Here is a 71905-nt window from a genome sequence, read left to right on the forward strand (position 1 = left end):
AGTGAATGAGTGATACAGCTATGCTTCTGCAGGGTGTAGTTGAGCTCCTGTTACAATAAACCAAGCTGTATGGCCATTGGTCATGTCTGAAGACAAGGGATGCCCCTACATTTGGCATCACAAACAGGATTCAGAGATAGATCAGTGGCTGATCACTGCTGTTTACCATGGACCATTGTAAGTTCAATGAACCGTTTAGATGTAGTCAGGAGCTGGTGGTGGGGATTTTGGAATCCCTGGGGTAAGTGTCCTTTTGGATAAAAGGACACGGGAGAATCAGGGCCCATTCCAGGTATGAGGGTCCACCCCAATGAGATTTTAGGGGACCCACAGGGATGGGGGATGGCTGAGTAGCCTACCCTCTTTGGTAAATGGTTAGCAGAACGCGGTCCATGTCCATGGGGACAGGACAACTTCAAAAAGGCAACAGACATGGGAGGAGCCTTGGGACTGGCCTGTGGTTTGGTGCTGGGTGGATACGGTCCTGAGATCAAACACACCCTCCTTTAAGAAAGAAGGGGGTGGAAGTTCAGGCATTGGTTAAGAAAATAAAGGTCCTCTGGGAGGTGGCCCGAGAGGCAGTAGTGTGGGTGAAAGATTCTCTTCTTCTCCTCCTTCTTCTCAGTCCACTGTTTTCTACCCTCCCCACTTGACCCTTGTTTTCTGACATTTAACGAAGGGTGCTTTGGATACTTCTGTAAAATATTTTGGATCACTTGATGATTACTTGTTCTGTTCATTTCCTCTGGGGCACTGGCCACTGTCAGAAGACAGGATAGTGGGCTAGATGGACCTTTGGTGGGACTCGGTATGGCCATTCTTACTTAAGTTCTTATGTAGAACAGTCTCTAACCTAGTAGCTTTGTCCACCTTCTGAAATATAAAAATGTCTCCAACATATTCCAAGAAACTTGTTGGATGATCTGGGCCCTGCTATGTTATTTTCCCAACAGATGTCGCAGTAGATGAAGTTCCCCCTAACTATGAGGTCTGTGCTTTGGATGATTTTGTTAGTTGTTTAAAAAAATCTTCATCCACCTCTTCTTCCTGGTTAGGTGGTCTGCAGTAGACCCCTACCATGACATCAACCTTGATTTTACACCTTTTTATCTTATCTTTATCTTTTACACCTCTTATCTTACCCGGAGACTTTCAGCAAGTCTGCCTCCTATCTCCATCTCAACCTCAGTCCAAGTATGTACATTTTCTTTACTATATAAGGCAACACCTCCTCCCTATTTTCCCTGCCTGTCCTTCCTGAGCAAGCTGTACCCTGTGATACCAATATTCCAGTCATGTGTATTATCCCACCAAGTCTCTCTGATGCCAACTCTCTCAGTGGTTCTCAAACTTTTGTACTGGTATCCCATTTCACTTAGCAATTCTCCCCCTAATTCTGTCTTGCCTCTCCCTTATCCCTTTTATAACAGCCCATGGTCCCCACAGATTCTGACCCTTCTGCCAGTTTGCCATTTTTTTGACTTACCACCTCTGCTGGGGAGGGATGGGAGCAGACTGCAGCCCCCTCGGTTTGTATGGTGCTGTCAAGCCTGATTCCCCACTCTGGCACTTCAAGTGCAGAAGGTGGAGGCCCGCAAGGACTCTAAAAATTAGTACTTGCCACTCCAGGCTTGTATTACACTGTCAAGGTTACAGCTTTTCTCAGACCTTGGATTGGTAGCTGCTGCACCACCCAAGTGCAGAGCCCTTTTTGAAAGCCCAGGAAGGGGCACTTGGGAATTCCTTCCTTCCTTCCTCAAGCCCTTTCATGACCCCTCCAGGGAAGAGCTGAGAAAGGAAAAGAAAAAAGAAAATTGCTGTTGCCACCAGCTAACTAACAAGCATGTGAACAGCCCTCTTAAGACACAGAAATCCAATCATGTTCTTAAAAAGGTAATTTTTTATTTAAAAAAAGAAGAAAGAAAATACATCTGGAAACTCAGGTTGTTGCTAGATTTTAAAAGAGTAACTTCAGGAATTAAGCACCAAGAATAGCTTTCTCGGGGTCCAGCTTAAAGGTTACCAAGCAAAACAAAAGCACCTAGGTTTAGCACAGAGGAATCCACAAGCCATAAAGAAATAAAAAGAGATAAACCTAATTGCATCTTCCTAGACATTTCCTGATCTACTTACATATCTGGGGTTTTAAATGAGTATTTTCTAGGTATGAGACTGATAATTTTTCATACCTGGCCTCAAGCCTCTTACAGTGTAGCTGCTGCCTGTTTCTCTCTCGCCGAGAGAACAACAATAATCAGACAAAGTGAGGGGGAGGATTCACAATTTTAAAAAAAGTTCTGGCCTTCCCATTGGCTCTTTTGGCCAGGTGCCCACTCACTTCCTCTTACCTGTGCATAGCACTGAGACTTTTTAACCCTTTACAGGCAAGGCAATCAGGGTACAGCTGCTAAGGAGGATTCTGTAGCTAACTGAATGGTTGGGTGATCATAAAAGGGAGCCACCCTCCCCCCGTCATTTATCACAGGTGCTAACCTGTGTGGAGCCAGGTGTGTGCTCCCCTACCTACCATCACTGCCGGGGAGAAAGAGCAAGCCCTTTCCTGAGCAACTATGGGGCTCTTAGGGGACAATAGTGCAGGCCCACCCCCACTGCAACCTAGATAGCTGGGAGGCGCCAAGTGCTCAGCTGGGACACATAGACCTGCTGGAACGTGCACCCCTCATCCTTCCCCCCACCAACCTCAGCCACCCATCCGAGAGATCTGATTGGGAGCCTCTTCCAGCCCAGCCCCACTCCGGGCATGACTGTAATGCAGTGGGCCCTCTGTCCTGGGAGAGTGGGGAGCCCTGTGCACCCCTGCTTCCATTGGAGGAGTTACCTGGATGAGTGTCTGCCTGCTCAAGCTGCCACATGGGTTCACTCTTTCCAGTGCTGCATGTCTATTGTCTGGCTGCCTGCCTCTGTAAGCCCAGCTGGCTCTTGGTTGGCAGATCAGATCAGGTGGGAGGTATCAAACAGTGCCCCCTTTAGGACGTCACCCTGGGTCTTCACCTGGACTGTCCATGACACACATTGCGTATGACCCCCAGTCTCACTGTGATCTCTTAGGACTGCACTGGGCAGCACAGCATGGGGAGGAGGTGGCCAGCCCTCTGTGAAGGAAGAAGTGGTTTGGGACTATTTAGAAAAACTGGATGTGCACAAGTCCATGGGGCCGGATGCGCTGCATCCGAGAGTGCTAAAGGAATTGGCGGATGTGATTGCAGAGCCATTAGCCATTATCTTTGAAAACTCATGGCGATCGGGGGAAGTCCCGGAAGACTGGAAAAAGGCTAATGTAGTGCCCATCTTTAAAAAAGGGAAGAAGGAGGATCCGGGGAACTACAGGCAGGTCAGCCTCACCTCAGTCCCCGGAAAAATCATGGAGCATGTCCTCAAGGAATCAATTCTGAAGCACTTAGAGGAGAGGAAAGTGATCAGGAACAGTCAGCATGGATTCACCAAGGGAAAGTCATGCCTGACTAATCTAATTGCCTTCTATGCCGAGATAACTGGTTCTGTGGATGAAGGGAAAGCAGTGGATGTGTTATGCCTCGACTTTAGCAAAGCTTTTGACACAGTCTCCCACAGTATTCTTGTCAGCAAGTTAAAGAAGTATGGGCTGGATGGATGCACTAGAAGGTGGGTAGAAAGTTGGCTAGATTGTCGGGCTCAATGGGTAGTGATCAATGGCTTCATGTCTAGTTGGCAGCTGATATCTAGAGGAGTGCCCCAAGGGTCGGTCCTGGGGCCGGTTTTGTTCAATATCTTCATTAATGATCTGGAGGATGGCGTGGATTGCACCCTCAGCAAGTTTGCGGATGACACTAAACTGGGAGGAGTGGTAGATATGCTGGAAGGTAGGGATAGGATACAGAGGAACCTAGACAAATTGGAGGATTGGGCCAAAAGAAATCTGATGAGGTTCAACAAGGACAAGTGCAGAGTCCTGCACTTAGGACGGAAGAATCCAATGAACCGCTACACACTAGGGACCAAATGGCTCGGCAGCAGTTCTGCAGAGAAGGACCTAGGGGTTACAGTGGACGAGAAGCTGGATATGAATCAACAGTGTGCCCTTGTTGCCAAGAAGGCCAATGGCATTTTGGGATGTAGAAGTAGGGGCATAGCCAGCAGATCGAGGGACGTGATCATTCCCCTCTATTCAACATTGGTGAGGCCTCATCTGGAGTACTGTGTCCAGTTTTGGGCCCCACACTACAAGAAGGAAGTGGAGAAATTGGAGAGAGTCCAGCAAAGGGCAACAAAAATGATTAGGGGTCTGGAACACATGACTTATGAGGAGAGGCTGAGGGAACTGGTATTGTTTAGTCTACGGAAGAGAAGAATGAGGGGGGAAATGATAGCTGCTTTTAGCTACCTGAAAGGTGGATCCAAAGAGGATGGATCTAGACTATTCTCAGTGGTAGAAGAGGACAGGACAAGGAGTAATGGTCTCAAGTTGCAGTGGGTGAAGTTTAGGTTGGATATTAAGAAAAACTTTTTCACTAGGAGGGTGGTGAAATACTGGAATGTGTTACCTAGGGAGGTGGTGGAATCGCCTTCCTTAGAAGTTTTTAAGGTCAGGCTTGACAAAGCCCTGGCTGGGGTGATTTAGTTGGGGATTAGTCCTGCTTTGAGCAGGGGGTTGGACTAGATGACCTCCAGAGGTCCCTTCCAACTCTGTTATTCTATGATTCTATGAGGGGCTAGGGGGCCCACACTCTGGGGAACTCTCTCTGCACCAGCACTTCCCTGACCTGCTGATCACTTCATGACATTCATGTATTAAACAGCAATGGTAAGAAAAATAAGGAACAAATGGAAAATGTTCAGGGAAACAAGGAACCCACTCTATGGGCAAGGGAAATTCCAAAACCACACATCTCTGGGATGCAAGAAAAGTTCATAGTCTGTTCCTCACACATCCCAGGCCTCCCTCCCAGCCCTGGATGCGCTGTGCTGATACCATGGGTAAAACACTTGCTCTGTGGGTGGCCACAGGCCCTAAAGGTCTAGGTGGCAGGCACCTTCCCCACAGCATCACCCTCCCCCTGCATCGGGTTCACAGCCCCCTCTCTGAGTCCAGCCTTCAAAGCACTCCTGTCTAGCAACCTCTCCCTGTGCTGGGCCCTCTGCCCATGGCCCCACCTTGCTTCCCCCACCCACTCATCACCCTCGGCTGCTGTGTTACCTGTGCCAGGGCCGACACCCACTGTCCTGACTCTGGCCCCGCAGCTGCGTGCTGTAGCTCAGCCCTGATTCCCCACAGGAGTAGCTGCTCTGTGCTGCCCCAGCTCCTGCCTCTGGTCTGCTTCAGCCCCCCACCTCTGCCTCAGTGCTCCTCTGCTGCCTCTGGCATATCTCTGGGCTTGTGGTTGCCAGATTTCTACTGCATTAATGGCCCAAGCTCACTTAAAAACTAACCCTAAAGAAGCCCAATCTATTTATTGAAACAAAGGGGTGGGTTTTTATATTAATACAGTGGTCTATACATCAAGTAGCAAATTAATTTTTTCTTAGATAGATAGTAGAGATCTGATTTTCAAAAAACAAAACAAACAAACAAACAAACCTAGAAGCCCCAGCAGGAGTTCACTCACATTAGCAACAAAGTGAGATGAAAATCAAATTAACATTCAAAACCCTAGTACTGGTACTTGTCTCCCAACTGAGGGTGGGCAGATGTTTGAAACCAAAAATGGTGAATGACAGTGTTAAAAATAACGGAGATGTAGCTCAAAATGTATATAGTGCAAAAACAACAATAGCAGTACGAGATTATTTATTTCTAATGCATTGAATCATGGTCGCCAATGTCCATATTTTGAGTTGAATTAGTTTGTTTCTGTTAGCCTCTAAAAGGCAACATTTCATCTCTGCCATCTTCATCAGAAGTAGAATATTTCTGCTGCTGGTTATACATCAGTAGTGACACGTGCAATCATTTCTTTCATTGATGTAAACTCTTCACAACAGATTTTGTATCATTGCATCTACGCCCTGACATAAAGAATGTTTTTTAAAGTTCCTTTTGCATCTTGTTGTGAACTTTTGTTTTTATCCAGTTCATCTGAGAAAACAGTCTTTCTGCTTCCCCACTGCTAAAAGGTCGTGACAACAAAGAAAGAGAAAACATGCCAAGTTCCCTAAAGTCTTTCTCCTCAGTGGCATCTGTGTGTTCGAGATCTTCAACCCCAAACTGCTAAACTTGGTTGTCCTGTTTCACAAACTCCAACATGAAATCTCAACACCTATTTTTGGTGTCTTTGACCACAGAAATGGCCAGTGTGTATTATAAAAATTCCATCTGAAAAGCAACTCCAAAATCATCTGTGCAAGACGCTACGTTTTGATTTAGTTGGGTATGATTTGGGAATGGTTTAATTGGTCTTGGTCTTGCTTTGAGCAGAGGGTTGCAGTAGATGGCCTTCTAAAGTCTCTTCCAACCCTAATCTTCTATGATTCTAAGTTATTTGTCTCAAAGGCGATATCACAGTTTAACACAGAAGTCCCGTTCTGAAAAACACAGTTTCAAAACTCTCAACAACAAACTCCAGTAGAATGTTCTCAATTCCTGCAGCAGATTCTTGTATTAGCACTTTCCAAATGAAACATTTGGTTTATCATCCAGGCTTCCTAAAAGATTGGATATAGAAAAATCAGGTACATTTTGTGCACGTATGATAAAGAAGTTCAGCCTTGTAGTTTCTTTTTTTGACTTTGGCTTCTGTTTGCCAAAACTGATCCAGAACCCTGTTCACACAGGGACTAACGGAAAGCCACCTTGTGTGAGAAAGTTTCAGTATCTTTTAGTGGTCTGGAAGTCAGGGAAAGGCTGCTTTGCAACCAGGGACCGCTAACAGGGAGTTTCGAGAGGGAGTTCTCCAGGGGAAGGAGGTGCAAATATGGGACCTTTGGGGTAAGTGGCTGTCTGTAATGTGTGTTTGTGTTTGGGGGTTACTTGCTGTGTGCTGAGCTTCTGTTTGTTTGTTTGAAGGACCGTGTTCTGTGGCTGGCAGTTGGAAGCTGTGAGCTTCTAAACAAGGTTTGAAATCTAGAAATCTCTGTTCATTGTCTGAGCCTTAGTCAGGGGGTGGGACTATCAAGAAGGCCAGGGTTTAATAAAGTAGTGAGCAAGTGACCAGGGAGCTTTGCGACCAGGGACCCCTAACAGGGAGTTTTGAGAGGGAGTTTGGAAGGGGAGTGGAAAGGAGGCGAGGTACACTTGCCATTTTTTAACACTTCTTGATTTAAACAAAAATCCTGTCATTAACCTAGGTAGCAGTAGGAGAAAATGCAGGCAGAAGACAGCAGCAGAGTGGGGGTTATCCTGTTTATTGCGCTCAGTGTAGCATGTATGATTACCTGCACTGTGGGCGGGTGGCATATCTGTGCATTTGGTGCAAGGAGCTCCTGGCCCTCAGAGACCGCATATGGTCTTTGGAGGCCAGGGTGGAGGAACTGGAGGAGCTAAGGGAGGCCGAGAGGTATGCTGATGAGGCTTTCCGGGACACTGTAGCTTTGTCCCACGTCTGGTCAGACAGCCCCTGCACTGTTAAGGAGGATGAAAGGCCCGGAGAAGGAGAACAGTCAACGAGAACAGAGGGAAATCTTCCCATAGTTGGGACCCTCCTTCCAGATGATGTTGGGGTATCCTCTCACATTGAGGTTACCTCTCCAGCAGAGGGAACTCCAGTCGTTAGGAAAAGGCAGGTGTTAATAATGGGAGATTCAATCTTTAGAAACATAGATAGCTGGTTTCAGAGCAGCAGCTGTGTTAGTCTGTATCCGCAAAAAGAAAAGGAGTACTTGTGGCACCTTAGAGACTAACAAATTTAGGTGGGCCATTTCCAGCAATTGACAAAAATGTCTGAGAAACAGTTTGCAAATTAATTCCAATTCAGCAGTCTCTCGTTGGAGTCTGTTTTTGAAGTTTTTTTGTTGAAGAATTGCAACTTTTAGGTCTGTAATTGAGTGACCAAAGAGATTGAAGTGTTCTCCAACTGGTTTTTGAATGTTATAATTCTTGACATCTGATTTGTGTCCATTGATTCTTTTACGTAGAGACTGTCCAGTTTGACCAATGTACATGGCAGAGGGGCATTGCTGGCACATGATGGCATATATCACACCGGTAGATGTGCAGGTGAACGAGCCTCTGATAGTGTGGCTGATGTGATTGTGATGGTGTCCCCTGAATAGATATGTGGACACAGTTGGCAACGGGCTTTGTTGCAAGACTCCAACCAGAGACTGCTGAATTGGAATTAATTTCCAAACTGGATACAATTAACTTAGGCTTGAATTGAGACTGGGAGTGGATGGGTCATTTCACAAAGTAAAACTATTTCCCCATGTTTATCCCCCCCCCACCCGCCACTGTTCCTCAGACGGTCTTATCAACTGCTGGAAATGGCCCATCTTGATTAACACTACAAAAGTTTTTTTTTTCTCTCCTGCTGGCAATAGCTCACCTTAAGTGATCACTCTTGTTACAGTGTGTATGGTAACACCCATTGTTTCATGTTCTCTGTGTATATAAATTTACCCACTGTATTTTCCACTGAATGCATCCAATGAAGTGAGCTATAGCTCACGAAAGCTTATGCTCAAATAAATTTGTTAGTCTCTTAGATAGCTGGGTTTGTGATGACTGGGAGAACCATATGGTGACTTGCCTGCCTGGTGCGAAGGTTGCGGATCTCTCGAGGCATCTAGATAGACTTATGTATAGTGCTTGGGAGGAGCCGGTGGTCATGGTACATGTAGGTACCAATGAAGTAGGGAAGTGTAGGATGGAGGGGGATAAAGTATGGGCCAGATCAGACAAGAAACATTCACATAAAGAATCTGACACATCAGAAAAGGACAGACAAATAAGCAGTGACAAGTTTTTAAAGTGCTTGTACACAAATGCCAGAAGTCTAAATAATAAGATGGATGAATTAGAGTACCTCGTGTTAAAGGAGAATATTGATATAATAGGCATCACAGAAACCTGGTGGAGTGAGGACAATCAATGGGACACAATCATTCCGGGGTACAAAATATATTGGAAGGACAGAACAGGTCATGCCGGGGGCGGGGTGTGCGGGGAAGGGGAGAAGGAGTGGCACTATATGTGAAAGAAAATGTAGAATCAAATTAAATAAAAATCTTTAATGAATCCACATGTTCCATAGAATCTCTATGGATAGTAATTCCAGGCTCTAATAATAGATCCCTGTGATGAAGTGGGACTGTTCTTAATGTTTCCTCTGAATAGTGTGGGGGTGCCTCAGTTTCCCCTATGCAGTTCTTAAGTATCTAGGGGGTGGGATAAGGGTGTATGATCATTGCAGATCCATAGAGGGCAAGTGTGTGCAGAGGTCTGGACACAGAGAATGGCCGACACCCTGTTTCCTGGCAACTGATGGCCTGGGCCCTTCCCCCCTGCAAGGTGAGAGCTAAAGGGTTGGAGAACAAAGGAATCAGGTGACCTCCTGGCCCGGGAAAGGAAAAAAGCCCAGGGGAGGAGGGGTTGGAGGGAGTTTCAGTTTGGGGCTGGCTGGGACATGGAGTGAAGTGCAGACCTGGTTGTTTGACTCACTGCCCCCCAAAATGGACCCAGCCGAGGGGTCCCGTTCTCTGCACCTGCAAGCTCTGTTTTAGACCATGTTCCTGTCATCTAATAAACCTCTGTTTTACTGTCTGGCCGAGAGTCACGTCTGACTGCGAAGTTGGGGTGCAGGACCCTCTGGCTTCCCCAGGAGCCCGCCTGGGTGGACTCGCTGTGGGAAGTGTACGGAGGGGCAGAGGATGCTGAATGCTCCGAGGTCAGATCCAGGAAGGTGGAAGCTGGGTGAGCTGTGTGTCCTGCAGACAGGCTGCTCCCAGAAAGGCGAGTTCCCCAGAGTCCTGACTGGCTTCGTAGGGAGCATTTCCACAGCATCGCCCAGGGACTCCGTGACAATCCCTAGTGTTATATTCTTATCGACCACCTGACCAGGACAGTGATAGTGACAATGAACTGCTAAAGGTGACTAGAGAGGCTATCAAAATAAAAAACTCTACAATAGTGGGGGATTTCAGTTATCCCCATATTGACTGGGAACATGTCACCTAAGGAAGAAATGTAAAGCCAAAATGTCTCGATACTTTAAATGACTGCTTCTTGGAGCTGCTGGTACAGGAACCCACAAGGGGAGAAGCAACTCTCGATCAAGTCCTGAGTGGAGCACAGGATCTGGTCCAAGAGGTAACTGTAGCAGGACCGTTTGGAAAGAATGACCATAATATAATAACTTTTATGATTCCCGTGGTGGGAAGAACACCTCAACAGCCCAACAATGTGGCATTTAAGTTCAGAAAGGGGAACTGCAAAAATAAGGAGATTAGTTAAACAGAAATTAAAAGGTACAGTGACTAGAGTAAAATCCCTGCAAGCTGCATGGACACTTTTCAAAGACACCATAAGAGAGGCTCAACTTAAATGTATATCCCAAATTAAAAAAACACCATAAAAGAACTAAAAAAGAGCCACCGTAAAGAAGCAGTGAGAGATAAAAAGGCATCTTTTAAAAAGTGGAAGTCAAATCCTAGTGAGGTAAATAGAAAGGAGAATAAACACTGCCAAATTAAATGTAAAAATGTAATAAGAAAAGCGAAAATGGAGTTTGAAGAACAGCTAGCCCAAAACTCAAAAGGTAATAACAAAATGTTTTTTAAGTACATCAGAAGCAGGAAGCTTGCTAAACAACCAGTGGGATCCCCTGGACAATCAAGATACAAAAGGAGCACTTAAAGACAATAAAGTCTTCATGGAGAAATTAAATGAATTCTTTGCTTCAGTCTTCACGGCTGAGGGTGTTAGGGAGATTCTCAAACCTGAGCCGTCTTTCGTAGCTGACAAATCTGAGGAATTGTCACATATTGAAGTGACACTAGAAGAGGTTTTGGAATTAATTGAGAAACTTAACACTAACAAGTCACCGGGACCAGATGGCATTCACCCAAGAGTTCCGAAAGAACTCCAATATGAAATTGTGGAACTATTAACTATGGTTTGTAACCTGTCCTTTAAATCAGCTACTGTACCCAGTGACTGGAAGATAGGTAATATAACGCCAATATTTAAGAAGGGCTCTAGAGGTGATCCTGGCAATTACAGACCGGTAAGTCTAATGTCAGCACCGGGCAAATTAGTTGAAACAATAGTAAAGAATAAAATTGTCAGACACATAGATGAACATAAATTGTTGGGCAAAAGTCAGCATGGTTTCTGTAAAGGGAAATCACATCTTACTAATCTATTAGAGTTCTGTGAAGGGGTCAACAAACATGCGGACAAGGGGGATCCAGTGAACATAGTGTACTTAGATTTCCATAAAGCCTTTGTCAAGGTCACTCACCAAAGGCTCTTAGATAAATTAAGTTGTCATGGGATAAGAGAGAAGATCCTTTCACGGATTGAGAACTGGTTAAAAGACAGGGAACAAAGGGTAGGAATAAATGATAAATTTTCAGAATGGAGAGGGGTAACCAGTGGTGTTCCCCAAGGGTCAGTCCTGGGACCAATCCTATTCAAATTATTCATAAATGATCTGGAGAAAGGGGTAAACAGTGAGGTGGCAAAGTTTGCAGATGATGCTAAACTGCTCAAGACAGTTAAGACCAAAGCAGACTGTGAAGAACTTCAGAAAGATCTCACAAAACTAAGTGATTGGGCAACAAAATGGCAAATGAAATTCAATGTGCACAAATGTAAAGTAATGCACATTGGAAAAAATAACCCCAACTATACATACAATATGATGGGGGCTAATTTATTTACAACTAATCAGGAGAAAGATCTTGGAGTCATCACGAATAGTTCTCTGAAGACGTGCACGCAGTGTGTACCAGCAGTCAAAAAAGCAAATTGGATGTTAGGAATTATTAAAAAAGGGATAGCGAATAAGACAGAGAATATCTTATTGCCCTTATATAAATCCATGGTATGCCCACATCTTGAATACTGCATACAGATGTGGTCCCCTCATCTCAAAAAAGTTATACTGGCATTAGAAAAGGTTCAGAGAAGGGCAACTAAAATGATTAGGTGTTTGGAAGGGGTCCCATATGAGGAGAAATTAAAGAGGCTAGGACTTTTCAGCTTGGAAAAGAGGAGACTAAGGGGGATATGATAGAGGTCTATAAAATCATGAATTGTGTGGAGAAAGTGAATAAGGAAAATGTATTTACTTGTTCCCATAATATAAGAACTAGGGGCCACTAAATTAAATTAATGGGCAGCAGGTTTAAAACAAATAAAAGGAAGTTCTTCTTCACTCAGCGCACAATCAACCTGTGGAACTCGTTGCCTGAGGAGGTTGTGAAGACTAGGACTATAACAGTGTTTAAAAGAGAACTGGATACATTCAGTTAACTCTATTAATGGCTATTATACAGGATAGGTAAGGAATGGTGTCCCTAGCCTCTGTTTGTCAGAGTGTGGAGATGGATGGCAGGAGAGAGATCACTTGATCATTACCTGTTAGGTTTACTCCCTCTGGGGCACCGGGCATTGGTCACTGTCGGTAAATAGGATACTGGGCTGGATGGACCTTTGGTCAGACCCAAGAGTAGCAGGGTGTGTAGGGTGGGGGCTGATGGGTGAAGCTGAAAGAGATCAGGTGATGGTCAGAGAGTGGGAACTCAGCAATGGCCAAAACACTGCTTGGTCATGGAGTTATAAGACCTTAGGTATGAGGAAGTTCTCAGACTGTGAACTCCCACAATGTTGAGCTCAGCCAACGTGGAATCAGATTATCCTTGACTGATGAGGAGATATCCTTCCTCCTCTTGTCATGCAGGTTTAAAGTCAGTGGTACCCAGTGATCACTTTCTGCAGGTGTATTTGCCCACTCTGTCATGAAGCTCCTTGCTTTTGACTCCGTAAATGTTAGGGTTGAGCATGGGAGGGACAATGAAATACAGGTTGGCCAGGATGATGTGAATGTGGGGAGCAATGCCCTGACCAAACTGCTGTGTCAGAGTGGAGAAGAGGGAGGGAGTATAAGACAACAGCATGACACAGATGTGAGCTGTGCAGGTGTTGAGGGCTTTCTGGTGGGCTTTCTTGGAAGAGATTCTGGGGATGGCCCTGATGATCAGACAATAGGATAAGGCAATGAGTGTCAGGTCTAACCAGATAACTACAAGTGCTATCACCAAGCCGTACAATCTGTTGACTGTGATGTCCCCACACGACATCTTTGCCACAGTCATGTGTGTGCAGTTCGTGTGGGGGAAAATGTGGTTGGCGTAGTCTGTCAGCCGCCTCAAGAATAGGGGCTCAGGCAGAACGAAGAGTACAGCTCTTGTCAAACCCACAAGCTCTAGCTTAGCTATTTGTGCATTGGTGAGGATGGTGGTGTATCTCAGAAGATCACATATGGCAATCTAGCGATCAAAGGCCATTGTCACCAGAATGGCTGAGTGCATAACAGAAATCGCGTGAAGGAAGAACATCTGGGTGAGACAGCCATCCATAGTAATTCCTTTCAAACTGAACCAAAATATAAGCAGTTTAGGCACTACATGCCAATGTCTGTGAGCGCCAGCATGCAGAGAAGAAGGAACATTGGCTTGTACAGGGTCTGCTCTTTGCCTACAACAAATAGAACCATGAAATTTCCCAACAGGGTGATAATGTAGAAAGTAAAGAAAGGGATTGGCATCCAGGCGTTAGCAGCTTCCAGTCCAGGGATGCCTGTGAGAATGAATATTGAAGAGTCAGAAGGGGTGAGGTTGAAAGCTGCCATGAGGTGGTTGATACATTGATTGGGCTCATAAAAGGTCAAGGTGCCTGTGAAGGGAGAAAAGCAGAATAAGGGGGGTTACATGCTTTATAACAAATACTACATTAAATATTTTATAGTTATTAACAATCTAAACAGGGGGTGATCAGTGCGTTGCCAACAGTTGCAGATGGAACCAGAATATTTAGATCATAGTCAAGTCCAGAGAAGGACTCAGATGGCACTAAACAAGCCAAGTCAATGGGTAATATGATGGCAGATGAACTTCGATGTTAATAACTGCGATGTATATTCCCATTGGAAGGAAAAGTTTGAATGCCTCAATTTCCTAACAAAGTTCTACTTTAACTGCATGAGCTCAGGTCAGAGAACTGGGGGTCATGGTGTAGAGCTCTGTGAAATCCTACTTACACTGCAAACCCAGAGAGAAATTGAGAAAAACTTTGGGATCCAGGAAGAGTTGGATGGGGAATCCTACAGAAAATATAGTGCCATGAGAACAGTTAGTGTTTCACCCTCCTCTGGCAAGGGAGGGCCAGCACGAGTCTGCAGCGCGCCCCTCAGGCAGGGGAGCGCCGGCTGGAGTCTGCAGCGCCCCTCAGGCAGGGGAGGGCCTGCACGAGTCTGGAGCGCCCCACTGGCAGGGGAGGGCCGGCACGAGTCTGCAGCGCCCCTCAGGCAGGGGAGGGCCTGCACGAGTCTGCAGCGCCCCTCGGGCAGGGGAGGGCCGGCACGAGTCTGTAGCGCCCCTCAGGCAGGGGAGGGCCGGCACGAGTCTGCAGCGCCCCTCGGACAGGGGAGCGCCGGCCGGAGTCTGCAGCGCCCCTCAGGCAGGGGAGGGCCGGCCGGAGTCTGCAGCGCCCCTCGGGCAGGGGAGGGCCGGCACGAGTCTGCAGCACCCCTCGGGCAGGGGAGGGCCGGCCGAAGTCTGCAGCGCTCCTCGGGCAGGGGAGGGCCAGCACGAGTCTGCAGCCCCCCTCGGGCAGGGGAGGGCCGGTACGAGTCAGTAGCGCCCCTCGGGCAGGGGAGCGCCGGCACGAGTCTGCAGCGCCCCTCGGGCAGGGGAGGGCCGGCCGGAGTCTGCAGCGCCCCTCGGGCAGGGGAGGGCCGGCACGAGTCTGCAGCGCCCCTCGGGCAGGGGAGCGCCGGCACGATTCTGCAGCGCCCCTCGGGCAGGGGAGGGCCGGCACGAGTCTGCAGCGCCCCTCAGGCAGGGGAGGGCCGGCACGAGTCTGCAGCGCCCCTCGGGCAGGGCAGGGCCGGCACGAGTCTGCAGCGCCCCTCGGGTAGGGGAGCGCCGGCCGGAGTCTGTAGCGCCCCTCGGGTAGGGGAGGGCCGGCTGGAGTCTGCAGCGCCCCTCGGGCAGGGGAGGGCCGGCACGAGTCTGCAGCGCCCCTCGGGTAGGGGAGGGCCGGCACGAGTCTGCAGCGCCCCGCGGGCAGGGGAGCGCCGGCACGATTCTGCAGCGCCCCTCGGGCAGGGGAGGGACGGCACGAATCAGGAGCGCTCCTCTGGCAGGGGAGGGCCGGCTGGAGTCTGCAGCGCCCCTCGGGCAGGGGAGGGCCGGCACGAGTCTGCAGCGCCCCTCGGGCAGGGGAGGGCCGGCTGGAGTCTGCAGCGCCCCTCGGGGAGGGGAGGGCCGGCATGAGTCTGCAGCGCCCCTCGGGCAGGGGAGCGCCGGCACGAGTCTGCAGCGCCCCTCGGGCAGGGGAGCGCCGGCACGAGTCTGCAGCGCCCCTCGGGCAGGGGAGCGCCGGCACGATTCTGCAGCGCCCCTCGGGCAGGGGAGGGCCGGCTGGAGTCTGCAGCGCCCCTCGGGCAGGGGAGGGCCGGCACGCGTCTGTAGCGCCCCTCGGGCAGGGGAGGGCCGGCACGAGTCTGCAGCGCCCCTCGGGCAGGGGAGGGCCGGCTGGAGTCTGCAGCGCCCCTCGGGCAGGGGAGGGCCGGCACGTGTCTGCAGCGCCCCTCGGGCAGGGGAGCGCCGGCACGGGTTGGTAGCGCACAGTTCTGCTACCCAAGGCGGGCTGGCCGAGGGAGGGGAACGCAGGCCCACCCGACTCCACCTCGTTCCAGCCCAGGTCCCGGTCAGTGGCGGGAGGCGAAGTTCCCGCCGCTCGGTCAGCGGGGGGCCATCCGCACCCGCTGACCAAACACACCCACCCCACACTGCCGTTCTGCCCCTGGGCTACTTCCTACCCGGTCTCTCCAGCGGGTCTCTCCGGTCCCTCCAGCTTTCCGGGTATTCCCCTGCTGGCAGCTCCAGCTCCCCCTCTGTGTCGGGCTCACGCCGGCCTGGGCTGCAGCCGGGCCCCTCTAGGTCATCGGGTACTCAGCGTCTGGCAGTCCTAGTCGCCACGGGCCTTCCTCCCGTCAGGTTCCTCCTGGCCCAGGGCCTCCCCTGGGTCGGCAGCAGGATCGCGAGGGAGCAGCCGGCAGCCTGTGTCTGTCTCCCTCCCTGGTGCCCTCCTCACTGGGCAAAGGGACCCGCCCTTTGTACTTCCTGTCCCACCGCTCCCCTTCCGGGGACTGGCGTGAGCTTGGTCTGGCACCGCCCACTCAGGCTGAAAGGGTGGCTGTTTACCCTCTGGTTCGGAGGGAAGCCACCCTGGCTCCCTACATAGCCCAATCTATTTACTGAAACAAAGGGTGTTTTATTAACAAATTTTTTTTTTACTAGCACATCAAGTAACAAAGATAAGCTTTTGTTAGATACCTAATATGGATGTGATTAAAAAAAAAAAAAGCTACAAGTCCCAACAGGAGTTCATCCACATTAAAACCAAAGCGAGAGGAAAATCAAATTCACATTCAAAACCCCCATATTGGTACTTGTATCCCGACTGAGGGTTGGCGGATGTTTCAAACACAAAATGGGAAATGTTAAAAACAGCCCCAAAGTAGCCCAAATAGTGCAAAAACAAAAATGATATTATGGCATTTATTTCTAATGCATTCAATCATAGTAGTCAATGTCCATATTTTGAGTTGAATTAGTTTGTTACTGGTAGTCGCTAAAAGGCAACATTTCATCCTTGCTGTCTTCGTCAGAAGTAAAATGCTTTGTCATACATCAGCAATGACAGTGCAATCATTCCTTTCATTGGTGTAAACTGTTCATAAGAGATTTTGTATTGTTGCATATACGCCCTTGTCATAAATATAAAGGGAAGGGCAAACCCCTTTAAAATCCCTCCTGGCCAGAGGAAAAATCCTCTCACCTGTAAAGGGTTAAGAAGCTAAAGGTAACCTTGCTGGCACCTGACCAAAATGACCAATGAGGAGACAAGATACTTTCAAAAGCTGGGAGGAGGGAGAAAAACAAAGGGTCTGTGTCTGTCTGTGTGATGCTTTTGCCGGGGACAGAACAGGAATGGAATCTTAGAATTTAGGAAATAATCTAGCTAGGTATGTGTTAGATTATGATTTCTTTAAATGGCTGAGAAAATAGCTGTGCTGAATAGAATGACTATTCCTGTCTGTGTGTCTTTTTTGTAACTTAAGGTTTTACCTAGAGGGATTCTCTATGTTTTGAATCTAATTACCCTGTAAGGTATCTGCCATCCTGATTTTACAGAGGTGATTCCTTTCTTTTTACTTCTATTAAAAGTCTTCTTGTAAGAAAACTGAATGCTTTTTCATTGTTCTCAGATCCAAGGGTTTGGGTCTGTGGTCACCTATGCAAATTGGTAAGGATTTTTACCAAACCTTCCCCAGGAAGTGGGGTGCAAGGGTTGGGAGGATTTTGGGGGCAAAGACGTGTCCAAACTACGTTTTTTCAGGAACCCAGATAAAGTTTGGTGGTGGCAGTGGAAGTCCAGGGTCAAAGGGTAAAATAGTTTGTACCTTGGGGAAGTTTTAACCTAAGCTGGTAAAAGTTAGCTTAGGAGGTTTTCATGCAGGTCCCCAGATCTGTACCCGAGAGTTCAGAGTGGGGAAGGAACCTTGACAGCCCTCATATGGGGAACGTTTTCTAAAAGTTCCTCTTGCATCTTGTTGTGCCATTTGTTTTCTTAGAGGAACTTGATAAAAACGAATCTTTCAGCGGCAGCATTGCTGAAAGGTAGCCACAGCAGTGGAAATGCAAATGAGTCCAGTTCACTAAAGCCTTTGTCCTCAGCGGCATCCATCTGTTGGAGAACTTCAACCCAAAACTGCTCAACTTGATAGTCCTGAGTATGAGGCCAGTGCACCTCCATTGGCAAAGCTCTCCACTGCTGATCGAACTGTCCAAGGTCTCCAGAAAACAATGACAAAAGTGAGATCTCAGCCAAGCTAGGCTGTGAAGGACTGAGCGCCGTAGAAGGACGTAGTACTGCAAGCGATTCAATCAACTGGACATTTGGTTGCAATCTCTATTTCACCTGTTTCATAAGTCCAACATGAAATCTCGACACTTCCTTTTGACATCTTCAACAATGAGAATGGTTAATGTGTGTTTTGAAGGTTCCAGATGAAAAGTGACTCCAAAATGAAGTGTGCAAAGCGGTACGTTATTTGACTGAAAGGTCATGTCATAGTTAAACACAGCAGTCCTGTTCTCAAAAACACAAAGTTTCATAACTCTCACCAACAAGCTCGAGTAGAAAGTCCTCCAATCCTGCAGCAGCTTTCCTCTATTAGCCTTTTCAACTGAGACTTTTTGTTTATCCTCCAGGCCTCCTGAAGGATTGGAAGTAGAAAAATCAGGTATATTTTGTTCATCGGATGACTGCATATATGTGAAAGAAGTTCAGCATTGTAGCTGCTTTCTTTGTCTTTGGCGATCAGAAAACATAGATTTCGTTTAGCCGAACTGATCCAGAACCTATTCACACAGAGGCTAATGGAAAGCCACCTGGCATCAGAAAGCTGCAGTATCTTCTGGTGGTCTGGAAGTCATGGAAAAGCCAAATGACAGGGTGTGTGGGGGTGTGCTCAAAGAGATCAGGGGATGGTCAGAGAGAGCGAACTCAGCCATGGAGAGAGCAGTGCTTGGTCTGAAAGTGGTAAGACATTAGGTGTGAGAAAGTACTCAGACTATAAACTTCAAAAGTGCTGAGCTCAGACAAACTGAGACAGAGCACACTTGATGACTGTAGAGATATCCTTTCCCCCTTTTGTCACACATGTTTAAAGTCAGTGGCCCCAGGAAATCATATTCTGCATATGTATTTGCCCACTTTGTCACGAAGCTCTTTTGTTTTGACTCCATAAACAATAGGGTTGAGCATGGGGGGGATGAGGAAATAGAGGTTGGCCAAGATGATGTGCATGTTGGAAGCGATGCCCTGACCGAATTGGTGCGTCAGGTTAGAGAAGAGGCAGGAAGTATAAGACGTCAGTATCACACAGATGTGGGCTGTGCAGGTGTTGAGAGCTTTCTGATGGGCTTTCTTGGAGGAGATTCTGAGAACAGCCCTGATGACCAAACTGTAGGACAGGGCAATGAGCATCAGGTCTAACACGATGACTACAAACGTTATCACCAAACCGTACGTCCTGTTGACTGTGATGTCTCCACATGATATCTTCGCCACTGCTAAATGCTCGCAGTACGTGTGCGGGATAATGCGGCTGGCACAGAATGGCAGCCTGCTCAGGAGCAGGGGCAGGGGCAGAATGAAGAGAACAGCTCTTATCAAACCCACAAGCCCTAGCTTAGCTACTCGTGCGTTGGTGAGGATGGTGGTGTATCTCAGAGGGTTACAGATGGCAACATAGCGATCGAAGGCCATTATCACAAGGACAGCTGACTTCATAACAGAAACTGCATAAAGGAAGAACATCTGGGTGAGGCAGCCACCCACAGTAATGCCTTTCAAATTGAACAAAAATATACACAGTGCCTTCGGCATAACAGAGGTAGACATGCTGATGTCTGTGAGCGCCAACATGCAGAGCAACAGGTACATAGGCTTGTGCAGGGTCTGCTCTTTGCCTACAACAAACAGAACTGTGACATTTCCCAACAGGCTGATAATGTAGAACATACAGAAAGAGATAGAAATCCAGATGTGGGCAGCTTCCAAGCCAGGGATTCCCGTTAGGATGAATATTGAAGGGTCAGACAGGGTGAGGTTGAAAGCTGCCATGAGGTAGTTGATACGTTGATCAGACTCAGAAATGCTCAGGGTGCCTCTGAATGGAAAGAAGCACAGTAAGGGGGGTTACACACTTTATAACAAATAGTACGGTAAATAAATTATAGTTATTAACAATCTAGAAAGGGGGATGAGCAGTGAGGTGGCAAAATTTACAGATGGCACCAGATTATTAAGGTCAGAACCAAGTCCAGAGAAGTCCTCACAGGTCAGTAAGCAAGCCAAGCTTCGTCTGAGAGGTAAGTTTCAGGTGTTAACTGACAAGTGTAAGGAGAGAGACATGTCAGCAACTCAGCTGCTAACACTTCTCATGACTAAATATTGATGAAGTTTGCAGATGACACAAAAGTTGGGGGATGGTTAATAATGAAGAGGACAGGTCACCAAACTGAATTAGTTGGTCAACTTTGTTGAAGCAACCAAAATGTGTTCTAATATAGCTATGTAGAGATCTACATCTAGGAAGAAGGAATGCAGGCAATGCTTACACGATGGGGGACTTTCATGGGAAGCGGCATGAGTGAACAAAATTTTTGAGGGGGGGTGAAGGGATAACTAGCTAAACCTGAGTTCCCAGTGTGACCCAGTGTGCCCAAAAGAGGCAATGTGATTCTTGGATCATAACAAGGGGGATCTCAAGGAGACTTAGAGAAGTTATTTTACCTCTGTCACTGGCATTGGTGCGACTCGTGCTGGAATCCTGTGTCCAGTTCTTGTGTCCATGATTAAAATGTTGATACACTGAAGAGGGTTCAGAGAAGAGTCACAAGTATAATTAAAAGATTAGAAAACCTGCCCTACTCAAAGAGTTCAATCTATTTACTTTAACAAACATGGTTAAGGGGTGAGTTCAAAACCATCTGTAAGTACCTACACAGGGAACCAGTGTTTAATAATAGGCTTTTCAGACTAGCATACAGAGGTGTAACATGATCCCATGGCTGGAATTTGAAGTTAAAGAAATTCTGACTGGAAATAAAGTGAACATTTGTTAACCGGTGAGATTAATTAGCCATTACAACAATTTACCAAGGGTCATGGCGGATCCTCCGTCACTGAGAATTTTTAAATCAAGGTAGTAAGTTTCTCTAAAAGATCTGCTGTAGGAATAGTTTGGGGGAAATTCTCAGGCCTGTGTTATACAGACCAGATGATCACAGTGGTCTCTTCTGGCTTTGGAATCGACAGGCACGTCCCCAGGAGTCAGCTGGAGGCATTTTGCCTGCAACCTCCTGCCTGAAGCTACTGGAGGCATATTTTCCGTTCATGACTGTGGGGAATTTAGCCCTATGGGGAGAAATTCTCCTGTGACTGCCGTGCCTTGGACATGTTACACGAGGTGTGTATGTTACGAGGCTGAGGAATCCCGTGAGGCTCTGCATGGACGAACGTTTCAGATGAGAACAATAACGACTTGACTCCATAAAAAATTGTACAACCCTCGCCATGAATGGCTAGCAGAGCTGGCTGACAAATGGTCCCAGAGCATCCAGGGTTTAACGGCTGTGTCCCAGTGGGCCACTGTTTCAGGCAGATACCAGTGGCTCCTGCAAATGGCAGCTGCATTTCTCTCGGCACTCACATGTCCCAGAGCTGCCCGCTCTCATTATGTGCGTACTTCTCAGCTTGCGAGTTGTTCCTGTTTAGCAGTTCCCAAAGCTGCACGGGGTGTCTCTGGGTGCGTGAAGAGCAGCCGCACAGGTGTCTTGGCATTTGCCACTGGTGTGGGAGATTTTTCACCGGCGAGACACCGTCACTGATCTCCCCCAGCCAAGGGAGCAGGTGTGATGGGAGGCACCTCACCCCCTGCAGAGGAAGAATTTTGGGGAGCGTAGGGCGGCTCGGAGGTGGTGAGAGCCAGGGATGACTGGGGAGCATGGAGAAGACACTGGCAACCAGGGTGCTGTTGGAATGGGGGCAGCCTGGGATGGGGAAGGAGAGAACTGACAGGGGCTCAGAGTATAATGGGAGATTGAACCATCTGAGCAGGAAAGATCAATGGTTCTTTCCACTGACGAAATGGCAAAAATCACAAAGAAAATTTGACTTTCAGCAGCTCTGTCCACCTGTCCCTTTACACCCCGCTCCCTGCCCCCACAACCACCAGTGCTGCCTGCCTGTCCATGTATGTCCCCCAACTTAGAAACTCCAGCCCTGACACACAATTATACCCCTCATTCACGACCTAAACCAGGTGCCAGACCCACAGCAACAGACACAGAACTATCTCCTCAGACTAGGTTAAACTCAGTGTCTGCCTGCACTGGGGAAAAGGGGGAGATCAGCCTCTCCGGGTTGAAGGGAACCCCAGAAGTTGCTCGGCCTGTGCAGGGAAGGAGAGAGGGACAGACCCGTTGGGAGGGAGAGAGGACGTGGGGACTAAAAGGAGCCAGCGTGAGTAACTCTGCCTCAAAACGACACAAAGCTTTAACATATTGCAGCCCGCTAGAAACTGAGACGCTCCTTCCTGAGGCTGCTCTTCCATGTTGGCAATTGCTGACGTTACCACAAGGCCGTCGTGGGGTTGCTCATAGGAGGAGAGATGATCCGGATGGGGGAAGGTGTCAGGGACCATCTGCTACAGTATGGTTCACGTTACGTTACAGTCCGAGACACCCTCTGCCCCAGGAGGCCTCATTCCTGCCTAATGCACAGACCAAAGAAGCGTATGTTCATTCCCTATTTCACCCGGTTTCAGGACTCCACACCACTGTGATCTGCTCGTCCCCTCTTCCCCTCACACTCACAGACACTGCATTCCTGGACCTCCCTGTGAGATTTCCAACACCGCCTGGTTTCCTCTAAGCCAGAAACAGGGTTTTATTTTTACTGCCTTTTGGTGCTTCTCATCCTCTCCAGAAGCAGAGCCGTAGGAGCTCAGAGAGAGCAGACCCCCCTCTCCCCTGCAAAACGCTTGTTATGCCAATTGTTCTGAACTTCTAAGCCTGTGAATTTGAGATTTCAGCAACGGTCCTGACAGTTCTTCTTTGGTCCAAATGAGATCACCATCCTTAGAGGCCACAGGACGACCCCAGTTGAAGTCACTGGACTCTCATGACAGGTGTAAATCAGGCCATTCATTTACGTCCCTGCTTGTGGATTTAGGGTGAACTCCTGGCCCTGTTGGGAGTTTTGCCATTGAACTCAATGGGACCAGATTCACCCTTCGTGTTTAACTTTTGACTTCCCTCTGCAAAAGTCACAGCTTTACATCCAGTTACAGAGAGCGATATTCTCTTAGGGTGCTGAAAGAGTCTAAAGGAAACCCCCAGTTTACGTGTCATCTGGAGAGCGGGCATGAAGGACAGGGATTTCAAAGCACAGGGGATGTGATTTTGCTCTCAGGGAGGCCAGTTTTCATCTGGAGTCACCCACTGAAGGCAGAATGTGAGAGCAGAATCTGGCCTCTGTGCGACCCATCCTTGTTGTGAACCCTCTGGTAAGAGAGTTACCTTCTGCAGAGAATTTGCCTGCACTTCTAAACAGGGCAGTGAAGTTGCTGAATTGGAAAATGTGAGCTAACCAGAGGAAAAAACCACACTGCCCCCAAAGAGGAAGCTACTAAGACAGCTAGAAGGACACAGTAAGAGACAAGGAACAGATCTGAAAAACAAATATTTGTCTAAACGGTTTCCAATACATTGGTAGTTCCAATTTCACCCAGGTAAATCCCTTGGTGTTTCTGACAATACTAAACAGTTCAAGTCACTGTGCGGGTGAATTCCTGCCCTGGAACCCTTCCTGAGCCCTCAGCATGAACTTTATCATAGAAACAGGCAACTCACCGAAATCCCACTCAGCGCAGACAGGAAATCTCCTTATGGAGACAGGAAGGCAGAGCCCTGAGAATCAGTGTATGAATCTCAGACATCTGACACTCGCCGTACTGGACAGCGACCTTTATGATTCCCCTGAATAGTCTCTGTAGACTCTCAGGTTGGCCAGGGCTCCAAGACAATTCCCTCAGCTCTGTGAGCAGCTGGAAGAGCAGAAAATAGATCCTGGAGAAATACAGCCTGAGACTGTCCCCCGAGAGCAAAGAAAGGATTCGCTGATAACAGGGGTTCAGATTGTCAGGGCAAACTGAGCCTTGCAGACTCTTCCGCCTAGCAACTGGCGCAGGCTGTCATTTCTGTGTGGAATGTACTGCCCTCTGCACTGTTTGGGACTGCTGCCACATGATACTGGACCAACAACCGTTTTCAATTGATCATAGCAGGATAGATAATAAAAACCTCACGACCTCAAATGGTCCCTGCCCTTGTACCAGTTAGTTGAACAGAAAACTTGGTAGTAACAATAAGACTCAATCATTGAGTTTGCACACTCACACTGGACCCCTTTGTTATAGGCCTTCTCTGTACCTGTTAAGAAAAACAGGAGTACCTGTGCTCCTGTTCTTTTTGAGGATACAGACTAGCACGGCTGCGACTCTGAAATCTGCACCTGTTGTGCATTTAGAAAAATTCTTTTAACAACTGCCAGCAAAGTCTTGAGGCCATTTCTTAATTGAAGAATGTAGTGGACTATGTTCATTGCCTGGTGTCTTTGCCCTTCCATGTTTCTCCAAGGAGGTCTGAAATGCCTTGAGGCTGTTTCCCATATAGCAGTTCAAAGGGAGAAAACTTGGAGGCTTGAGGCAAGTTCCTGATAGCAAAAAGGAGGCAGGGGAAGAGTTGGTCCCAATGTGTGAGATCTGAGGCTACAAATTTCTTTAATATCACCCGCAAAGTTCTGTGAAATCGTTCTACCAACCCATCAGTTTGTGGATGGTAGATCAACGTTCTTAATCCCTTTACCCTCAGTAGATCACACAATTCTTTAATTATTTGTAAAGTGAAGTTAGGTCCTTAATCAGTATGGATGTCTTGGGATATTACCTCCTATGAAAGGAATTTCATAAGCTTATTTGTTCATTTGGCTCTTAGCCAGGGTGCTAGGACTATGCCTTGAGGACAATAAACCTGGCCGCGTGTCTTTGTCACTGAACTGTGCCTGTGGTCTTTCTTTATGAGTAACACCGAGGTCTGCTGAATTAGCAGGTTGCCTTATCAGTGAATACTGATAACACTGGAGCTCCAAGGACAAGAAGCACTGAGTAACCTGAACTGCTTTACCAAGGCAACAATGTGCCAGCCTTCAGCACTTAACAACAGCCGGCTGACACTCTGAGCCCAGGGGTGAACAACTCTACAGTCTGGAGCAAGTCAGCGACTGTTGTGCCTCCTGCCCAAAGTGCGGCCACTGCCTCAGTCACTGGGGTTCCACCACTTCCCCATTCACCGCAGCGAGTTGTTCATCGGCCTGGCTAAGGACAAGATTATGTCACGGAAGTCACGGATTCCGTGACTTTCAGAGACCTCCGTGACATTTTCCACGTCGGCCCTGGGGCAGCGGAGACAGAGCTCTCAGCCAGTGGGGGCCCCCGAGCTCTGAGCTGCCACGGGTGCCCAAGGACCCAGTATCTCTCAACCACCGTGGACGGCGCGGGAACCCAGGCCTCCAACCTGCTGCAGGCATCAGGGCGTCCATAGCTCAGTGATGCTTGGGTTGTGGCAGGGACTCCAGAGCACTGAGATGCTGGGGCTGTGGCGGGGGCCATGGAGATGTTAGCCATGGTGGCAGAAGGTACTGGACTCTCCCTGCTCCCGAAACCGGGGTCGGGCTCTCATCCTCCCGATCGGTCTGTAACCATCCCCCTGTCATTGCCCCCACACCAGTTATTTTTAGTACAAGTCACAGACAGGTCACGGGCTCCTGTGAATTTTTGTTTATTGCCCGTGACCTGTCTGTGACTTGTACTAAAAATAACTGTGGCAAAGTCTTAACCTTCGGTGTGACTGACCATCTGGTCTCCCCATAGTTCCTGAAAAAAATTATATTTCAGGCCAGGATCGCCCCTCCCCTGGTGAATGCATTCTGGAAGATGTCGAGGGCTGTGGTCATTACAGGCCACTGCCCTGGCTGGAAGCTTCCTCCACAGCATCAGCTTTTCCTCCCCTGTTCCTACCAGCTCTGTTGGTTCTACACAGACACTTCCTGGGGTGTCAGCCTCCATCTTCCCAGTTGGCCGCTCCCCACATTCCTTCACAACTTCATCAAAGTTATACCAGTCCCTCCCCAATATGATCAGAAAGCCCAAATATTGGAAATAATTTCCCTCACACATTTATTAAGGTTTAGAACAACCAAGTTTCCACACAAGAATTCCTTTATGAGTCCAAAGGGAAACTGGGTTTGATTACATCCAAAATATAATTACAAGCAGAAACACACTTATGTGTTATATCCTAGGAACAATACATTTATATGCACTAGCTAAATATTCACCACAGGATCTGGCTTGGGAAGTACCCTCCCCTCATGGTGTGACTCCAGAGCGGCAGGGAAAACCCAGACAAAGGAATCCCTGAATATTTTGCTCTTTATAAGAACATAAAAACAGCCATTCTTAGTCAGATAAATGATCCCTCTAGCCCAGTATCCTGTCCTGTGATGGTAGCCAATGCCAGGTGCTTCATAGGGAATGAACAGAACAGGGAATCATCAAGTGATCCATCCCCTGTCGCCCCTTCCCAGCTTCTGGCAAACAGAGGATAGGGACAGTTCACATCATGGTTTAAATCCCTGCTCATCCTGGCTAATAGCCACTGATGGACCAATCCTACATGAACTTATCTAGTTATTTTTCAAACCCTCTTCTAGTCTTGGCCTTCACAACATCCTCTGGCAAAGAGTTTGAAAAGTTGTCTGTGTGTTGTGTGAAGGAATACTTCCTTTCCTTTGTTTTAAATCTGCTGCCTATTAATTTCCCCGGGAAATTATGTTCATCTACGTGTCTGACAACTTTGTTCTTTACTATAGTATTAAGTTTGCAAATTAATTCCATTTCTTCAGTTTCTCACTGAAGTCTGTTTTTGAAGTTTTTTTGTTGAAGAATGGCCACTTTTAAGTATGTTATTGAGTGTCCAGGGAGATTGAAGAAACGGCAGAACTGGAATTAATTTGCAAACTTGACACCATCAAATTAGGCCTGAATAAAGACTGGGAGTGGCTGGATCACTACAAAAATAATTTCCCCTCTGTTGATACCCACACCGTCTTGTCAGCTGTTGGGAATGGGCCACATCCACCATGATTCCTTGTTAGTACTACAAAAAGTAATTTTCCCTCTGTTGATGTTAATCCCTTCTTGTCTACTGTTGGAAATGGGCCGCATCCACCTTAATTGAAATGGCCTTGTTAGCTCCGACCCCCCCACACTCGGTAAGGCAACTCCCATCTTTTCATGTTCTGTATATTTATACCTGCCTACTGTATTTTCCACTCCATGCATCTGAGAAAATGGGTTATAACCCACAAAAGATTATGCCCAAATACATTTGTTAGTCTCTAAGGTGCTACAAGGACTCCTCATTGTTCTTTTTTTTTGGTCAGTTTGTAACTCTGAGGTTCTACTATTATTGGAAGACTCATCTATCTGAATTGAATAATAATGGCTCTGACAATCACTTTCTAGGAACTGCTCTTTTGCATCGGTGGCCATCTCCACAATACGGTGCGTAACTGTGCCATTCGAAAATGGAATCACATCTACCCCTGATGCTGCTTTCTCTCCTAGCATCACCAGGATGTATCCTTTGCACCTGGAAGCAGTAGTTTCTCACCTGTGTTGTGCGGTTTACCAGCTTTATCAGTGCACAAAGCCACACAGTAAGAAGCCTCAGTAGCCTTCATGTTAACAGTGCTATACACTTCAGAAACCATTTTTTCTCCTGTTAATTCATGGAGCTTCCTGTAAAAAAACTCAACATGTTTGAAATAAGCACCATCATATTTTTAGCTTCTGCTTTTTGCTGGAACCTCTGCTGCCTCCCTCACTGCAGTTTGTGTCGTAGGCTTTTCTCCCTTTGTCACAAAACGAACCATTTCTCATATAAGCTTTTTCTCACTCTAAGCGCGTTGTTGCTCATGGTTTTAAGTTTGTTTTTAAGTACTTGTGCGGGGGGACAACACATCAGACATCTGATGTGTCACAGTTGCTAAGAGAGCCCTGAGTGGGACTAGTGTGAAGCCCTACAATGCCCCGTGTGGCTGCGGCTCCCGCTGTCACCCCATGGTGGCTCTGCCTCAAGCTGTCCCCTTTATCCCCTCCCCTGGATGTACACGGCCCTTCTGCACAACCTCCAGCTGCCTGGGGCTGACAGCCAGAGCTCTAAAAATAAAACCAAACCAAACCACACAGCTTGTGCCTCTCTTTACACATTCCCGCACCTCCCATAGTTTGAGAACCGCGGCTCAAAACAGATGTGAATGAAAGCAACTGTCCGAGAAAAGCACGAGAAATGTCTCTTGGAATGATTGGCCAGCTTTTCGGCTCCTTCATACTGATCCTCAGCACTTGCAGAATTAAGCCCGTTTGGCTGAATGGTGCTGAACTGATCAGCACTCACTGCAAGCTTTGAAAGCCATTGGAAAGTTGATCATTTATTGTATCGAGACACCTGTAAAACGCGTTAACTTTGGAAAAGTGTCCTGAGCCGGCAAGTCTTTCACCTCGTGACGGTCATCGCTCAGGGTTGGTTGGCAGGGGAGTGCCACCTACTGGTCAGGAGTTCGGCCTGTGATGTGCAGGGGGGTTGTTGGTAGGGGATCCCGGACCCTCCCACTCCACTGGGCTTTGACCCCTGGCTCCCTGGGGTCTGTCAGTGCTCTGACAGCTGGGGATGATAAGACGTCATGGGAGCTGTATGATTCCGGCAAATGGGGAGACTGGCCAGAGAGCCAGAAGCTCCCCGATGCCCAGACTGTGGCCCAGGCCCCTGCTCCATCCCCCTTCCTCCATATCCCTGCCACACACTGAGTCCCTCCTCTCCTCCACCCTCCTCCCCTGTAGCTCCCCGACTGCTCCCCCACCTGCTGTACCCCAAGTCCCTCCATTGCCCCTCTCCCGTGACCCCCACCGCCCACTGAGTCTTTCCATAAATGTGAAAGGGAACTTGCACATTTACTGAGCACTCCATCAGCGCCCCCTGGATCACATTTGAACCCTGCATCTCCACTTTAAGGTATTTCCATTGACTGGGATGAAAACCTGCCATTCCATTCACCGAACAGTGCGTCGAACACAGGAATACAGCTGTCTGCCCCATTTTCTGTTAGCCCTCTCGCTTTCGTCTGGCTGACATTCTCGTTGTCCATGTGTGCTTGTGACAACTGCACAGTCAAGGAAGCCTCCTTTTTCACAGGTCGTTTGTGAGCGTACGCTTCCTCTGTGCCAGGGGAAACAGGGACATGATGCAGCTCACAGAGCTTTTGAGCTCCAGCTCCAGCTCCCCAGCTCTGCCTCAGCAGGTCTTCTGGCTGAGTGCTGCTTCTCTGGCTCCAGCCCCACTTGGCCTTCTGGGCTGCTCCTCCCGTCCTTGTGTTTCTGGCTGCTGCTGCTCTGTCTACAGCTCAGCTTGAGGTAGTTTCCCAGATTTCTACTGCATTAATAGCTCAAAATCCCTTAAAAACTAACCTAAAAATGGCCCAATCTATTTTTAAAACAATTGTTTTTCTTAACACAACGGTCTACATGAAGTAACACATGAAAGCTTTTGTTAGAGACCTAGTACAGATGTGATTAAAAAAAAAAGCTACAAGGGCCAGCAGGAGTTTGTCCACATAAGCAACAAAGCTATGAGATAACAGTCAAAATCAAACCCCCAGTACTGGTACTTATATCTCAAGAGAGAATGATGGCATTAAAAATAGCCTCAAAGGAGCCCAGAATGTATGTAGTGTAAAAACAACAATCACATTATTATATTATTTATTTCTAATTCCATTCAATGACCATAGTCAATGTCTGTACTTTTAGTTGAAATAGTTTGTTACTGTTAGTCTGTAAAAGGAAACATTTCCTCCTCCCGCTCTTTCTTGGAGGTAGAATGTTTCTAATACTGGCCATAGATAGCAGCAGTGACCAGTGCAATCATAACTGTCTCTGGTGCAAAATGTTTGCAGAATGTTTTGTGTCATTGCATCGATGCCTAAAATGAAGTAGGTTTCTAAATTCCCCTCTTGCATCTTGTTGCACAATTTTTTTTATCAAGTTCATCTGGGAAAACAATATTTTAATTGCAGCGTTGCTAAAAGATAGTGACAGCAACAACAGAGCAAATAGGCCAAGTTCACTAAAAACTTCGTCCCCAGCGGCATCCGTGTATTTGAGACCTTGAAGCCAAACCTGCTCAAATCGGTTGTCCTCGGTATGAGGCCAGTGAACCACTGGCAACACTCCCCACTGCTGCTCCAGCTGTCCAAGGTCTCCAGAAAACAATGGCAAAAATGGGGTATCAGCAAATCTAGGTCGGGCAGGGCTGAGCACAGTAGAAGGACTTAGTACTGCAAGCAATGCAGTCACCTGGACGTTTGGTGGCAATCTCTGTTTCACAAACTCCAACCTGAAATCTCAACACAAACTTTTGACATCTTTTGACAATGGGAATGGTTGCTGTGTATTTTGAAAGGTCCAAGCAGTAAGTAAGTTGACTTAAAGATGGTGTCATAGTTTAACACAGCAGTCCAGTTCTCAAAAACACATGGTTTCACAACTCTAACCAACAAGCTCAAGTGGAATGTCCTCAAATCCTGCAGGAGCCACCTTGTATCAGAAATCTGCAGCATTTTATGGTGGTCTGGAAGTCACAGAAAGTCCGAGTGACAGGGTGTGGGGGCTGACAGATGAGGCTGAAAGAGATCAGGTGTTGGTCAGAGAGAGGGAACTCATCACTCCCTGACCAAGCACTGCTCTCTCCATTCCTAAGACATTTGGTGTGAGGAACTTCTCAGAATGTGAACTTCCACAATTCTGAGCTAAGCCAAAGTGGGACAGAGCACCCTTGATTAATGAGGAGATAGCCTTTCCCCTCTTGTCATGCAGGATTAAAGTCAATGGCTGCAGGTGATCACATTCTGCAGGTGTACTTGCCCACTTTGTCACGAAGCTCTTTCATTTTGACTCCATAAGTGATAGGGTTGAGCGTGGCAGCAAGGAGGAAATAGAGGTTGGCCAAGATGATGTGAACATGCGGAGCGATGCCCTGACCAAACCGGTGTGTCAGGGAGGAGAAGAGGGAGGGAGTATAAGAAACCAGTATCACACCAATATGGGCTGTGAAGGTGTTGAAGGCTTTCTGGTGGGCTTTTTTGGAGGACATTCTGAGGACAGCCCTGATGATCAGACTGTAGGACAGAGCAATGAGTATCAGGTCTAACCAGGTGACTACAAACGCCATCACCAACCCATACATCCTGTTGACTGTAATGTTGCCACATGACATCTTCATCACAGCCATGTGGTCACAGTACATATGGGGGATAATGCGGTTGGCACAGAATGGCTGCCTGCTCAGGAGCAGGGGTGCAGGAAGAATGAAGAGAACAGCTCTTATCAAACCCACAAGCCCTAGCTTAGCTATTCGTGCGTTGGTGAGGATGGTGGCTTATCTCAGGGGGTTACATATGGCAATGTAGATATCGAAGGCCATTGTGACGAGGACAGCTGAGTGCATCATAGAAGCTGCATGAAGAAAGAACATCTGGGTGAGACAGCCACTCACAGTAATGCCTTTGAAATTGAACCAAAATATACACAGTGCCTTCGGCACGACGGAGGTACACATGCTGATGTCTGTAAGCGCCAGCATGCAGAGCAGCAGGTACATTGGCTTGTGCAGGGTCTGCTCTTCCCATACAACAAACAAAAGTGTGAAATTTCCCAACAGGCCGATTATGTAGAACATGGAGAAAGGGATGGAAATCAGAAAGTGGGCAGCTTCCAGGCCAGGTATGCCCATTAGGATGAATGTTGATGGGTCAATAGGGGTGATGGTGAAAGATGCCATGAGGTAGCTGAAACATCGATTGAGCTCAGAATTGCTCAAGGTGCCTGTGAGAGGAGGGAAGCACAGTGTAACAAATAGTATGGTAAATACTAGAAAGGGGGTGAACAGTGAGGTGGCAACATGGATAGATGGCACCAGATTATTATGGTCATAGACAAGTCCAGAGAATCCTCAGAGGGAGCTAACCAAGTCAGGTGAATGGGCAACGTGATGGCAGATTAACTTCAATGTCAAAAATTGCAATGTGTATGCCATTGGAGGGAAAAGCTTGAACTCCTCAAACTCCTTACTATGTTCTAATTTAACAGTATGACCTCAGGACAGGACATAGTTCACAGCTATGTGAAACCCTGCTCACAGTGCAAGCATGGAGAGAAACTAAGCAAAACATTGGTATCCAGGAGGAGGGGGATGGGGAATCATACAGAAAATACAATGCCGTGAGATCAGCCAATTAATATTTCACCCTCCGCTGTGTAGTACTGGGCACCCTTCTCACACAGGATATTGCAGAACGAGAGGGGTTCAGGCACAGGCAATTAGAATTATCAAGGGCCCATGGAAACCCATAGAATTATCAAGGGCCCTGGAGGGGAGGGATAGGATACAGAAGGACCTAGACAAATTGGAGGATTGGGCCAAAAGAAATCTAATGAGGTTCAATAAGGATAAGTGCAGGGTCCTGCACTTAGGATGGAAGAATCCAATGCACCGCTACAGACTAGGGACCGAATGGCTAGGCAGCAGTTCTGCGGAAAAGGACCTAGGGGTGACAGTGGACGAGAAGCTGGATATGAGTCAGCAGTGTGCCCTTGTTGCCAAGAAGGCCAATGGCATTTTGGGATGTATAAGTAGGGGCATAGCGAGCAGATCGAGGGACGTGATCGTTCCCCTCTATTCGACACTGGTGAGGCCTCATCTGGAGTACTGTGTCCAGTTTTGGGCCCCACACTACAAGAAGGATGTGGATAAATTGGAAAGAGTCCAGCGAAGGGCAACAAAAATGATTAGGGGTCTAGAGCACATGACTTATGAGGAGAGGCTGAGGGAGCTGGGATTGTTTAGTCTGCAGAAGAGAAGAATGAGGGGGGATTTGATAGCTGCTTTCAACTACCTGAAAGGGGGTTCCAAAGAGGATGGCTCTAGACTGTTCTCAATGGTAGCAGATGACAGAACGAGGAGTAATGGTCTCAAGTTGCAATGGGGGAGGTTTAGATTGGATATTAGGAAAAACTTTTTCACTAAGAGGGTGGTGAAACACTGGAATGCGTTACCTAGGGAGGTGGTAGAATCTCCTTCCTTAGAGGTTTTTAAGGTCAGGCTTGACAAAGCCCTGGCTGGGATGATTTAACTGGGACTTGGTCCTGCTTTGAGCAGGGGGTTGGACTAGATGACCTTCTGGGGTCCCTTCCAACCCTGATATTCTATGATTCTATGATTCTATGATTCTATGAAACAGCCGGTATCAAGCGGAGTGCCCCAGGGGTCGGTCCTGGGGCCGGTTTTGTTCAACAACTTCATTAATGATCTGGATGATGGGATGAATTTCACCCTCAGCAAGTTCACAGATGACTCTAAGATGAGGGGAGAGGTAGATATGCTGGAGGGTAGCAATAGGGTCCAGAGTGACCGAGACCAATTGGAGGATTGGGCCAAAAGAAATCTGATGAGGTTCAACAAGGGCAAGTGCAGAGTCCTGCATTTAGGAAGTGCTAGTATGATAATAGTTACTGATGAGAATTGCTGATCTCTGATCCCTTAGCAACAGCATCGTCTGCCTGCACAAAGGGCTGGTGTCTCCCCTCAGGCATCTTTCTATAGATCTGTCTGTCTACTATCTACCCATTCTGCTTACAAATTTACAGGCTATCAGACCCTATGGAGTTTTAAGCATTATCCCTAGTTTTCCTACTTATCAACTATAGGTTTTAAATATACACAAATGCACAGAGCAGCCAATTTCTCTCTAACTCAGCACAGAGCCCCAGAGATCTCATTTCCCTTTGGGAAGGTCCCTTAATTACTGTTTATGCCTCAAGCTGGATAAGGAACACAGAAGCCCAGACAGGCTTGTCTTCGGCCTGTTTACATTCAGATGCTCACTTATCTGTTGGAGGCTGAGCGACCCTCCCCAGGATTCCACAGAGCTATATTATAAATGGTGCACACCCCTGTGTCAGCTCTTGGTGTGGGATGATGCTGCAGATGCTGGGGTGAGAGAGGTGTGGGACCTGGCTACCTGAGGGGGATTCCCAGGAAAGAGGCTTCCATCTCAGAATTCACAGGTACCCATCTCCTGCTGAGGAGCTCACCTGCTTGACAAACCCAGTGCAATGTGCATGTGATGGGCTAGAGAATAGTTGTGTGGTCCTTTCCACTCAGCACAGCCATTAAACATCCAAGGGCCCTTACCAGAGGGGATGAGTTTGCTTCCGTGTCATACGCGAAAATGTCCCTCTTTGCTGTGCCCTCCCGGGCTGACGGCCTCCAACCCCAAGGTTGCTGCATTTCAGTGTCACAGTGGATCCTTCAGGATGTACAATACAAGGCAAAATTGTGAGGACCTGGCCCGTAGTTTACCCAGGCCCCACTGAGGCAAAACTCCTGTTGGAGTAAGTACTGAGTAAAGACCTCAGGAGCCAGCTGTGTGTTAATGCAGAGACACTGTCACCTCCTCCTCTTGCATGTCAGGGCTCTGGTTGTTAACGGGGGAGGGGGAGGCTGTTACCTCATTTTCATCTCCATGGAGGTGCTTGGGCTCCTCACTGGAACAATTATAAGAATTTTTCATCATGGGGAACACATCTTTTCTCCTAGCTTCATTTGAGAAGTCAGCTCAAACGTTATTCTGGAAACAAAAAAAAACAATTCAGCCAGAAGCAGACACCCAGCATGTGAAATTTCTGTTTGGCAAAGTTATAAGCAACTGAAAATGAGGTCTCCTAATTGAAGGTGTCAGACAGCCTTACCTAACAGTGGTGTCTCCAGCACCACCTACAATGGCCAATCCATTAGTGAATCTCATTCAGCTAAACTCTTTGCTCCAGTAACGTCTGTGGTAAGGAGTTCCACAGGCCAAATATGGATTATATAAACTTTCAATGGAATTCAATGTTCCCTTCATAGAATCATAGAATCATAGAATATCAGGGTTGGAAGGGACCCCAGAAGGTCATCTAGTCCAACCCCCTGCTCAAAGCAGGACCAAGTCCCAGTTAAATCATCCCAGCCAGGGCTTTGTCAAGCCTGACCTTAAAAATATCTAAGGAAGGAGATTCTACCACCTCCCTAGGTAACGCATTCCAGTGTTTCACCACCCTCTTAGTGAAAAAGTTCTTCCTAATATCCAATCTAAACCTCCCCCATTGCAACTTGAGACCATTACTCCTCGTTCTGTCATCTGCTACCATTGAGAACAGTCTAGAGCCATCCTCTTTGGAACCCCCTTTCAGGTAGTTGAAAGCAGCTATCAAATCCCCCCTCATTCTTCTCTTCTGCAGACTAAACAATCCCAGCTCCCTCAGCCTCTCCTCATAAGTCATGTGCTCTAGACCCCTAATCATTTTTGTTGCCCTTCGCTGGACTCTTTCCAATTTATCCACATCCTTCTTGTAGTGTGGGGCCCAAAACTGGACACAGTACTCCAGATGAGGCCTCACCAGTGTCGAATAGAGGGGAACGATCACGTCCCTCGATCTGCTCGCTATGCCCCTACTTATACATCCCAAAATGCCATTGGCCTTCTTGGCAACAAGGGCACACTGCTGACTCATATCCAGCTTCTCGTCCACTGTCACCCCTAGGTCCTTTTCTGCAGAACTGCTGCCTAGCCATTCGGTCCCTAGTCTGTAGCGGTGCATTGGATTCTTCCATCCTAAGTGCAGGACCCTGCACTTATCCTTATTGAACCTCATCAGATTTCTTTTGGCCCAATCCTCCAATTTGTCTAGGTCCTTCTGTATCCTATCCCTCCCCTCCAGCGTATCTACCACTCCTCCCAGTTTAGTATCATCCGCAAATTTGCTGAGAGTGCAATCCACACCATCCTCCAGATCATTAATGAAGATATTGAACAAAACGGGCCCCAGGACCGACCCCTGGGGCACTCCACTTGACACCGGCTGCCAACTAGACATGGAGCCATTGATCACTACCCGTTGTGCCCGACAATCTAGCCAGCTTTCTACCCACCTTATAGTGCATTCATCCAGCCCATACGTCCTTAACTTGCGACAAGAATGCTGTGGGAGACCGTGTCAAAAGCTTTGCTAAAGTCAAGAAACAATACATCCACTGCTTTCCCTTCATCCACAGAACCAGTAATCTCATCATAAAAGGCGATTAGATTAGTCAGGCATGACCTTCCCTTGGTGAATCCATGCTGACTGTTCCTGATCACTTTCCTCTCCTCTAAGTGCTTCAGGATTGATTCTTTGAGGACCTGCTCCATGATTTTTCCAGGGACTGAGGTAAGGCTGACTGGCCTGTAGTTCCCAGGATCCTCCTTCTTCCCTTTTTTAAAGATGGGCACTACATTAGCCTTTTTCCAGTCATCCGGGACTTCCCCCGTTCGCCACGAGTTTTCAAAGATAATGGCCAAGGGCTCTGCAATCACAGCCGCCAATTCCTTCAGCACTCTCGGATGCAATTCGTCCGGCCCCATGGACTTGTGCACGTCCAGCTTTTCTAAATAGTCCCTAACCACCTCTATCTCTACAGAGGGCTGGCCATCTCTTCCCCATTTTGTGATGCCCAGCACAGCAGTCTGGGAGCTGACCTTGTTAGTGAAAACAGAGGCAAAAAAAGCATTGAGTACATTAGCTTTTTCCACATCCTCTGTCACTAGGTTGCCTCCCTCATTCAGTAAGGGGCCCACACTTTCCTTGGCTTTCTTCTTGTTGCCAACATACCTGAAGAAACCCTTCTTGTTACTCTTGACATCTCTTGCTAGCTGCAGCTCCAGGTGCGATTTGGCCCTCCTGATATCTTTCCTACATGCCCGAGCAATATTTTTATACTCTTCCCTGGTCATATGTCCAAACTTCCACTCCTTGTAAGCTTCTTTTTTATGTTTAAGATCCGCTAGGATTTCACCATTAAGCCAAGCTGGTCGCCTGCCATATTTACTATTCTTTCGACTCATCGGAGTCACTCATGGTGACCTTCCTCGTGTGTTGTGGGACAGAGTAAATATAAATGCCTGATCCACTTTCTTTATCAATAGATTCATAGGGTATAAGGCCAGAAGGAACCATTAGATCATCGAGTCTGAATTCCTGTATAACACAGGACATTTAATTTTACCCAGTTACCTCTGGGTTGAGCCCAATGACTTGTGTTTGGCTAAGGCCTGGTCTACACTGGCCTTTTATGTTATAGAATCATAGAGCCACAGGGTGAGAAGGAACCATAAGGGTTAGCTAATCTACCCCCATACCAAGATGCAGGATTTGTTGTGCCTAAGCCATCCAGGACTGATGACTGTCCAGCCTCCTTTAGAAAACCTGCAGTAAAGGAGCCTCCATGATTTTCCGAGACATCTGTTCCCTTGTCCTCCTATTCCTACAGTTAGGCAGTTTATCCTGAGATTTAATCTAAATCTGCTCTGCTGCAGTTAGAACTTATTGCCTCCTGTCCTGCCCTCTGTGGGAAAAGTGAACAACTTTCCTCCATCTTTTTTATGGAAGCCTTTCAAGTATCAGAGGACAACTGCCATGTCCTCCTCAATCTCCTCTTTTCCAAACGAAACATCTCCAGTTATTTCAGCCTTTGCTCACATGGCTTGAATTCTATCCCTTTCATCATTTTTGTCGCTTGCCTCTGGTCATTTCCAGTTTCTCTACATCCTTCCTATACATTGGTGACCAGAATTAGACACAGTACTCCAGCTGCGGCCTGACCAGCACCCAGTACAGCGGCACTGTCACCTCCTGTGACTTGCGTGCTCTGCCTCCGCTAATGCTTTATTCAAGCCTGATTTAATGGTGTCCAGTTTGCAAATTAATTCCAATTCAGCACTCTCTCATTGGAGTCTGTTTCTGAAGTTTTTTTTGTTGTAATATTGCGACTTTTAGGTCTGTAATCAAGTGACCAGGGAGACTGAAGTGTTCTCTGACTGGTTTTTGAATGTTATAATTCTTGATGTCTGATTTGTGTCCATTTATTCTTTTACACAGAGACTGTCCAGTTTGGCCAATATACATGGCAGGGGGCATGGCTGGCACATGATGAATTGGAATTAATTTGGAAACTGGACATCATTAACTTATGCTTGAATAAAGACTGGGACTGGATGGGTCATTACACAAAGTAAAACTATTTCCCCATGCTTATTTCGCCCCCCCCCCTCCCCCCCGCCTACTGTTACTCTCAACTTCTTGTCAACTGTTGGAAATGGGCCATCCTGATGATCACTACAAAAGGTTTTTTTCTCCTGCTGATTATAGCTCACCTCAATTGATCACTCTCATTATAGTGTGTATGGCAACACCCATTTTTTCATGTTCTCGGTGTGTGTGTGTCTATATCTATATCTATCTATCTATCTATCTTCCTACTATATTTTCCATTGCATGCATCCGATGAAGTGAGTTTTAGCCTGTGAAAGCTTATGCCCAGATAAATTTGTTAATCTCTAAGGTGTCACAAGTACTCCCCGTTCTTTTTGCTGATTCAGACTAACACGGCTACCACTCTGAAACCTGTCCAGAGCAGGGTATTCTAGATCCTATTCCTTAGGCATCTGAACATTGTCTTTGTTTTTGCCACTACTGTGAATGAGCCAGTGTTTCCGTTAAGTTGCTATCAATGACACCCAGGTCTTTTCCCTGAGTTGTTTTCTAGTTGGGATGTTTCCCTCTGGTACATGTTTTGTCAAATCTTTGTGTTTTTTCTTCCACTCTTAGATTTTGAGCAACCCAGGGAATGGGGAACTCCCTACAGCATGGACTCTCTAGCCTGACTTTCACTGAATTAAGGAACAATGATGGATAACCAGTATGCACAGTTGTGTTTCCTGCTGGTGCCTATTAAGGTTTCCAAGAACACAACATGTAGGAATTATTGTTGCATAGTGTTAGAATATAGATATTCAGGCCTGTCTGCAAAGGCCTGTACTTTAAGAATTTAGGTGTATTCTTATCACTTGGCTAGTTCTAGAGGTATAAAAGAGAGACTCAAAATCACTGTCTGCTGGTGTAAGGGCCTTCTCTTACTGTGACAGTCTGAGGCCCTGTGCTTAGGCTAAGGCCTTTGGCTAAGCAGCAGAGGCAGCCATAAGCTAGGAAGCGACCGGTCACATCCTCACATTCCAAACTAGTCACATTGAAAGAAGGTGCTATTGGGCTGTTAGGAATACAATCCTGTCCTGAATACAATCCTGTCCTGATAATTCCTATCACCTTCCAGAGAAAGGGAAGTGCCTAGAAATGTAAAAGGAAACAGCATCCTGTCTGGCAAGAACTCACTTATCAATAGCTGGGATGTGAAATCCTCACTTCTGTATTGTTTTGTCATTAGAGTTCCCACTTTGCTATTGTTTGTCTGTATAATCTCTCTCTGGTTCTGTGATTGTTCCTGTCTGCTGTATAATTAATTTTGTTGGGTGTAAACTAATTAAGGTGGTGGGATATAATTGGTTACATAATCATGTTACAATATGTTAGGATTGGTTAGTTAAAGTTCAGGAAAATGATTGGTTAAGGTATAGATAAGCAGAACTCAAGTTTTACTATATAATCTGTAGTCAATGAGGAAGTGAGTGGGCGTGGGTGGGAGGGGGTGGGTGTGGGTGTGGGTGGGTGCATGCATGTGTGTGGGGGAGATGGGAACAGGGAATGGGGGTAAGGAAATTGGAATCATGTATTGCTAAAGGGGGAAATGGGAACAGGGAATGGGAGTAAGGAAATTGGAATCATGTTTGGCTAAGGGCAGGAATGGAAACAGGGACACAGGTGTAAGGCTCTGTGGTGTCAGAGCTGGGAAGGAGGATACTAAGGAAGGAAACTGGAATCATGCTTGCTGGAAGTTCACCCCAATAAACATCGAATTGTTTGCACCTTTGGACTTCGGGTATTGTTGCTCTCTATTCATGCGAGAAGGACCAGGGAAGTGAGCGGGTGAAGGAATAAGCCCCTAACACATAGAGCACCATAAAATATGGAATAGGCATTAGTAGGGTCAGTTTTTCATAATTTATTTCTCTGAATAATGAACTTGTTATTTTTCAGTGTGTGAACACCGGACAATCTGCTTCACTCATGACAAGAGCCTCTGGTAGTGCATTTAGTGTCTCATATTAACACTGTCTCTCCATCCAGGCATTTGCACTGCGACCATCACCCTAGACCCTGGGCACATACAGGAAGTCAGAGGAACGTACAGTACCTGCAGGAGACACTGTTCTGCCTCAGAGTTGGACACCGTCTCCCTTGCTCCATGTCAGATTCCAACACAACCGACTTCACCAGCCCCTCCACCTTCATCCTGCTGGGTATTCCTGGCCTGGAGGCAGCCCATGTCTGGATCTCCATCCCCTTCTGTGCGATCTATGCTATAGCCATCTTGGGGAATGTCACCATCCTGTTCATTGTGAAGAGGGAGCCGAGGCTCCATGGGCCCATGTACTATTTCCTCTGCATGCTGGCTGTCAGTGACCTGGTTGTGTCTACGTCCATCCTGCCCAAAATGCTGGCTATCTTCTGGTTCAATTCTAGGGAGATCAATTTCAGTGCCTGCCTCACTCAGATGTACTTCATTCACTGCTTCTCAGCGATGGAGTCTGGGATCTTCGTGGCCATGGCCCTGGATCGCTATGTGGCCATCTGCCATCCCCTGAGACATTCCACCATCCTGACAAACCCCGTGGTGGTCAAGATCGGCCTGGTTGTGCTGCTACGCGGTGGCATGCTCGCACTACCTTATCCCTTCCTAGCAAGAAGGTGGCCATATTGTACAACCAACTTTATCCCCCAATTATATTGCGAGCACATAGCCGTGGTGAAGCTGGCCTGTGCCGACATCCGCATCAGTATTTACTACGGCCTCTTTGTGGCACTCTGTTTGATTGGACTGGATGTGTCTTTTATCGCCATGTCCTACACCCAGATCCTCAGCGCCATCTTCAGCCTCCCCACAAAGGATGCCCGGCTCAAGACATTTGAGACCTGCGGCTCCCACCTCTGTGTCATCTTAGCCTTTTACTTCCCAGGTCTCTTCTCCGTTCTCACACACAGATTTGGCCACAATGTGCCTCTGTATTTCCACGTTCTTATGGCCAACATGTACCTCTTGCTGCCCCCCATGCTAAACCCCATTATCTATGGAGTGAGGACCAAAGAGATCCGGGGCAGGCTGCTCCAGCTCTTTATTCATAAAGGGACCTAAAAGTTTTCTCCTTGTGCTCTGGTTCTCAGTCTGAGCTCCCTGGACAGCTGGCTGGTGATGTGGTGCTGGGCCCTCTTCCTGAGCTGCAAGGGAGACATTTCAGACTTTCTTAGGGTGGGTCAACTGTGACCATGATTTCAGGGGCTTCTTGGGCTCTTGAAATCTCTTGGGTTTTGGCAGATAACTTAGCAATGAGCTGACAGGAGCTCTGCATCTAATTCCTATAGAGAAGAAAGAAAGAGAAATAAGTATCAGACCCACTCAGCTCTAATACTAACAAGTTCTGACATCTTGTGGCAAGTCACTTAAAGGGCACTGGTTAGGTTTAAAATTTGAATGTATATTCTTACTTTGTTACTAACTCTACAGAGAGAGAGTCCCCATCAGGACTCCTGGGTTCTATCTCTGTTCTAGGAGGAGAGTGGGGTCTAGTAGGTTATGGCAGGTGACATATACATCTGGGGTCTGTATAAGAACATCAGAATGGCCATACTGGGTCAGACCAATGGTCCATCTAGTCCTGTAGCCTGTCTTCCAACAATGGCCAGTGCCAAGTGTTTCAGAGGGAATGAACAGAACAGGGAATCATCAAGTGATTCATGCCCTGTCACCCACTCCCAGCTTCTGGCAAACAGCGGCTAGGGACACCGTCTCTCCCCATCCTGGCTCTTAGCTATTGGTGGACGTATCCTCCATGAACTGATCTGGTTCTTATTGGGCCCATGTTATAGTTTTAGCCTTCACAACATCCCATAGCAAAAAGTTCCACAGGTTGACTGTGAAGAAATACTTTCTTTGTTTTAAATCTGCTTCCTATTAATTTCATTGTGTGACCCCTAGATATATATTTTGTGAAGGAGTAAATAACATTTCCTTATTCCATTTTTCAACACCAGTCATGATTTTTTAGACCTATACATATCGCCCCTTAGTCGTCTGTTTTCAAAGCTGAAAAGTCCCAGTCTTATGTTGCCCATCTCTGTACCTTTTCCAACTCCACTAAATCTTCTTTGAGATGGGGTGACCAAATCTGCAGGCAGTATTCAATACGTTGGCATTCTGCGGTTTTATATAGAGGCAATATTATATTTTCTGTCTTATTATCTATCGTGATTTCCAATATTCTGTTACCTTTTTTGACTGCTGTTGCACATGGAGTGGATGTTTTTGGAGAACTGTCCACAATGACTCCTAGATCTCTTTCTTGATGGGTAATACTAATTTTGACTCTATAATTTTGTATGAATAGTTGGGATTATATATTGCTATGTGCATTACTTTGCATTTATCAACACTGAATTTCATTTGCCATTGTAAAAAGAAAAGGAGTACTTGTGGCACCTTAGAGACTAACCAGTTTATTTGAGCATGAGCTTTCGTGAGCTACAGCATCCGATGAAGTGAGCTGTAGCTCACGAAAGCTCATGCTCAAATAAACTGGTTAGTCTCTAAGGTGCCACAAGTACTCCTTTTCTTTTTACGAATACAGACTAACACGGCTGTTACTCTGAAATTTGCCATTGTGTTGTCCAGTCACCCAGTTTTGTGAGATCCCTTTGAACAATTCTCAATCTGCTTTGGACTTAACTATCTTGAATAATTTTGTATCATTTGCAAATTTTTCCACCTTACTGTTTACTTCTTTTTCCAGATCAGTTATGACTATGTTGAATAGAACTGGTCCCAGTATAGACCCCTGGGGAACACCAATCTTTTCCTATCTCCATTCTTGCCATTTATTCAACCCTTTGTTTCCTATCTTTTAACTGGATGCAGTCGGTTTCTCCAGTGCCATGTGCAAGGGTAAAGTACTTCCCCTGCTCCAAATCACCACTCTACCATTTATGCATTGAAAGATCCAAGGATGCCCTGGTCTGTGGATTGGACCTGCATTCCCTGTTCTGAGTGGAAAACATTGAATTTGACTGTATTAAAACATTTTGTTTGCATGGGGCCAGCTCAACAAATGCTCCAGATCAATCGGTATGCCTGCCCTGGCCTCCTCATTGTAACCATTCTGCCAATCTTTGGGTCGTCGCACATTTTATCTGCAGTGATTTTCTATTTTCTTCCAGATCATTGATTAAAATATTGAATAGCATCTGGCCCAGAGCTGATCCCTGCAGAACCCCACTAGAAACTGCCCCATTCACTGACAATCTGACAATGTCCCATTGACATTCCTTTCTGAGCTCTGTCAGTTAGCCAGTTTTTAGTCCATTTTACATGTGGTCTACTGTAATGATGCTACCTATTAATTACATACAGTAATGGCAAAGTTTTTGGTTGAGGCTTGTAGCAGTGATAGAATAAACTGCAGGCTCAAATCAAGTCTCTGGAGTACATCCACCCCTGGGATGGGTCATTCAGTCCTTTGTTCAGAGCTTCAGTGTAGCAAGATAAGAAGCAGGATTGAAGGCAAGATAGAGGAGATGCAGCTGCCTTTTATAATCTCTTGCTTCCTTTGTTCCAAAAACAAGCTACCCAGCACATGGCCTGGAAAAACCTTAGAGTTCTGTCCATAGGCATGTCCCTGCATGCCTTGCTGAGTCACAAGGTGTATCTGCCTTCTCTCAATGGTCAACTGTATCGCTGATGGTCCTTAATGGGCCATCAAGTGGGCTATGCAGTACTGATGCCAAATTGTCTGGGGTGTCACCCAGAAGCATAGCACAGGTTTGAACTAGAAATAGTATAGAGCCAATACTGATAACTTTAAATACAAAAATGATACATGCATACAGATAGCATAATCATAACTAGTAAAGCATAACCTTGCCTTAGACACCTTACGTGACCTCCTTTGTACAAGATTTGGTGTCATTATAGGACCTTGGTTGCAACAACGATCTATATGGTCACAGTTCATATGAATAACATCACATCTACTGATTTTGTATAGTGTTCATTTTTTCACCTCAGTGTTTCCCCCCAATAAATACCTCAGAGAAACCAAAGTCTATTGCATTTTCGCAGTTCCCTTGATCAACCAACTCATGTTTGGAGACCAAAGCCCTGAGGTAAGTGGGGACATGGAATGCCGGGAGGAACCACGAGCAGGAGAGGGCGAGTGGGGAGGGCTCCTGCCTATACTAAGAAAGCAGGGCAAACAGCAAGTTATCTCAAGTCCCTATACACAAATGCAAGAAGCCTGGGAAACAAGCAGGGAGAACTGGAAGTCCTGGCACAGTCAAGGAATTATGATTTGACTGGAATAACAGAGACTTCGTGGGATAACTACAAGACTGGAGTACTGTCATGGATGGAAATAAACTGTTCAGGAAGGACAGGCAGGGCAGAAAAGGTGGGGGAGTTTCATTGTATGTAAGAGAGAAGTGTGACTACTCAGAGCTCCGGTATAAAATTGCAGAAAAACCTGAGAGTCTCTGGATTAAGTTTAGAAGTGTGAGCAACAAGGGTATTGTCATGGTGGGAGTCTGCTACAGACCACTGGAACAGAGGGGATGTGGTGGACGAGGCTTTCTTCCAGCAACTAACGGAAGTTACTAGATTGCAGGGCCTGGTTCTCATGGGAGACTTCAATCACCCTAATATCTGCTGGGAGAGCAGTACAGCGGTGCACAGAGAATCCAAGAAGTTTTTGGAAAGTGTAGGGGACAATTTCCTGGTGCAATTGCTGGAGGAACCAACTAGGGGCAGAGCTCTTCTTGACCCGCTGCTCACAAAGCAGGAAGAATTAGTAGGGGAAGCAAAAGTGGATGGGAACCTGGGAGGCAGTGACCATGCAATGGTTGAGTTCAGGATCCTGACACAAGGAAGAAAGGAGAGCAGCAAAATATGGACCCTGGAATTCAGAAAAGCAGACTTTGACTCGCTCAGGGAACTGATGGGCAGGATCCCATGGGAGAATATCATGAGGGGGAAAGGAGTCCAGGAGAGCTGGCTGTATTTACAGGGACAAACCATCCTGATGTGTAGAAAGAATAGTAAATATGGCAGGCGACCAGCTTGGCTTAACAGTGAAATCCTTGCTGATCTTAAACACAAAAAAGAAGCTTACAAGAGTGGAAGATTGGACAAATGACCAGGGAAGAGTATAATAATATTGCTCAGGCATGCAGGAGTGAAATCAGGAAGGCCAAATCAAACTTGGAGTTGCAGCTAGCAAGAGATGTTAAGAGTAAGAAGAAGGGTTTCTTCAGGTATGTTAGCAACAAGAAGAAAGTCAACGAAAGTGTGGGCCCCTTACTGAATGGGGGAGGCAACCTTGTGACAGAGGATGTGGAAAAAGCTAATGTACACAATGCTTTTTTTGCCTCTGTCTTCACGAACAAGGTCAGCTCCCAGACTACTGCACTGGGCAGCACGGCATGGGGAGAAGGTGACCAGCCCTCTATGGAGAAAGAAGTGGTTTGGGATTATTTAGAAAAGCTGGACGAGCACAAGTCCATGGGGCTGGATGTGCTGCATCAGAGGGTGCTAAAGGAGTCGGCGGATGTGATTGTAGAGCCATTGGCCATTATCTTTGAAAACTCATGGTGATACGGGGAGGTCCCGGACGACTGTAAAAAGGCTAATGTAGTGGCCAGCTTTAAAAAAGGGAAGAAGGAGGATCTGGGGAACTACAGGCCAGTCAGCCTCACCTCAGTCCATGGAAAAATCATGGAGCAGGTCCTCAATGAATCAATTCTGAAGCACTTAGAGGAGAGGAAAGTGATCAGGAACAGTCAGCAAGGATTCACCAAGGGCAAGTCATGCCTGACTAATCTAATTGCCTTCTACGACTTGATAACTGGTTCTGTGGATGAGGGGAAAGCAGTGAATGTGTTATTCCTTGACTTTAGCAAAGTTTTTGACATGGTCTCCCACAGTATTCTTGATGGCAAATTAAAGAAGTATGGGCTGGATGAATGGACTATAAGGTGGGTAGAAAGCTGGCTAGATCATCGGTCTCAACAGCAGTGATCAATGGCTCCATGTCTAGTTGGCAGTCGGTATCAAGCGGAGTGCCCCAAGGGTTGGTCCTGGGGCCAGTTTTGTACAATCTTCATTAATGATCTGGAGGATGGCGTGGATTACACCCTCGATACGCTGGAGAGTAGGGATAGGATACAGAAGAACCTAGACAAATTAGAGGATTGGGCCAAAAGAAATCTAATGAGGTTCAACAAGGACAAGTGCAGAGTCCTACACTTAGGACGGAAGAATCCAATGCACCGCTACAGACAAGGAACGAATGGCTAGGCAGCAGTTTCCTTGTATAAAAGTCCTTTTTCTACAACAAACCTGGATCAATTAGAAGAGCTGAGAGGCGGTGGATTGCTTCATGCCACCATCCAAGCTCTCTGGAGGCTTTCATCTGCTTCCTGTTCGGTCTGGAACTGTTCCCTTGATGCTGGAGACATCAGTTCCTCATTGGATTGTGGACCTATGCTTGGTCCCTCTGGAAGCAATGTAGAGGATGGGGCTGTTTCTGTTGACTGTGAACTGCTCTCCGCTGGGACACTATGTTGGGGTTCAGGCTCCAGCTGAGCCTCTTGTGTAGGGTTATGGGCTGCTGCCGGTTCAGGTTCGGTGGGGCCCTCTGGTGTTGGGGTTACAAGTACTGGATTCAGTGCTGGCAATGGGTCTGGTGCTAGTTGTTCCGCCAGTTCTGTGACTGGCTATGTTTGGGTCTCTGGGACTGGATCCACTACTGCTGTTGCAGGCATTGACCTGGGGTCTGGGTCCATCACCTCTGACCATGTCCTGGTAGAATTTTCTGGAACAGAGCTAGGTGTGTTGGCTTGTTTAGCCTGGCTGCGGGTGACCATTCCCACCTTCTTCGCTCACTTGACATGATTGGCCTAGTCTTCCCCCAACAGCATGGGGATGGAATAATCATCATAGACTGCAAAAGTCCACATTCCTGAGCAGCCCTTGTACTGGACAGGCAACTTGGCTGTAGGCAAATTGAAAGCGGTGGATGTGTTGTTCCTTGACTTTAGCAAAGCTTTTGACATGGTCTCCCACAGTATTCTTGCCAGCAAGTTAAAGAAATATGGGCTGGATGAATGGACTATAAGGTGGATAGAAAGTTGGCTAGATGGTTGGGCTCAATGTGTACTGATCGATGGCTCCATGTCTACTTGGCAGCCGGTATCAAGTGGAGTGCCCCAAGGGTTGGTCCTCGGGCCGGTGTTGTTCAATATCTTCATAAATGATCTGGAGGATGGTGTGGATTGCACCCTCGGCAAGTTTGCAAATGACACTAAACTGGGAGGAGAGGTAGATACACTGGAGGGTAGGGATAGGATACAGAGGGACCTAGACAAATTAGAGGATTGGGCCAAAAGAAATCTGATGAGGTTCAACAAGGACAAGTGCAGAGTCCTGCACTTAGGACGGAAGAATCCAATGCACCGCTACAGACTAGGGACCGAATGGCTCGGCAGCATTTCTGCAGAAAAGGACCTAGGGATTACAGTGGACGAGAAGCTGGATATGAATCAACAGTGTGCCCTTGTTGCCAAGAAGGCCAATGGCATTTTGGGATGTATAAGTAGGGGCATAACCAGCAGATCGAGGGACGTGATCGTTCCCCTCTATTCGACATTGGTGAGGCCTCATCTGGAGTACTGTGTCCAGTTTTGGGCCCCACAGTACAAGAAGGATGTGGAAAAATTATAAAGAGTCCAGCGGAGGGCAACAAAAATTATTAGGGGTCTGGAACACATGACTTATGAGGAGAGGCTGAGGGAACTGGGATTGTTTAGTCTCAGAAGAGAAGAATGAGGGGGGATTTGATAGCTGCTTTCAACTACCTGAAAGCGGGTTCCAAAGAGGATGGATCTAGATGGTTCTCAGTAGTAGCTGATGACAGAACAAGGAGTAATGGTCCCAAGTTGCAGTAGGGGAGGTTTAGGTTGGATATTAGGAAAAACTTTTTCACTAGGAGGGTGGTGAAACACTGGAATGCGTTACTTAGGGAGGTGGTGGAATCTCCTTCCTTAGATATTTTTAAGGTCAGGCTTGACAAAGTCCTGGTTGGGATGATTTAGTTGGGGATTGGTCCTGCTTTGAGCAGGGGGTTGGACTAGATGACCTCCTGAGGTCCCTTCCAACCCTGATATTCTATGATTCTATAATTATTTGGATCTCTGGGTTGATTAAACTGGGGTCCACTAAGGAAGTATGGATAGCTGACACTTGTGTTCCGTTGTCCCTCCACGCAGTGACCTTCTTCCCGCCCACACTCATAGTTTCCCTACGCTCCAAGGGTATCTGGGAGGTATCTGAGCTTGAGGACCTCTGGTGTGATTCCGGTGCAATGAACTGTAATCTGTTGGGGTTCTTGGGGCAGTTGGCCTTTACATGCCCCAGCTCATTACATTTAAAACATCGTCCAGCTGACGGGTCACTGGGGCAAGGTGTGTTGCTGGAGAAGGGGGTGGTGGGATGATAAGGTTTCTGGAGGGTTCCTTGGGGGGTAGGTGGGGCCTTGGGCAGCCCCCGGTAGTAGGGTGTGGTCTGAGGTTGTCCCTTCTGGTATCCGCTCCAACTGCAACCAGTTTTTTTCTTCTCTGCCACCTCCACCCATTTGGCTCCAATCTCCCCCACCTTGATTACAGTTTTGGGCTTCCCATCTAGGATGTATCTTTCCATTTTCTCAGGAACATCCTCTAAGAACTGCTCCATTTGCTTTAGGAAGGGCAAATCTTCTGGAGATTTAATGCTTGCTCCTGATATCCAGGCATCCCAATGTTTCACAATGTGGTAGGCATGTTGGGTAAATGACATGTCTGTTTTCCACCTTAGGGCTCTGAACTGCCAACAGGAATGCTCAGGTGTTAGCCCCATTCTGACTCTCGCCTTGGTTTTAAACAGTTCATACTGGTTCATTTGTTCCTTAGGCATTTCAGCCGCCACCTCAGCTAAGGGTCCACTAAGCTGTGGCCTCAGCTCTAACATATATTGGTCTTTAGAAATGCTGTACCCAAGGCAGGCCCTTTCGAAGTTTTCTAAGAAGGCCTCGGTATCATTGCCTGCCTTGCAGGTGGGGAACTTTCTGGAATGGGAAGTGGTACCTGGAGAAGGATTGCTAGGGTTGGTTGGTATATTCTGCTGAGCCTTTGCCTTCTCCATCTCCAGTGCATGCTTCCTCTCTTTTTCCTTCTCCTCCTCCACATGCTTCCTCTCTTTTTCCTTCTCCTCCATTTCTTTGGCCCTTGCCTCCATTTCCCTCCTGTGGGCAGCCTCCATTTCTTTTTCCCTTTCCTCCATTTTCATCTGCATGAGTTCTATCTGTCTTTCATATTCCTTTTGTTTTTCCTCAACCTCAAATCTGGCTAATTGCAGCTTTTGTTGAACCATGGAGTCTATCATCCTAACCTCTCTGGTTTTAACTAACGTTACACCTGAGAGTTCGAAGGAAAAGAAAAAACAAAAAACTTGGCTTGTAAAATTTTGCTGTGCTGTAATATGATACCTATATTCTCTGATAGTGTTTGTCAGCCTACAGAAAAATCCTACCCCCCCCCCCCACAAAAGAAACAACAAGAAAAAACCAAAAAAAAAACCCAAAAACCCTAACACCTTTGTCTCCAGGCAAATAGGCAGAAAACCCCTCTAATTGCTGTTAGGTTAAAAAAAAAAAAAAAAAAACTTCTTCAGGTCTGTGAAGACTGGTGAATTTCCCTGCAGGAGGTTAACTACCCTGCCTTTAGGTAGAGAAAACTCCAGCTCACCAAAGACAATTCCCTTTTGTCTCTGCTCTGGACCCAAAGCAAAGCCAAAAACCTCCAACTACTTCCAGTTGAAACCTGCTTTCCAGCAGCCCAAAGGAAAACAAAAATTCCTTTTTAAGATCTGTGCTTCTTGTTCAAAAAATCAAAATCCTAAAAAAAACCCCCAAAACTTACACATTTCTCTCCAGGCAAATAGACCGAAAACCTCTCGAGTTGCTCTTAGGTAAAAAACAACTTCAGGTCTGCGAAGACTTGTGAATTTCCCTGCAGGAGTTTAACTACCCTGCCTTTAGGTAGAGAAAACTCCAGCTCATCAAAGACAATTCCCTTTTGTCTCTGCTCTGGCCCCAAAGCAGAGAAAAAAAAACTCTAACTGCTTTCAGCCAAAAACCTGCTTTTCAGCAGCCCCAAAGGAAAAAAAATGTTTCCTTTTCCAATCTGTGTTTCTGGTTCAAAAAGTCTCAAATTGATCTCAAAATGATCTCATGTTAATCCCACCACTCTGCCACCATGTCAAGGTTCCTTCCCCACTCTGAACTCTAGGGTACAGATGTGGGGACCTGCATGAAAACCTCCTAAGCTTACTTTTACCTGTTTAGGTTAAAACTTCCCCAAGTTACAAACTATTTTACCTTTTGCCCTTGGACTTGTCGCTGCCACCACCAAACGTCTAACAGAGATATAATTTGGAAAGAGTCCGTTTGGAAACGTCTTTCCCCCCAAAATCCTCCCAAACATTACACCCCCCTTTCCTGGGGAAGGCTTGATAAAAATCCTCACCGATTTACATAGGTGACCACAGACCCAAACCCTTGGATATTAAGAACAATGAAAAAGCATTCAGTTTCTTACAAGAAGAATTTTAATAGAAGTAAAAAGAATCACCTCTGTAAAATCAGGATGATAGATACCTTACAGGGTAATTAGATTCAAAACATAGAGAATCCCTCTAGGCAAAACCTTAAGTTACAAAAAGACACACAGACAGGAATACATTCAATTCAGCACAGCTTATTTTCTCAGCCATTTAAAGAAATCATAATCTAACACATACCTAGCTAGATTACTTACTAAGTTCTAAGACTCCATTCCTGTTCTGTCCCCGTCAAAAGCATCACACAGACAGAGAGAGAGAGCCTTTGTTTCTCCCTCCCCCCAGCTTTTGAAAGTATCTTGTCTCCTCATTGGTCATTTTGGTCAGATGCCAGCAAGGTTATCCTAGCTTCTTAACCCATTACAGGTGAAAAGGTTTTTTCTCTGTCCAGGAGGGATTCTAAAGGTGTTTACCCTTCCCTTTATATTTATGACAGCACCCTTCTAGGGGGCACGCAGGAATATTTGCAGGCTGGTGAGTGGCAAAGCCAGGGGCCTTGAGCTTCAGCCCCGGGGAACAGGGCTGAGACTCAAACCCCGGGAAGTGGGGCCACTCCTTAGTTTCTCCCCAGGACCCCAACAAGTCTATACCTGCCTTGATTACCACAGAGTCAAGGTCACCATCCTTGATTATTTGCACGTCATGAAAAGACACTTTGGTGTTGCTTTCATGCAGAGAAATATCTATTGAGGGCCTGGCGCCACGTGGTAGCCCAGGGACCGTGGCAACACTGCTGGCAGTTGCTAAAACCTGAGTTCAGTACCTGCCATCACAGCGGCTGACAGCTCTGGGGATGTCACCCCCTTCGGGGGTTGACAGCTCTTGGGCCTTCGCCAGCTAACAGCTCTGGCTCTGCCACCCCAGGGCTCAAGCGTAAAATGTCAAGGAGGTCTCTGAAAGTCACGGATTCTCTGATCTCTTGACATAGTCTTATCCTTAGCCGGGCCTATGAACAACTTCCTGTGCTGACTGGGGAAGTGGTGGAACCCCAGCGACTGAGGCAGTGGCCGCACTTTGAGAGCAGGGGAGAGAGACCCCACTGTCTGGAGCTAGTCAGCGACTGTCGTGCCTCCTGCCCAGAGTGTCAGCCGGCCGTTGTTACGTGCTGAAGGCTGGCACGTTGTTGCCTCGGTAACGCTGTTCAGGCTGCTCAGTGTTTCTGTCCTTGGAGCTCCAGTGTTATCAGTATTAGCAGACAAGGCAGCCTGCTCATTCAGCAGACCTCAAAGTTACTCATAAAGAAAGACCACAGGCACAGCTGGGTGACAAAGGCACTCAGCCAGGTTTCTTGCCCTCAAGGCATAGCCATCGTGCCCTCCCTCCGTACTTACAGGTATGCTAACACATGAGTCCAGACTGGCTCAGTCAGCAGCAGGAGTCTCTGCTGTCCCCTAGGCCACACAAAGGATTAAGGTGAGTTACCCCAACGTTTATAGACTGAGACAACCAACTGGAATAAACCACTTACATACCATGTTTTCTGTTCATGAAATCTGTTTGTTACTTCCCCTTCTACCTCATAGCTTAGACAAAACAGCCCTATTCATTATTTATCAAGCCATCTTATCTTGTACTAGATTGGGATGTATCTGCACTAGCGGGAATATATTTATGTAAATATCTAATGCTTAGTACACTAGACAACTTTGCCAAATTCATGTACTGGACAGTGAGCTTTTGAGCATTTGCTTTAATACCTGACCTGACTTTGGATCACAGCTTCTTGTTCAGGTCTCAGACCTTGCAGTAGTCCCAGTGCTCTAGGCTTTCTCTCTCTTTACTACACTGGCCAGTCCTAAGGGAATACCTAAAGCCCCTCTCGTCCTGCTCCCCCATGTTGATAACCTATTTGAAACTATAGGCATAGACTTTATGGGGCTCCTAGAGAAGAGTGCTATGAGGTATTAACATATCCTTGTTATCCTTGACTACGTGATGTGTACCCCAAAGCTATCCCCTTGTGCTCCACCAATGAACCTACTATTGCAAATTAGCTTATGAAATTCTTTTTCTGCTTGGTAATACCCCAAGAAATCCTTACTGATCAACGACATTGTCAGGGTTCCCTCCCCACTCTGAACTCTGGGGTACAGATGTGGGGACCTGCATGAAAGACTCCCTAAGCTTATTTCTATCAGCTTAGGTTAAAACTTCCCCAAATCCTTCCTTGCCCTTGGACTGAATTGCTGCCACCACCAAGTGATTTAAATAAACATTTAGGGAGGACCACTTGGAGCCCTATCTCCCCAAAAATACCCCCCCTAGTCCCTACACCCTCTTTCCTGGGGAGGCTTGAGAATAATATCCTCACCAATTGGTAAAGGTGAGCACAGACCCAAACCCCTGGGTTTTTAGGTCACTGAAAACCAATAAGGTTCCAAAAAGAAAAATTGTATTTAAAACAAAAGTAAAAGAATCACCTCTGTAAAATCAGGATGGAAGGTAAATTTACATGGTAATAAAAAGATTTAAACCACAGAGATTCCTCCTCAAAGTTACAGAAAAGAGGAATAAACCTCCCTCCAGCATAGGGAAAATTCACAAGCTAAAACAAAAGATAATCTCACGCCTTCCCTAGCTTTACTTACTATTTTTGTAATTCTAGATGCTTATTTCAGGCAGGGTGTTAAGAGATGTTTTTTATTTCTGCCCCTTGTCCCTCTCTGCTCTGAGAGAACACACAAACAAAGAGCACAAACAAAGCCTTTCCCCACCCCCAGATTTGAAAGTATCTTCCTTCCCCATTGGTCATCCTGGTCAGGTGCCAACTAGGTTACTTGAGCTTCTTAACCCCTTACAGGTAAACCTCTGGCCAGGAGGGATTTTATATTACTGCATACATAAAAAGAAAAGGAGTACTTGTGACACCTTAGAGACTAACAAATTTATTAGAGCATAAGGTTTCGTGGGCTACAGTCCACTTCATTGGATGCATAGAATGGAACATATAGTAAGAAATATATATATATATATATATATATATATATATATATATATACATACAGATAAGTTGGAAGTTGCCATACAAACTGTGAGAGGCTAATTAGTTAAGATGAGCTATTATCAGCAGGGGAAAAAAACTTTTGTAATGATCATCAAGATGGCCCATTTAGACAGTTGACAAGAAGGTGTGAAGATACTTAACTTAGGGAAATACATTCAATATGTGTAATGACCCAGCCACTCCGAGTCTCTATTCAAACCCAAGTTAATGGTATTTATTTTGCATATTAATTCAAGCTCAGCAGTTTCTCATTGGAGTCTCCTTCTGAAGCTTTTCTGTTGAAAATTGCCACCCTTAAGTCTTTTACTGAGTGGCCAGAGAGGTTGAAATGTTCTACCGGTTTTTGAATGTTATGATTCCTGAAGTCAGATTTGTGTCCATTTATTCTTTTGCATAGAGACTGTCCAGTTTAGCCAACGTACATGGCAGAGGGGCATTGCTGGCACATAATGGCATATATCACATTGGTAGATGTGCAGGTGAATGAGCTCCTGATGGCGTGGCTAATATGATTAGGTCCTATGATGGTGTCACTTGAATAAATATGTGGACAGAGTTGGCATGGGGCTTTGTTGCAAGGATATGTTCCTGGGTTAGTGTTTTTGTTGTGTGGTGTGTGGTTGCTGGAGAGTATTTTCTTCAGGTTGGGGGGCTGTCTGTAAGCGAGGACTGGTCTGTCTCCCAAGATCTGTGAGAGTGAGGGATCATTTTTCAGGATAGGTTGTAAATCTTTGATGATGTGCTGGAGAGGTTTCAGTTGGGGGCTGAAGGTGACAGCTAGTGGCGTTCTTTTATTTTCTTTGTTGGGCCTATCCTGTAGTAGGTGACTTCTGGGTACTCTTCTGGTTCTGTCAATCTGTTTCTTCACTTCAGCAGGTGGGTATTGTAGTTGTAGGAATGCTTGATAGAGATCTTGTAGGTGTTTGTCTCTCTCTGAGGGATTGGAGCAAATGCAGTTGTATCATAGAGCTTGGCTGTAGACAATGGATTGTGTGGTGTGTCCTGGTGGAAGCTGGAGGCACGTAGGTAGGTATAGCGGTCAGTAGGTTTCAAGTATAGGGTGGTGTTTATGTGACTATTGCTTATTAGCACAGTAGTGTCCAGGAAATGGACTGCTTGTGTGGACTGGTCCAGGCTGAGGTTGATGGAGGGAGTCTACTTAGCCAGACAATCCTGCTGTCAGGGTGCCAATGCCTGAGATGATGGGGCATCCAGAATTCCCAGCTTTATGGATCTTGGGTAGCAGATAGAATGCCCCAGGTCGGAGTTCCAGGGGTGTATCTGTGCGGATTTGTTCTTGTGCTTTTTCAGGGAGTTTCTTGAGCAAATGGTGTAGTTTCTTTTGGTAACCCTCAATGGGATCAGAGGATAATGGCCTGTAGAATGTGGAGTTAGAGAGCTGCCTAGCAGCCTCTTGTTCATATTCTGACCTATTCATGATGACGACAGCACCTCCTTTGTCAGCCTTTTTGATTATGATGTCAGAGTTGTACCTGAGGCTGTGGATGGCATTGTGTTCCTCACAGCTGAGGTTATGGGGCAAGTGATGCTGCTTTTCCACAATTTCAGCCCGTGTACATCAGTGGAAGCACTCTATGTAGAAGTCCAGTCTGTTGTTTCGACCTTCAGGAGGAGTCCACGCAGAATCCTTCTTTTTGTAGTGTGGGTAGGAAGGATTCTGTGTGTCAGTATGTTGTTCAGAGGTGTGTTGGAAATATTCCTTGAGTCAGAGTCGTCAAAACTAGGATTCTAGGTCACCACACAACTGTGGTGGTCCTGGAGGGACAAAAGGAGAAGCCCCGAGATAGGACAGACTCTTCTGTCACGCTTCACTTTTCAACTAATGAAAGAAATGTGTGATCTACTGAGGGTAAAGGCGTTCAGAACGTTAATTTACCATCCCCAAATTGTTGGGTAGATGGATCGATTTCACAGAACTTTGATGACAACATTGAAGAAGTTTGCAGCCTCGGATCCCAGACACTGGGATCAACTTTTCTCCTGCCTCCTTTTTGCTATCAGGGAGGTGCCTCAGGCCACCAAGTTTTCTCCCTTTGAACTGGTGTCTGAGAAGCAACCTAGAGGATTTCCTGTTTGAGTTAGTGAGGCATGTGGGCCCCATCGACTATGAGGTCCAACACCCAGAGAAGGAAAATGAGGCTCTTGGTATGGAACTAGATGGACCATTGTCCTGACCCAATGTGGCCAATCTTATCACAGAGTATCAGAGGACATCCAGTCCAACCCCCTGCTCAAAGCAGGACCAATCCCCAATTTTTGGCCCAGATCGCTAAATGGCCCCCTCAAGGATTGAATTCACAACCCTGGGTTTAGCAGGCTAATGCTCAAACCACTGAGCTATTCCTCCTCCTCCTCCTCCAAATATTTTTATGTGTCTTCTGACAGTGGTCAGTGCCAGGTGCTTCATAGGGAGAGAACAGGTCAGTTATCAAGGGATCCATCTGCTGTCATGCAGTCCCAGCATCTGGCAGTCAGAGGCTAAGATACCCAGAGCATGAGGTTGTGTCCCTGAACGTCTTGGCTAATAGTCATTAATTGACCTATCCTCAATGAACTCAATGAATTTTTTTTTTTTGATCCCTGTTATGGTCTTGGCCTTCACCACATCCCCTGGCAAAGAGTGCCACAGGTTGACTGTGCAGTGTGTGAAGAGCTATTTCCTTTCATTTGTTTTAAACTTGCTGGCTGTTAAATTCATTGGGTTACCCCTACTTCTTGTGTTATATGAAGGAGTAAACAACAGTTCTGTGTTCACTTTCTCTACACCAGTCACAGTTTTATAGAACTATGTCATAACCGTCTTAGTCATAAGAATGGAGCAACTGTTTCAGACCAAATCTCTATCTAGCCCAGTAGGCTGTGTTCTGACAGTGGCCATTGCCAGGTGCTTCAGAGGGAATGAACAGAACAGGGAATCATCAAGTGATCCATCCCGCATTGCCTGTTCCGAGCTTCGGGCAAACGAAGGCTAGGGACCCCATCCCTGCCCATCCTGACTAGTAGCCATTGATGGACTTATCCTCAAGAAACTCTTTGGACCTATCCTGTGGAACTGTTTGCCAGAGGATATTGTGAAGGCCATGACTGTAATAGATTGAAAAAGGCACAATGGCAGTAGGCACCAGAATCCCATTGAATGCTGATGGACACTGGGCACCTAACTCACATCTGTGTCTCTGAATATCTCCCTCCACCCTCCCTCTCCTAATTATAGCCTGTTCAGTTAATCTAGCAATCTGCAGGCTTCAGGGCACATGCTAATCACTGAAGGGACTCAGGAAGCTGCTCCTGCCCATGGCATGATAATGCACTATTGGGGTTTTATGACTAAGCAGGGGCAATCAGTGCTGCCCTCTGTCAGAGAGAGGCTATCAGATGGGAGGGGATATTACTCTGTGTTTGAAACAAGGATTTGCGAGAGCCTTTCCATGTGCATGTCATGTTCTCATGTTTTGAGCATAGGGCTCGTCAGCTGGGAGGCGAGGAGGAGATGTTCAGATTCTGTGACCATGGGCGTCAGCACAGAAAAAGTGTACAGAAAGACAAGTGAGTATATCTATGCCGTGGCTCTTACTTTTCTCTCTGGGGTTTCAGTAGTGCTGGGCCACTCTAAGAAGTCTGCAAGACTCAGTTTGGTTTGACAATTTGAGCCCCTGGTATCAGAGAATTATTTCTTCACTCCACTGGGAGTCTTTTAGGCTGAAGTTCTCCAGGGCCTATTTTCTGCTGTTCTGGCTGCTCAAGTAGCCGAGGGAATTGCAGGGGAGTCCAGGCCAACCTGAGAGTCCGCAGGGACTGTACAGGGAATCGTAAAGGTTGCTGTCCAGCACAGCGAGCATCAGGCATGTGAAATTTATACACTGATTCTCAGGGATCTGCTTTCTGTTGCAGTACGGAGATTTCCTTTTTCTGCTGAGCAGAATTTCGGTGAGTTGCCAGTTTCTGCAATAAAATTAGTGCTAAGGGCTCAGGAAGGTTTCCAGAATTCAAGTCAAGAACCATCTGGGCTGGAATTCACCAACGTGGTGACTTGAATGGTTTAGTATTGTCAGAAACATGAAGGGATTTACCTGGTAAAATTGGAACTACAAATGTTTTGGAAAGAGTATAGACAAATATTTGTTTTTCCGATCAGTTCCTTGTCTTGTACTGTGTCCTTCTATCTGTATCAGTAGCTTCCTTTGTGTTGGTCTATGTTGTTTTTCCTCTGGTTTGCTCAAGTTGTCCAATTCTGCAACTTCATTGCCCTGTTCAGAAGTGCAGCCAGAGCCCCTGCAGTGGGTATCTGTGTTACAGAGGGATCACAACAAGAAAGGGTCACACACTGCTCACAAATTCTGCTTTCAATGGGTCACTTCAATTGAAATTGACATCCCAGAGAACAAAATCAGGACCCCTGTGTTTTGGAATCCCCACCTTTCATACCTTGGTCTCAGAATGCCACATAAACTCGGGGTTTCCCTCAGACACTTTTGTCACCCTAACAGAATAGCACTCTCTGTAGCTGGATGTAAAGCTGTGATTTTCACAGCTGTGAACTGAAAGTTAAACACTAAAGGTGAAATCTTGATTATATTGAGTTCAATGGCAGAACTCCCAACACGGCCAGGATTTCACCCTAAATCCACCTTTAGGGACATAAATAAATGTCCTGATTCAGACTGCCCATGAGCCTGAAGTGAGTTCAACTGGAGTAGTCCCGTGGCCGCAAGGGAAGCTTATTTGGCGCAAAGAGGAACTGACAGGAGAGTTGCTGAAATCTCGTACTTACAGGTTTAAATGTTCAGAACAATTGGGATCCCATTTTTTTCAGGGAGAGCGAGGGGTCTGCTCTCTCTGTGCCCTGGCATCTCTGGGTCTGGAGAGGACAGGAAGTGTTAGGATATAGATATTCAGGCCTGTCTGTAAAGGCCTGTACTTTAAGAATTTAGGGGTATTCTTATTACTTGGCTAGTTAGAGGTATAAAAGAATCAAAATCACTGTCTGCTGGTGTAAGGGCCTTCTCTTACTGTGACAGTTTGAGGCCCTGTTCTTAGGCTAAGGCCTTTGGCTAAGCAGCAGAGGCAGCCATAAGCCAGGAAGCGAACAGTCACATCCTCACATTCCAAACTAGCCACATTGAAAGAAGGTGCTATTGGGCTGTTAGGAATACAATCCTGTCCTGAATACAATCCTGTCCTGATAAGTCCTATCACCTCCAAAGAAAGGGAAGTGCCTAGAAAATGTAAAAGGAAACTTAGTTTGATAGCATCCTGTCTGGCAAGAACTCACTTATCAATAGCTGGGATGTGAAATCCTCACTTCTGTATTGTTTTCCCACTTTGCTATTGTTTGTCTGTATAATCTCTGTCTGGTTCTGTGATTGTTCCTGTCTGCTGTATAATTAATTTTGCTGGGTGTAATCTAATTAAGGTGGTGGGATATAATTGGTTAGCTAATCATGTTACAATATGTTAGGATTGGTTAGTTAAATTTCAGTAGAATGATTGGTTAAGGTATAGCTAAGAATATTACTATATAAATTAGGGGCAAACAGGAAGTAAGTTGGGATTCGAAAATAAGGAAAAGGAACTTGTATTTAAGCTTGCTGGAAGTTCACCCCAATAAACATCGAATTGTTTGCACCTTTGGACTTCGGGTATTGTTGCTCTCTGTTCATGCGAGAAGGACCAGGGAAGTGGGAGAGTGAAGGAATAAGCTCTCTAACATCTTGGTGCCGTGACTCGGATACATCGCGTTGGATAGGTGAGTGGCAGCCTGTAAGTCCCCCTCCCCAACAGTCCGCGCAGCTGCTTGGAGGGGGTATGGCGAACTCTCGTGATGGTAGTTGCGGGTTCTGGCAAGCTGGGGTAACGGATTTTTTGAACAAATGGATAAGGAAGAATCAGGGCCCATACCAGGTGCAGGGGTTCACCTGGGATGAGATTGAGAAGGAGATGGGAGAGGTTTTGGGAGACCCCAAGGGAAAGGAGTGTAGGAAAAAGGGAATGGTATTACAAGGTTTGTGTGCTGGGATGGCATACTGGGTAAAAAGGGAAGCTGATCTCCTCCAACACATTAAGTATTTGGAGGGGATTGTGGATCAGCAACGCATTTTAACAGAAAAATCTGTGTTAGCAGTAGAGGTAGCAGATTTGAAGGCACGGGATGCTGCACGGACAGAGGAGTCTTGTGAGGCAATCCGGAGAGAGAGGGACGAACTGCTGGGGAGAGTAGGAGACTTAGAGGAGGAATTGTATCATTGTAAACATGGGGGCAATGGACTTGGGGACCCCAAACCATCCGCCCCACTAATGGAACTGAAGGAGACACCTCCACCACCCTACCCTGAAAAAACACTGTACCCACCACTGCCAGTGGACGTTGTAAGCCGGCGATCCACAGTTACAGCCCCTGCGAGAGAGGCTACCCGGGAGGAGCTGCAGGAGGCAGGAATAGTGGCCCCGGTTGCGGGGTGGGGGGACCAGGCCCCACAAGTAGTAGAACAGGCAGAAATCCGCCCCTTGTCCCTGAAGGACCGGGAGGCAGTACTGGGTCGTTTGGGAAAGGTACCCCGGAATGATTGGGATCAGTTTGTGCTGTGGCTAGTGGAGGTGGACAGGGAGATGGAGGGTCTAACTCGTGAGGACCAGGTGATCTTATGGCGTAGTCTTTTGGGACGAGGTACCTTGGGAATCGATGTGGCAGGAGTGGCACACCCATTTCTAATCCCCGGACAGGTGGCAAAACACTTGTTTGGGGTGTATTCTCGTACTGCGGGGATGAATAAGATGAAGCGAATCCCTGGGGAAACAGGGCGGGATACACTTAATCGCATACAGGCATGGGCACGGTGCTGGGTGAATCCCCTGGATGGTCCATGGGTGTTGCCACAGGCAGGGGCACCGGGACCTGGTGGGGGTGTGGAGCAGGGTAGGGGTGTGGAATTGCTGGAGAAATGGTTGGAGCTGAGCAATCCGCAGTTCGTGGGGCATTTAAGGTTGCAGCACCCTGAACTTGCTCCCAATCAGCTACCCCAGTTTCTGGAACAGGCAGATGTGTGGAGGCAGATGCATCAGGGGGAAGAGCCAGTCCATGCTATTACTGCGGGGGATCAATACAAGGTGGAAAGGAGTGGGTCAGCCTGGAGAGGAGGAGGTAGAGGGAGAGGTCGGGGCTTTGGGAGGGTAGTCAGGGACGAGCGGGCAGCTATAGAGCAACAGATCCAGAGACTGCAGGCTAAACTGACTACCCATGATTTTACCAGATCAGGGGGAAAGTGGTCCCGGAGGCCAAGGGACTGGGACTGCCTGAAATGCCAGACACACAATTTTGCATGGAGACAGGAATGTGTTCGGTGCCAGGACCCCCGGTCCCCCCATGAACCAGTGGGAGGGACAGAGGTGGGTGCTGCAACTTAGGGGTGCCCTGGGAGGCGTCCTGTCCATGTTCTCAGTTTAGGACGGGATGCATCTGGTCGCCCCACGCTCCAGGGGGCAATCGAAGGGAGTCCCATGAGGGATTTTTTGATAGACACTGGAGCAGCCATCAGTTTAACCACATGGGGGCAGGGGAGACCCTCAGAAGGGACTGTGACAATTGTAGGGGCAACAGGAGGGGAGACACAGTTAACCCTGAGGCGGGGACAAATCAAAGGAATCTGGGGGGAAGGGGAGATTATGTGGGGTTGTAATGATATGCTTAATCTGTTGGGGGCAGGAGATTTACACAAACTGGGACTTGTACTGGATTTAGCCAATTGGGTGTGTTTACTGGGGCAAATGCAGGACGGTCAGGGCTATACCATTCCCATGGGGATAGCCACTATGACCATTAAAGCAGCACATGCCCTCCCACCACCCCCGGCTGGGTGGGAACACATCCCTGTGTGGGCGAAGGATAACCTGGATTGTGGTAGGGGCAGCATGGAGGTACTGATGGAGGGAGGGGACCCTCCCCCACAGAAACAGTATCCTATTCCTCGGGAGGCATTGGCAGAGGTGGGGGCAACTATTGGGGAATTGGAACAGAGGGGACTGATTCGGGCAGTTGCATCCCCTTGTAATGCTGCTGTGTGGCCCGTGAGGAAGCCAAATGGTACCTGGCGCCTCACTGTGGATTACAGGGCACTAAATGCTCTGGCCAATTCGCCAGCCTCAGTGGTGGCAGCGTACCCTGAAATGTTGGCCCGTATTGGACCCCAATTCCGAATTTTCACTGTTTTGGACATAGCTAATGGGTTTTGGTCTCTGCCACTAGCTACCTCATGTCAGTATAAAACTGCATTCACATGGGAGGGCAGACAATTCTGCTGGACAGTCCTACCCCAGGGATATAGGGACTCCCCTGCAATTTTTCACAGATACATGAGACAGGCTCTGGAGGGGGTGGATTCAGCAAGGTGCATACAATATGTAGACGACCTGTTGCTAATGTCAGGGACAGAGGAAGAAGACAGGGAACTAACTGAGCAGGTCCTGCAAGCTTTGGCAAGAGCAGGATTGAAGGTCAATGGGAAAAAGGCTCAGATGGGACAGACAAGAGTGACCTACTTAGGAGTGGAAGTGTCTCAGATGGGAAGGGAAATCGATAAGGGACGGGTGCAACTGATTCAGTCCCTGCCACTGCCTACGGATGTTAAAAGCTTGCAAAGTTTTCTGGGTCTAACTGGATTTTGCAGGGATTTTGTGGCCAATTATGCAGAAATAGCCCAGCCTCTATTTGATCTAACCCGAGCCTCAACTTGGGAATGGTCAGAAGAGTGTACTGAGGCAGTGAGAGTGCTAAAGGAAAACCTGGCCAGTGCTCCAGTGCTGGCCTCCCCGGATGGGGAGAAATTCTTTTATCTGTACCCTTTGGTATCAGACACTACCATTGGTTGTGCATTAACACAGGAGTATGGAGCAAAGGACCGACCTGTGGCCTTTGCCTCTCGACTTTTGAGTGCTGTGGAATTGAAGTACGGATGGTGTGAAAAGGTGCTGTTGTGCACCTACTGGGGGGTAGGGAAATTTAAATACCTTACGGGAATGCAGAAAGTAATAGTCCGATCTCATCATGACCCCCTGCGGCTGTTAAACATGCACACTATCTTACAGGGACAAGTGAGTGGGCAGCGTATTGCTAAATGGTTGCTGGCTCTACAGGCAGAAAACATTACAGCAGAGGTGTTAAAGGAACCCACAGTCTGGGTAGCTGGATTACATCTGGCTGGCACCCCACACCAATGTGAAGCCAGCCCAGGTAAAACCCAACATCAGGTGTTTCGGGCGGCTAACCCCAATCAGGTAAAAGAGGGGACACTGGTATGGTTTTTGGATGGAAGTTGTAGGTATCAAGGGGGACGGAAAACTGCAGGCTTAGCTGTTGTGGGAATCAGAGGCAATGAGACAGTCAGCACGATTGGTTTCTCACTAGAAGCAAAGTCAGCTCAGGAGGCAGAACTGGCAGCCTTGCTAACAGCTTTAAATGAAGTGGATCCCAAATTGGAGCCAGAATGTTGGGTGGTGGTAGATTCAGATTATGTATTTCGTGGTGCCACATTAATGCTGAGATGGTGGGCAGATAATCATTTCAGGGCAACAGACGGCTCCACAATCAAGCATGCTACCTGGTGGAAGCGAGTGGAGGAGCTGAGTCACTGTTTTACACGGATCAATGTGGTAAAGGTAAAGGCACACAAGAAAACAGGACCCCTAAGCAAAGGAAATAATCTGGCTGACGTAGAGGCCAGGCGGGCTGCAACAGAGGCACCCCCATGGCCCTGGGAGCCAGAAGAGAGAGTGCCTGTAGCAGTGATAACAAGAAGCGGGGTGGATACAGATCGGGGAGGGCGAATTCGAGAGTTGCAGGAATCCGACCCAGGACTGGAAGGCATCATGAAACTTGGGGACAGGCATGTGCCAAAGGTGGAACTAATGGAAGGGATTTGGTGTGTCTTAACAATTGAGGGACCGGTAATGTTGTGCCCTCAGGGAAGTCGGACGGCTTTCTTAAGCTGGGTGCATGGAAGCTTGGCAGGGGGACACCCTGGGTTTGAGGAGGCACTGGGAACTTTAAAAAGGTTGTGCTGGTGGCCAGGAATGGCAGCTGATTTAAAATCACATCTGGAACGTTGTTTGGACTGTGCCAGGCACAGCCCACCTCACAAGGTGCTAAGGGGAGAATTAATGAGACAAACCCCAAGGGGACCATGGGAAAGAATACAGATTGATTACACAGGACCCTTACCACCTGATCACAGGAAAAACCGATTCATGTTGGTGGTAGTGGATGCTTTCAGCCGGTGGGTGGAAGCTTTCCCCACAAAGTATCAAACTGCCCGGGTAACTGCTGCAATACTGGTAAATGAGGTATTCACTCGCTGGGGGGTTCCAAAGGTGATTGACTCAGACCAAGGAGCTGCTTTTCGGTCAGATCTGTTAGGGGAGCTATCAGCCCTCACTGGAATCACACAGTTGTTCCATATTGCTTATCACCCCCAGGCTGCGGGGCAGGTGGGACGCATGAACCGCACCATTAAAAGTGAGCTAAGAAAGGGAGTGGAAATCGGAGGAAAAAACTGGTCACAGTTACTGCCCTTTGTCTTAATGAGAATAAGGGCCCGAGAATCAAAGGGCACAGGATTTTCTCCATATGAAGCTCTCATGGGAAGGCCTATGGAACGGTGGGAAAATCTACTTACCCCAGTACCTGGGGAAGTCACTACACATGGCTTAACACAAGAATGGATTTTAACTTTAATCGAACATGTAAAACAAGTACAGCAGGCGGTGGCCTGGCGAGACGAGCAAGGAGCAGCAAGAGTCAAAGCATGGTATGACCTGCCTGGGGAGCGTAATCTACCCATGGTGGGAGATCTAGTGATGTACAAGATTCCAGGTCAACACCATCCATTCCCAGCTCCTAAATGGAAGGGCCCCTATCTTGTCCTTGACCAATTAGGGCCCAGTCTGCTATTACTGGGTACAGAGAATGGAGGACGGGAGTGGGTTCACTGCACGCAAATAAAAAGGTACAAACAGGGGATTGGGAAAGGGGACGTGTAAATTTTGTTATGTGTGTATTACAGGTTAATTCAAAAAGGAGAAAAGGATGAAAATTCCCTGGCCCTGGATGGAACAATTACTAGTGCTAATCACAATTGTCACATTTACAAATTCTATTCAGATCCCACGATGTGAAGTGTCAAAAGGAGGAAACACATGGATGGCTACACATGCAACCTGTGGTAATAAAGCTAATGAAGACTATGAGAATCTCCCCATAGAAAGATGTACCACTAATACTCCAACAGGAATTTGGCAGTGTCGGTATATGGTTTATGGATTAGATGGGGGAATCCCAACCAAGTGGAGAATATCAAATTTATCAGGAAATATCGCATGGTACTCCCTGGGTGCTGCCATGATTAACGATAGTGGAAAACACAGTTACCCAGCTATGTGGTTTGTTACAGAGGGTCCAAAGAATATAACCCTCTGGTCCCCTGGAGCAAATGAACCCTCTTGGGAAAATAGGGCCCCACATTTAGGGTGTGATGTTACCATATGTAACCACAATGGTACTTCCATGGAAGATAATCCCCGAGGGTGTGATTGTTATGTACATATTACATTAGGTGTAAAATCCCCTTTGGGACGCTGGGTGTACGATGAGTTAACCATTTTACAGAATGTAACCCTACAGGTGATATGGATGCCAAGTTGGAAGAATCCAAATTTAAAGTGGCCACAGCCTGGAGCCAAGAATATTCCCCGACGAGCAAATGTCTGGGAGCCATTGTGGGAGCAGGTGCAGCCAGCACTTTTTAACGTGTCCTTTCACTCTATTACATGGGTGGTACGCCCCAAGGAATGGTGGGTGGACCAAATCCATCCTAACTGTAGTATGTACATAAAAGGATTGAAACAACAATTCAATGCATGGGTGAGGGGACACACCTGGAATCGTCGTCGGAAAAGGGGATTGTGGGCAGCTGGGAACACTATGCTGGGTACATGGAATCTGGGGGACGAGTGGGTAACCAAACAATTAGTAAGCCAAAATGTGAAATTTCAACAACAAATTAATGAATTAATGGCACAGCATCTATCAGCAGTTGCCACAGGGTGGAGGACAGCAGTAGAGGTAAACTTGCAGTTAACTCATTGGGCAGGGGACCTGGTGACATGGGTAGAGGATGGCTTCAGAAGACTAACATGGGGAGAAGTGTGCGTAGGTATTCAAAATGCTCAGTTAATAATGTTAATGGATATTATGAGAGATGCTTGGTCAGAACAATGGCCTTCAGTATTAAATCGGGAGGCTAGCCCATATCTATCCACAATTGCAAAAACATACCCATCTACCTGGAAAATAACATCCCCGACCTGTGGGGACAGTTCTTGTGTAATTGTTACTATGATACCATGGGAAGGAAATGCAAATAAGGTGGTTCCCTTGAACCCTATGGGAGTAAGCAGGGAAGGGGGAGCACGTTGGGAGCCACTAGGGAATAGGTGGGGGGGGGGGGTGGAATGGGGTAAATTGGACTGTCATCACATTAAGCAGTTGTATATCCAGAGGAGGAATATGGATGTGCCCCTCTCCTATGACTATGGAGGAGCAGGATCAATGGCCTATTGCAAAGGGGGGGCATTTAGGGGTAATGTATATGGGGTACGGTGTATTCTGTTGGGAATGTATCCAATCCTGCAATATAACACTAGGAGGCAAAATCCTTCCAGTGTATGACAAAATTATGAGCTTCTATACACTGCCACCTGGACTATGGTGCACCAATGGATCAGTGGACTTAATCGTTGTAAACAATCGAACCAGCACCTACTACCCCATACCGTACCAAGTAGTTGAATTGGTTTGGACAATACCAAATTTCACTGTGGATATTCAATGGACACACAATATGGACAAAAGTACACAAAGATTACAAGAGCAACTTGCTGCAAGCGCCAACAGTTGGACACACTTACAATACACACTACAGGATGGCGCTGACAAAATTTTAACCTTATCAAAGGAGGAGAAGCAGTGTTTTTGGTGGTGGCCAGGATGTTGGACCATACTGCAGTGGTCAGGACTCTCGGTGTTGCTGTGGATTATCATAGCAGCTGTTGTATTGTTAATTATATGTGTGTTACATTGCATATGGAAACGATCAAGGGGGGCACAACCCCCTAGAGAACAGCCACTAATTATAACCTATAAGTAATGTAGTAAGCCCCCCCAAGTGTACTAGACAACCCGGACCCAACCTTCTCGGGCCCACTATACTGGGAAGTCTGGAACACTAATTGGAATAGGTGTAGTATGCCCGTACGAGAGAAGGTGCAGGGCATGGTACTACACAAGGGGCAGTGGGACAGATGGAGCATCGACACCTTCCACCTTGATGCCTGGCCCTATCAGGAAATGTGTCGCCATATGTCCTATGCTTTTCCAGGGATACCTGGGCAGGAGGATCCCAAAAGAAAAGAAAAAAAAAAGGGGTGGAGTGTTAGGATATAGATATTCAGGCCTGTCTGTAAAGGCCTGTACTTTAAGAATTTAGGGGTATTCTTATTACTTGGCTAGTTAGAGGTATAAAAGAATCAAAATCACTGTCTGCTGGTGTAAGGGCCTTCTCTTACTGTGACAGTTTGAGGCCCTGTTCTTAGGCTAAGGCCTTTGGCTAAGCAGCAGAGGCAGCCATAAGCCAGGAAGCGAACAGTCACATCCTCACATTCCAAACTAGCCACATTGAAAGAAGGTGCTATTGGGCTGTTAGGAATACAATCCTGTCCTGAATACAATCCTGTCCTGATAAGTCCTATCACCTCCAAAGAAAGGGAAGTGCCTAGAAAATGTAAAAGGAAACTTAGTTTGATAGCATCCTGTCTGGCAAGAACTCACTTATCAATAGCTGGGATGTGAAATCCTCACTTCTGTATTGTTTTCCCACTTTGCTATTGTTTGTCTGTATAATCTCTGTCTGGTTCTGTGATTGTTCCTGTCTGCTGTATAATTAATTTTGCTGGGTGTAATCTAATTAAGGTGGTGGGATATAATTGGTTAGCTAATCATGTTACAATATGTTAGGATTGGTTAGTTAAATTTCAGTAGAATGATTGGTTAAGGTATAGCTAAGAATATTACTATATAAATTAGGGGCAAACAGGAAGTAAGTTGGGATTCGAAAATAAGGAAAAGGAACTTGTATTTAAGCTTGCTGGAAGTTCACCCCAATAAACATCGAATTGTTTGCACCTTTGGACTTCGGGTATTGTTGCTCTCTGTTCATGCGAGAAGGACCAGGGAAGTGGGAGAGTGAAGGAATAAGCTCTCTAACAGGAAGCACCAAAAGGCAGTAAAAAATAAAAGCATGTTTCTGGTGTAGAGGACACCAAGTGGAAATCACACAGGGGAAGGTCCAGGAAAGCACTGTGTGTCTGTGTGTGTGTATGTGAAGTTTCCAGATCACAGTGGCATGGAGTCCTGAAACTGGGTGAAATAGGGAATGGACATCCTGCCTCATGCACAGACCAAAGAGGCGTAACGAGGCCGCCTGGGGAACAGGGTGTCTCAGAGAGTAACATACTGCCGACCACACTGTTGCAGATTCTCTCTGACACCTTCCCCAATCTGGACCATCCCTCCTCCCATGAGCAATCCTACCTCAGTCTCATGGCAATCATCAGCAATGACCAATACTGGAAAGCAGACTCAGGAAGGGGCGTCCGGGTTTCTAATGGGCTGCAATATGTTAAAGCTTTGTGTAGTTTTGAGGAAGAGATAATCACTTTGGCTCCTTTTAGTCTCCACGTCCTCTCTCCCTCCCGCCTGGTCTGTCCCTCTCTCCTTCCCTGCGCAGGCTGAGCTGCTACTGCTGGGGTGCCTTTCACCCCGGAGAGGCAGTTCAGGCTGGTCTCCCCCTTTTCCCTGGTGCAGGCAGACGCTGAGTTCAACCTAGTCTGTGGGATCTGGCCCCTGGTTTTGGTCTTGGGTGAGGGGTATCACTGTGTGTCAGGGCTGGAAATTGTGGGTGTGGGGACCTACATGGACAGCGTGCAGTGCTGGCAGTTGTGGGGATGTCAGGGGGATTGTCATGGACAGGTGGGCAGTGCTGGGAGTTGAGGGGGCAAGGAGGGAGGTATACACAGAGAAGCAGGCAGCACTGAGGGTTGTGGGAACAGGCAGGGTGGTGTACACAGACAGGCGGGCAGCACTGAAGGCAGGGAGCCAGGTGCACACTGACAGGTGTGCAGCACTGTTGAAATTAAAAAGAACAGGAGTACTTGTGGCACCTTAGAGACTAACACATTTATTTGAGCATAAGCTTTTATGAGCTACAGCTCACTTCATCGGATGCAGACAGTGAAAATACAGTGGGGAGATTTTATATACACAGAGAACATGAAACAATGGGTGTTGCCGTACACACTGTAACAAGAGTGATCAGGAAAGGTGAGCTATTACCAGCAGGAGAGCGGGAGGGGAGGGGGGAAACTTTTGTAGTGATAATCAAGGTGGGCCATTTCCAGCACTTTACAAGAACATTTCTCTTTTGATTGTTGGTTCAAGGCAAGCACTGGGACATTTCCTGGATCCAAGTGCAATCGGTCAGGTCTCCGTGTCTCTTTACCCTGGCAAGCCACAGAACTGCAGCCTGGGTGTCACAATCTTTACTCAATTTTGTTTCAACTGTTGTTGTAGTTATGTAACTTCAGGCCTTTCACCAGTGTAAAGAACTTTTGTGTGACACTGCAACCCATATTCTTCATAGTGATACTAGCATGATATGATTATAGCGTAATTATGACATATTTTATGATATATGGGTCTCAAAAGATGTAATTGGAAAAGTTGATTTTTCTGAATATGATTATCCTATTTGTATGCATGTATCATTTTTGTATCTGAAGTTATGAATATTGACTACGTATCTGTATTTCAAATGTAGTTACACCTGCGTAACGCCGACTAGGCAAGATGCTTTCATTCTTGGTAGCTGGTTGGGAAGTGCCTCTTCAGGGCAATGAGCCATTAGGGAAAGCCATAGGCCTTAGGATAAACCTATCTCCTACCTGGTGAGGCTTCCTAAGAGTGCTCCATTCAGCCTATAAGTAATGGATGCTTTGACTCTACAAGGGCATGTGACCAGGCCACATAACTCTTGACTCCATTTTGGGGATTCTGTATTTTTCTCACAAACTAGACTGGGAAAGATGTCATCAGTGGTTCTTCACTCCCCACACAAGACAACTCCTGGATACATTTGATGAAAAAAGTGTGAACTAGGGGAAGTGCTGGACCCAGGCTGAAGGGATTTCTAGCCTGTGTAAGGCAACCTGAGACACCCAAGCTCCAAAGCAAATGCAGATTGTGGCTTGTAGCATCAATTAGGGTGAGAAACTGCTAATTCATAGTCAATCTAACTAGTTATGCTTAGTTTGTGTTTTTGTTTGTTTGCTAGGTAATCTCCTTTTGATCTGTTTCCTATCCCTAATAATCACTTAAAATCTATCTGTTGTAGTTAATAAACTTGTTTTATGTTTTAATCTAAACCCAGGGTGTCTTTAAGTGATGTGTCTGAGGGAAAAAAATCTTAGCTTGGTTACCACAAATGTACATTGTCCTCCCCACATTGAGGTAGGGGCAAACCGGGTAACAAATTCATACTGGTCGGAGTTTGAACCAGAGTAGGAAGGTACAGATCTGGGGTCCTGAGCTAGGGAGCTGGTGGTTAGTTTGCTTGTAGCCTCTCTATTGTTGGTTCATGCAGTGGCTGTCAGAGAGCCTTCATGTAACTGCAGTTGGGAGTCACCCTGCCTGTGCGAATGCTGGTGGAGGTGTAGGCTCAGTAGTGGGACTGCAGCTTGTCACAGCATCACACTGAGAGACGGAGAACAGACTGCAGAGTCAGAGGGCTCAGTGGTACCCCAGTTCCAGGTGTCACCCTGGGGGGAAACTGTCACACTTTGCTCCTCAGCTGCTTCAACCTCTGAAAATACTTTGACCCCTGTCCATACTCTCCTTCCCCATCCCTGGCTGCCCCAATTCCAACAGCACTCTGGACGCCAGTGTCTTATCCATACTCCCCAGCCATCCCTGGCTCCCACAACCTCAGAGATGCCCCGCACTCCCATAATTCTTCCTCTATAGGTGGTGAGGTGCATCACATTACACCTGCTCCTTTGGTTGGGGGGTAATCAGTGACTGTTTCTCACTGGTGATAAATCTCTCCCATAAGTGGCATATGCCAAGGCACCAAAGCGACTTCTCTTGTTTGAATATTGTACAAGGAGAGTTAACGCATACAGAAGCAAGGTCAGTGCATGGTATAACCTTCCTGGATAACTCCATCTACCCATTGGGGGTGGGGGAGGGGTGTGTGCAATCAAGCAATGTACCGCATTCCAGGAGAACACCGTCCATTCCCACATCCTAAATGGAGGGTTCCTTACCTAGTCTTTAACCAGTTGGGGGACAGCCTGCTGCTGTGAAAAACAAAAAATAGAGAACAGCAATGTGTTTATTACATACAAATAAAAAGGCACTGAATGGGGGTTAAAACTGATTAAATTCTGTTGCATGCAAGTCATAAATATAAAGGGAAGGGTAACCACCTTTCTGTATACAGAACTATAAAATCCCTCCTGGCCAGAGGCAAAACCCTTTCACCTGTAAAGGGTTAAGAAGCTAAGATAACCTTGCTGGCACCTGACCAAAATTACCAATGAGGAGAGAAGTTACTTTCAAAGCTGGCAAGGGGGAGGGGAACGACAAAGGGCCTGTCTGGGTGATGCTTTTGCGGGGACTAGGTCAGGAATGCTCTTCAGAACTTCTGTTAAGTTAGTAAGTAATCTAGCTAGAAAGGCATTAGATTTCCTTTTGTTTAAATGGCTGGGAAATAAGCTGTGCTGGATGGAATGTATATTCCTGGTTTTGTGTCTTTTTGTAACTTAAGGTTTTGCCTAGAGGGATTCTCTATGTTTTGAATCTGATTACCCTGTAAGGTATTTACCATCCTGAATTTACAGAGGTGATGCTTTTACTTTTCTTTAATTAAAATTCTTCTTTTAAGAACCTGATTGCTTTTTCATTGTTCTTAAGATCCAAGGGGTTGGGTCTGTGTTCACCTATGCAAACTGGTGAGGATTTTTATCAAGCCTTCCCCAGGAAAGGGGGTGTAGGGCTTGGGGGGATATTTTAGGGGGAAG

General features: G+C 46.9%; 2 protein-coding genes and 1 pseudogene across 2 annotated transcripts; 1 reads left to right on the forward strand and 2 right to left on the reverse strand.

The window, feature by feature from the left end:
* Window positions 1-18916: 18916 nt before the first annotated feature.
* On the reverse strand, window positions 18917-19855 carry LOC119565158 (putative olfactory receptor 52P1). The gene has a single exon (XM_037889602.1). The coding sequence runs from the start codon at window positions 19853-19855 to the stop codon at window positions 18917-18919; it is 939 nt and encodes a 312-aa protein (XP_037745530.1).
* Window positions 19856-30816: 10961 nt separating this feature from the next.
* On the reverse strand, window positions 30817-31755 carry LOC102931136 (annotated as a pseudogene).
* An 8334-nt stretch (window positions 31756-40089) lies between these two features.
* On the forward strand, window positions 40090-41139 carry LOC102930690 (olfactory receptor 52R1). The gene has a single exon (XM_007053549.3). It carries the CDS (start codon window positions 40192-40194, stop codon window positions 41137-41139), a length of 948 nt encoding a protein of 315 aa, XP_007053611.2. The 5' UTR covers window positions 40090-40191.
* Window positions 41140-71905: the final 30766 nt, after the last annotated feature.

Source organism: Chelonia mydas, chromosome 1 (genome assembly GCF_015237465.2).
Source record: "Chelonia mydas isolate rCheMyd1 chromosome 1, rCheMyd1.pri.v2, whole genome shotgun sequence".
Taxonomy (NCBI): Eukaryota; Metazoa; Chordata; order Testudines; family Cheloniidae; genus Chelonia; species Chelonia mydas.

Coding starts and splice junctions, on each gene's coding strand:
- LOC119565158 (XM_037889602.1), bottom strand. CDS start 19,855: ATGGCAGCTTTCAACCTCACCCTGTCTGACCCTTCAATATTCATCCTA.
- LOC102930690 (XM_007053549.3), top strand. CDS start 40,192: ATGTCAGATTCCAACACAACCGACTTCACCAGCCCCTCCACCTTCATC.